Source organism: Tinamus guttatus, unplaced genomic scaffold, assembly GCF_059628265.1.
Source record: "Tinamus guttatus ecotype Peru unplaced genomic scaffold, ASM5962826v1 Tinamus_guttatus_pri_ptg000053l, whole genome shotgun sequence".
Taxonomy (NCBI): domain Eukaryota; kingdom Metazoa; phylum Chordata; class Aves; order Tinamiformes; family Tinamidae; genus Tinamus; species Tinamus guttatus.
Window position 1 is genome coordinate 330171 of NW_028288587.1, and position 61984 is coordinate 392154.

The 61984-nt window shown below is 53.6% G+C and overlaps 2 protein-coding genes across 2 annotated transcripts; both read right to left on the reverse strand.

The window, feature by feature from the left end:
- Positions 1-12016: 12016 nt before the first annotated feature.
- LOC148595853 (uncharacterized) lies at positions 12017-14674 on the reverse strand. The gene is made up of 4 exons (XM_088540078.1): positions 14219-14674; positions 13362-14054; positions 12731-12800; positions 12017-12039 (listed from the first exon to the last, which is right to left on the reverse strand). Exons 1-4 carry the CDS (start codon positions 14672-14674, stop codon positions 12017-12019), a joined length of 1242 nt encoding a protein of 413 aa, XP_088396204.1.
- A 77-nt stretch (positions 14675-14751) lies between these two features.
- Positions 14752-35398, reverse strand: LOC148595854 (uncharacterized). Its single transcript, XM_088540079.1, has 5 exons — positions 35374-35398; positions 35017-35156; positions 34551-34673; positions 14936-15856; positions 14752-14793 (listed from the first exon to the last, which is right to left on the reverse strand). The coding sequence occupies exons 1-5, from the start codon at positions 35396-35398 to the stop codon at positions 14752-14754; spliced, it is 1251 nt and encodes a 416-aa protein (XP_088396205.1).
- Positions 35399-61984: the final 26586 nt, after the last annotated feature.

Consider the following 61984-nt stretch of genomic DNA (forward strand, 5'->3'; position numbering starts at 1 on the left):
GGCTCATGCTCAATTTGTTGCCAACCACGATTCCCAGGTCCCTTTTTGTGGAGCTGTTCTCCAACAGGTCAACCCCCAACCTATCCTGGTTATTCCGCCCTAGCTGCAAAACCCTGCACTTGCCCATGTTGAACTTCATGAGGTTCCTCTCCCCAAAACTCAGAAGGCCTGATGATTCGGGGCAGACCTCGGTGACAGATGGAACAGCCATAGTCAAGAGGATAAAGACCTCCATTCTGTTGGGGTCTTGGCAGCGCCCTTGGCCATCTCTACCACAGGTCATCCTAGACCTGCTCCTGTGTCCCTGCAGACTATGGACACCCCATCTGCTTCCCCAGCAAGTTCTCACAAGAGGTTCTTCTTCCCTTCATTGAGAGCTTTTCCATCCCCAGTGTCTGTTTCTTGAAACACAAAGTCATTGGTGGTCACAGACTCGCTCTGGATGCTCTGTAGCACCACTGCTCTACCCTTCAAGTGATATTTCTTTATCCTATTGCCCAATCTGAGCTTCCCAAGCTGTATTTTGGTCCTGTTTCCTCTATTCATGCTGCTTCCCACTACCAAGGAAATCTCTTGGCAGCCCCACAATGTGGGGACGAATATAACCTTGTGTGTCACGACAGAGTGGAACGTGAGGAACTGAATTGCCAGGGCCTGAACGACAGTCCTGAGTCAGGGTTGACTTAGAGATGAATACGGCGCTGCCTTTGCAGTGCACAACACTCGCCTGTGGAATTGCTCATGCCAGCTTGCACGGAGGCTCATTAAACTGTAGCTTTTTTAAGCTCTCGTGTGGCTGTTTTTGACCTTGAAGGGAACCCTCCCATCCGAGGCCTGGGCTCTGACCAGATCCCCATCCCGCATGATAGGGAAAGTATGCCACATCAGATGTCACCGCTCACAAACAAAATGCAAGTTATCATGATTTGCTGATTTGACTCTATAAAAGATGGACACTCTTGCCGCGATTTTGGAGACCTCACGGGTGGATGCACCACATAAGACCTCCCAGTTGCTGGGAAGGTTCTCCAAATCCTCGCCACAACAGGGACTCCCCAGCAACTGCGGATCTGGATGATGATGACATATGATGGCATATTTAGGCAATTGGTGATGTATCTTTTAATCACTATTCTAATATAGTAATGTTTAGGTGCATTAGCATGCTTATTTTGCCTGATGCTAAAACCAGCGTGTAATAAGCTTATTTTGTTAAATGTATCATTCTGTACTGCCTTAATATTAATAGTGAAATAAGACCATTCTTTCCAGTGGCGTCTGCTTTTTTCCCGTCGACCAACCGCCCCAGAGCTGTGCCGGTGCTCTTCTTTCTCATCGTGCTCCTTTACATGCCCCAAGCCCCCTGCCCTTATGGCCCTGAATAGCAAGTGTGTGTTACAAGCAGGATGCAAATTATTGCCTGATGATTTTAAAAGAAGGGAAAGCTCTTCTCTTGCTGCTCTCCAAGAAATAGCAGCCCAGCCTGAACAAGGCAACGCCTGTAACAAGACCAAGCAAGGTGGAGCAAGGTCCTTCCTTGTGCTCAGCTTCTTCTATTCCCAGTTGTTACTTTGACCATGCAGGTGGCAGGTGAAGTTGTCTGAGGTGTGAAACACAGGAATAACACCAGAGGAGAAATTGCCACTTGTGCACTTTGAGATGTGATCGTGACACATGCAATGGTGCAGTGTGACAAACAGAGAAGGGGTAAAGGGAAGCAAGCTAACCATCAGGAGGCATGAAAGCAGTGCAAGATGCAGTGAAAAAAATGCAGTATTACAATGTGAACCCCTTTTTTAATCTATTAGGGGGTGCTCAGAGAGTCTCTGATGCGTAAAGGTCACTTGCCAAGGGCCAGAGGTGCAAGCAGTGTAACTGGAGGGACTCGATTTCTCCAGTTCATGGAGCTCTGCCAGACGTGGGCACTGAACAGTACAAGAGAGTCCCCTCAGAGCCCATGGTTTTGTGGGTGTCCAGTTTGCTGAAGTGAGCCCTACTCAGATCCTCCTCCAGCAAGGGAAAGTCTTCCTTTCTCCATTGCTCCATGGTCTCCAGGGCCGAGGATTCCTGAGGGTCACTCTTAGCACTAAAGCCTGAGGCAAAGGTGGCCTTTTCTGTGTCCTCTCTCACCAGGGCTCTTGGCCCATTTAGCAGCAGGCCCGTATTTTCCCTAGTTTTGTTTCTGCTGTATTGCTGTATTATATTTCAAATAATTATTTATTATTATTTTATCAAGAATGTAAGAGTAAAAAATCAGAAAGAAATAAATGAAGAGCACATGTTTCATGCCAAGTACATGGGAATGACAAGTGACTGCACACAGGACAGTTTTGGCACTGACATTGTACCCATTGAGGAAGTTTCCTCAGTGCCTCCTTGAGCTCCTTGTTCCTCATGCTGTAGACAAGGGGGTTCAGTGCTGGAGGCACCACTGAGTACAGAATGGCCAGTACAGAGAGATCCAGAGCTGGGAAGAGTATGGAGGGGGCAGAGGGGGGAATAAAGTGGCTAAGGGTGACATTTCACTGCCCCTGTGCCCGGGGGTAGGAGTCAGACCCAACCAAATGGGTATCACGACCTCTAATCCCTCCGGGGGACTGCAGATGACTGCACAGTCCAGGGCACCTGGACTGCAGAGCATTTCCAAGGGTGCTCGTTGTGTCCATTGTGCCTATACATCCTGCCCCTGGTATTTGATAGATGGTGACCCAGAGGGCTCTCCGTTCTCCCTTCTTCCTGACAGTTGAGTCCTCACTGCCTCTCCTGAGACTGCAGAGTCCTCTTTTGCCTGCGAATACCCAGTGCTTTACCTCTAAGAAACTCCATCTTTGAGGAGCTCTCCCTTTATGAGGCTCTACTCACAGTCCATCCCAGGCATATGCTGTCCCAGGAGGATCTCTGTGCTCTCCTGACACCGCCAGCTTCCCCTCCATGAGAACAGCCATCTGACACTGTGCCTTAATACGTAGGAGAGCTGTGCATGTGTAAATCCACGACCATTCAGCGTCTCCACTATCCCTGGACTCTGATAGGTGAATTCTCAAATCAGCCTTTGGTCTCTGAAAGATCATTACATGATTCTGATCTCTGTGTTGCTGAACCCATGGAGAATCCTGTGCAGCAGGCCCTTGAGGGGTGCAAGTCCTTGGTCTTATTCTTTGCACCCGCTTTGGAGGAAAAGCCCAGCTTTCACGCACTGTACTGATAGAAATTACTTTATTATAGAGATACTGTTATGGAGCCAGTCCTTGTCCAGCATTGACACAACTTAGGGTATCAGGTGAGACAGAGCAGATACCGTAAAAAGGGGAATTAATACAAGTAGTTATGTAGGAACATGATAACAATTATTATCACTAGTAAAAGTCATAATAAAAATAACATGAAGAAACAATGCTCAATCCAGTTATGGGATACAGAAAGAGTCATTTGTGGATAGATGTGGAAAAATGACCACTGCTTAAAAAGGTGCATGAAATCACTTTCCTAATGGCATCCTTGAGCTCCTTGTTCCTCAGGCTGTAGATGAAGGGGTTCAGGGCTGGAGGCACCACAGAGTACAGAATAGCCACCACCAGATCCAGAGATGGCGAGGAGATGGAGGGGGGCTTCAGGTAGGCAAACACTGCAGTGCTGAGAAACAGGGAGACCACGGCCAGGTGTGGGAGGCACATGGAAAAGGCTTTGTGCCGGCCCTGCTCAGACGGGATCCTCAGCACAGCAGTGAAGATCTGCACATAGGACACCACAATGAAAGTGAAACACCCAAAGCCCAAAGAGACACTAACCACCAGAAGCCCAGCTTCCCTGAGGTAGGAGTCTGAGCAGGAGATCTTGAGGATCTGGGGGATCTCACAGAAGAACTGCTCCACCACATTGCCTTGGCAGATTGGCAGGGAAAATGTGTTCCCAGTGTGCAGGAGAGCACTGAGAAAGCCGCTGGCCCAGGCAGCTGCTGCCATTCTAACACAAGCTCTACTGCCCAGGAGGGTCCCGTAGTGCAGGGGTCTGCAGATGGCAACGTATCGGTCATAGGCCATGACTGTGAGGAGGGAAAACTCAGCTGATATGAAAATAGTAAAACTTGAGACCTACCCAACACATCCCAAATAGGAAATGGCCCTGGTGTTCCACAGGGAATTGGCCATGGATTTGGGAACGGTCGTGGAGATGGAGCCAAGGTCAAGGAGGGAGACGTTGAGGAGGAAGAAGTACATGGGGGTGTGGAGGCGGTGGTCGCAGCCTTGTCAGATGCCTGGGTTGTCCAGCTCAACCATATGTCTCTAGCAGATTGGACCTACAGGGAAACTATCCCCATTGGAGCACGTGCTGGGCAAGTGCTGCAGAGAATCCTAGGGTTCCATCCTGAACCCAAACAAATGAAATCCAGCACTGTCTGTAGGGAAAGTCCATCCCGTCTACATCCATGTATGCTGCATAAATGAGAGGCACATCACACCAAGGTATCTTGAGATTTTTTGCTCTCTCAAACCCTTCTTGCTCTCCTCCCCTCAACGTCTGTTCACTCCATCATATTATATGAACAGGGACTGGGCTAATGAGGACCTCAGTGTGGCTGGATCACAGTCTGGCAAGGTCCATGGACATCGTCAGGGGCACCTTGCCCTTCCTGGAGATTTGTGCAAGAAGTCTGTCATAGGTCCAGTATAGCCACAGAGTCACCTCAGGCAGAACCCCCTTTCCTGCTGTTTCTCAATGGCCCAGCTCTGTGTCCTCCTGGCCTCAGACACTGCTGGATTCACTTTCTTAGTAGGAAGCTGCTTCCACCATTGCATTGTTCCTGCTATATATGACGGCATGGCTCTGCTCTGAACTGGGCCATTGCACACCCAGTGTCTTTGCCTCTTGGTAACAGGTTTCTCTGTGACCATTCTGTTCTCTGTGCCACAGCTGAAGCTCTATAGCCCAAATATGTGCAAGTGTAGGCTGCCTGAAGTAGAGGCAGGAGCACATGAAGATGTGCAAGCTGTCACAGGCCTGAAATATCATTGGAATGGTGATCAGTGGACGATGAGGGAGGATGCCTTTTGTGTGAAGGAGCATATTGGATGTGTGGAGCTCTTCCTTGGAAGAGGCAAGGTTTGAAGCGAGAGCTTGTGGGTGAGCATCTCAGGAGGGAGCTCTCCTATTTCTCGGCAGTTTAAAAAAAGTCTGTGGATCACTGGCCCTGTTTCTTGTTGGGCAGACTTTAATCCCCCTATCATGACCTGGAAAGCCAAACTGCAGGGTGCAAGCAGTCTGGGAGACTTCTGGAGGGCATTAAGGAGAACTTTTTTGCACAGCTGCCAGATGAGCTGATAAGGATGATGCTTTCCGATATCTGGACATTTCAAACAAGGACAAACCGATCAGTGATGGGATAGTCAGTGTCTGCCTTGCCTCCTGTGACCATGAGAATCTGGAGTGCCTAATGCTGAGGGGAGTGCAGAAGGACAGTAGCAGAATGGAGACTGGGCTTCAGAAGAGCCAACTTTCTGGCCTGTTCAGGGGAGTGGTGGGGGATTCCAGGTGAGGCAGCTCTCAAGGACATCAGAGCTCAGGAAAGCCAGCAGGTCTTTAAGGACAGACCTGCCAAGCATAAGGATGGGTCATTCCGATATTCACTAAATCTATCAGATACCTCAGGGCACCAAAACCAGCAGATACCCCTTGGGTAGACTGGGATCTCCTTACTTAGCTCCAGAGTAATAGGGCAATGTAGAGGAGAAAAAAGGCAGAGGCATTTAGAAATATTGCCCAGCATCTCATTACAAGGACAAGTGCAGGGTCCTGCACCTGGGGAGGAATAACCCCAGACACCAGTATATATTAGAGGTTGACCTGCTGGAAAGCAGCTCTACAGAGAGGGATTTGGGAATCCTGGCTGACAAGGCGTTAACCATGAGTCAGCAATGTGCCCTTGTGGCCAAGAAGGCTAATGGGATCCTGGCATCTATCATATGAGGACAGACTAAGTGAGCTGGGCCTGTTTAGTCTGGAGAAGAGAAGACTGAGAGGAGATCTGATCAACCTGTAGCAATAAGTACCTTAGGGGTGAATGTAGGGAGGATGGGGCCAAACTCTTCTTGGTGGTGGCCAGTGACAGGACAAGGAGTAATGGGTGCAAGCTGAAACACAGAAAGTTCTGCTTGATCAAGGGGTTTGAACTAGATCATCTGCAAAGCTCCTTCCAACCTCAACCATTCTGTGATTCTATAAATGGTCTCCACTGGAATAGATCAGCTTGTGGAGCTGTAGGGATCTGCCTGTCCCTCAGCTTTATTGTGAGTGCTGCTCTAGTAGGATGGAAGGCATCCAGGGTCATTAGAGATGACCAAGGAAATTCCTGACCTGGCCTCCCACTGAAGCTCTATCTCCAGTGATTCCATTAGGACCTTTAGGCCAGGAGCTTGCAAGCAGACCATGTGCATGCTTAGCCTGCTAAGGGGGAATCGCACCTGCCATGTATTTGTGAAGTTCATGAGTTAGCTGAATCCTTCTCCAAACCTGGCGCTTCTGAACAGACATGTGGAGCCCCAATAAGTCATCTGAATAAGTCATCTGACTCATATATGCACCATGTATCAACAAGCTCCCTTCTTATCCCTGTCTGGGTGTCCTGCCTAGTTAAGAGATGTGAATCAGGACTTCCCATGGGACATTTCTAACTTTGGTAGATAATCATTATCTGATGAAATAAACTGCAATGTTGGAATCTGTATCCCTGTACTCTTTAGAGAAAGAAAACAGGTTACTCTACTTGATGGAACATATCTCAGAGGGAGGAATCCCAAGGGACAGAGTAATTCATGGATTCAGCTGGGCTGGAGCTCATGGCAGCCTGACAGCACTGCCCAGAGACAGCCGAGTGCAGGAGCAGCTCCTGTGCCAAGAGCAGCAGGGCTGCGGGCACTGCCTGCTGCTGCGAACAGGAGAGGAGAGAGGACAGAGAGGTGAAAGGCAGTGTGGAGTGGGAGGACAGAGGAGAGCTCATGGTGGGAGCAATCTGTGACACGGTAAGTCGCCGGCTGCAGGGTAATGCTGCTGAGGTTTCTGGAGGGGTCTGCAGCACCCCTCCAGCTGATGACTTATTTTTTTGAGGATTGTTCTCCCTGCTTCTACTTTGCATAAGAGGAGATGCTTCAGAACAGAAATTCCCTGTCCCAGCATCACAAGGTCAGGGCATCATGGCTGCTTCTTCTGGAGCTGGTGTAAGACAGTGAAGGCAATGTGGGCACATAGGTTCTTCAGAGCACTGTTCTTCAGAGCAGTGTCCATGCGTCCCAGGGTGCTGTGTGCCCGGGGCAGTGATTCTGTGAGGATCAGCACTCAGCCTGCCAGGGCGCTGCAGGGAGAAGCTCTGGGTGGGAGGAGAGATCCCCCCTGGGCAGGTTCATTCTCCTGCTGAGAGGCTGCTGTGTGGGGTCAGGGCTGCTCACAGCTCAGCTTCACCCACACAACATATCTGGAAGGGGCTTTGCAAGAGGACACTCTTGGGAAGCTGCTATGAAAGGGAAGGGAATATCCAGAGGCTAGGATTTTGTTTGGTATCCTTGACAAGGCAGCAAATGAATGGGACATTTTAGGTTTAGATACCTGAAGGAGAGTTCTGCAGTGCTGCTCTGATGGATCAATAGGTCTGCGAGGACTCCAGAATATTCCTTCAACTGCCTTTTCACCTGTGGGCAGCAGCAATATCCCCTTTGCAGCTCTCCTCATTCTCATTGTGCTTAGTCTCACTCTGCTCTCAAGGGGAAGGGCTCCAGGGCATTTCTGACCTCCTCTGCAGTCAGATTTCCAGAACAGCAGAGCTGCCTCTCTCCTGCCACGTGCCCATTTCCCATTGCAAGGCACAGGGTCTGAGAACCACTGTCCTGGAAGTCCACACTGTCTGGGAGGTGCAACCTGGGGATGGTGCTTCTCTGTCTCTCTGTCCTCCCTTGGCAGCAGTCACAGTGTTTCTCCTCATTTCCCTGCCTCTCCTTTCTGCTCTTGTCCTGGCAGTCAGCTGGGGCTTCAGCTACAAATTCAGATACTCACCCTGAGGTCCTGCCATGGAGGTGTCTGAAGAGGGGCAATGTGGTCAGGGTGCTGGGCAGCATCATTGGAGGGGCTGCAAAGGGGTTGACTCTCCCTTTAGGAGACCCTGTGACTGTCAGGACACGTGACTGTCTCTGTTGCCCTGCTGGGTTTGTGAGCTGCCCTGCATAAGAGGATTCAGTGCACAGAGTCTTTGCCATGTCAGGAGCAGTGTCCTATTCTTTCCATCACATATCCACCTTGAACTTAGAGGGAGAGCAAGGTTAAATGAGTGCTTTGAAACACTCTTCTATGATCTCAACAGAGTCCAGGTTTTTCTGCAGGAACAAGGCACATGGACTCAACAGCACTCCACACCGTTCCCTAAGCAGCAGAGAGCTCTCTCTCCAGTCTGCTTTATGTTCATGCTTGCAGCAATAAAGACAGCTGTCTGTATTTGCATGTCAAGAAAGACATGTAAAAAACCTGACCAGATATGGTGACAGAATCTAAAAATTTCCAACATAAGTAATTCTAAAGCAAAATTCTAAAATCCCGTGCTGCACCCCAAACTCCTTGGAAGTGTGTGTGGGAATACAAAAAGACCCTTTATATTAAAGGTGGATGTCCTGTGACATCAACTCCGAAAAGAACAGATATCAAAAACCAGTCCTTTATACACATTGACGTAGAGTAACTCAGGCTCCGGCTCCTCCCAGAACACTCAGGTGGAGCAGAGACTGAGGAGCTGATCGAAGGTGATAGTGAGAAGAAGAAATTACTGAGAGTTGGGACAGTGATCGAGAAGCATTTCTATGAAAAATGGAAAGTTTATTTTAGAGAAAATTCTTCTAAGCTATTATTGCCTTTTCTTCCCCACACAGTTTTCCTGAGCCCGATAGAACAGATGTCCAACAGCAGCTCCCTCAACGAGTTCCTCCTCCTGCCATTCGCAGACACGCGGGAGCTGCAGCTCTTGCACTTCTCGCTCTTCCTGGCCATCTACCTGGCTGCCCTCCTGGCCAACAGCCCCATCATCACAGCCGTAGCCTGCGACCACCGCCTCCACACCCCCATGTACTTCTTCCTCCTCAACCTCTCCCTCCTCGACCTTGGCTGCATCTCCACGACTGTCCCCAATTCCATGCACAATTCTCTGTGGAACATGAGGCTCATTTCATGCTTGAAATGTGTTGGGCAGGTCTTTTTCTTCCTTTTCTTCGTATCAGCGTAGTTTTTTATCCTCACAGTCATGGCCTATGACCGCTATGTTGCCATCTGCACACCCCTGCACTATGGGGCCCTCCTGGGCAGCAGAGCTTGTGTCAAAATGGCAGCAGCTGCTTGGGCTACTGGATTCCTCAATGCTCTCCTGCACACTGGGAACACATTTTCCCTACCCCTCTGCCAAGGCAATGTGGTGGAGCAGTTCTTCTGTGAGATCCCCCAGATGCTCAAGCTCTCCTGCTCACACTCCTACCTCAGAGAAGTTGGGTTTCTTGTTGTTAGTACCTCTTCAGGCTTTGGGTGCTTCATTTTCATTGTGGTGTCCTACGTGCAGATCTTCAGAGCTGTGCTGAGGATCCCATCAGAGCAGGGCCGGCACAAAGCCTTTTCCATGTGTCTCCCGCACCTGGCCGTGGTCTCCCTGTTTCTCAGCACTGCTCTGTTTGCCTACCTGAAGCCCCCCTCCATCTCCTACCCACTTCTAGATATGGTTGTGTCCATTCTGTACTCGGTGGTGCCTCCGGCCCTGAATCCCCTCATCTACAGCATGAGGAACAAGGAGCTCAAGGAGGCACTGAAGAAATTCATCCAGTGGGTACAAGGTCAGTGGTAACAACTGTTTCATTCACTCACCAGGATATCTAGCACGGAGGCTGTATTTTATCCATTTCTTTCTTTTTTAGTTCTCTCTTTTACATCCATCTTAAAATAATAAATAATAAAATAAAGATACCTAGTTTTTGTCACATCTGCACAGGAATCTCTCATTTAGCACTTAAACATAGACCATGATAAAGCAGGAAGCCAGGCTGCCCCCTTCACTAGCAGAGAGGGGGGATTCTCTGAGCCGCTTCTTTGAGCTCCCTTGGATGTGCCCAGTGCAGGGAGGAGAGTTTCCCTCTGCAGCGTCTTTTCCAGCACTGACACCAAGGGACCTCTGGGGTACAGAGTCACGGCGGGACAAGGGCAGGTGGGGTGAGACCAGGGGTCCAGTGTTGTTTAGGAGATCTCAGCTCTCGTGCCTATGGTTAGAGTGTGATCTCAAATCTCTCTAATATGAGAGATATGGCAACCAAGACTCAGCACAGGTTTCCATGGTTCCATGCAAAGCTCCAACACACAAAACTAAACATGAGTGAATTGAAGGAAAGTCTAGAGGCAGCCTTCCCATGGCAGTTCATCTCTCCTGAAGACACATTCCAGGAGGGCAATAGGACTTTCTCTATTTAGAGTTGGCCTCCTCATTTCCGTGCTGTCCTTCCATGCTTTATTCTGTGGATATGGCCCAGGAACTCTCCTAACCTGGTAGAGATAGGCTTGTTTTCCCTCGTACCCTGGAAAAACAGGCAGGACCAATCCTTGGGCTCCCTTAAGCCACAGCTGGATTGCAGAATAACATTTCCACAATAAAAGGAGATCTGCCCTATGATGGTCCTAAATCTGGCCTCTCTTTAGAAACTGGAATCAAAAAATATGCCCAAGGGTGTGCAACCACAAATGGGCCTGCTCTTCTGCTTGTGAACTCCATGAGATCCAGGGGATGACCTCGGCATTCCAGGGTGATCTGTTAGCCTGAATCCAGCGTTCATCTCTCAGTGACCACTGCAGACAGGCAATGGTCTCTGCATTGCCTGTGCCAGGCTGCCCCACACGTGACTGTGGTGATGAGAGAACCCCCAGGGGATCTCCAGGCACAGGGTTTGCCTGGGAGTGGGCACTGAGTGCAGCTTTAACGAAACAGGGATGACTCACAGTGCAGGGAGCAGAAGGTAGAGCACTAAACCCAGGTGCACATGGGGAAAGGAGGGCTCTGCAATCCCCAGAGAGGCAGTGGGGACCCAGGAGGCCCAGGGAAGGGGCAGTGGAGGGCGATTCCTGCACCCGCAGTGAAACACCACAGCCTGGAGCTAGTGGCCACCCAAAGACATCTCCTGCCATTGCAATATTGTGGGGACACTCTGAGTACCGTCAGACCTCAGACACCAGTATCAGTGGCCACAAGGGCACATTGATGGCTCATGCTCAATTTGTTTCCAACCACAATTCACAGGTCCCTTTTTGCAGAGCTGCTCTCCAACAGGTCAACCCCCAACCTGTCCTGGTGCATGGGGTTATTCCTCCCTAGCTGCAAGACCCTGCACTTGCCCCACGTTGAACTTCATGAGGTTCCTCTACCCCCAACTCTCCAGGCTGTCCAGGTCTCTCTTAAAGCCTGCTCAGACCTCTGGGCTATCAGCCATTCCTCCCACTTTTCTATCCGCAGAAAACTTGCTGCGGGTGCACTCTGCCCCTTCAGGTCACTGATTAATAAACGGAACAGGTTTTGACTGACTCCTGATACCAATAGTTGCAGGTCTCCAACTAGGCTCTGCCCCACTGATCACAACCCTAAAGCCTAAACCCCAAACCCAGCTGCTCTTCCTCATCTCTGCAGAATCCTGGAGACAGTCTTAGAGAACAGAAGACCCACCCATTTGGAATTCTGTCAGAAATGTGACTTTCCAAGTCACTGCCAAAGGAAGGACTTCTTTGGGTTGCACATTTAAGTCTGTGGCACCTCATTCATGATGCTGTGGAGCCCAGCTCTGCGTCTTGGGGCCTCGGCCCTTTCTCTCCCATCTCCTGTGTTTCTACCCAAGGTCTTCACCATTGCCCAAGGCCATGGGAAATGTTGGTTTAGGGAGTACATGTGAAGCTCTGACACTTTGTGGAACTGAAGGTGTCATGGAGACTGTCTGGGATGTAGCTTTGTTCCCATGCATACTCCTGCTCACCTGAGGATCCAGGAGATCTCTGGGAAGAGCCAACAGGAGAGTTCAGGTCCCTTGGAGTCAGGTATTTTCAGTCATAGGATCCCTCTATGGACTCCAGTGAATAATGTCACCCACAGAAGTGTGTTTTATGGGAGCTCACAAGGATCCTCAGTGAACGGGGCTCTAGGCCAAAGGACAAAGTGTATTTACCACACGCAAACTAAACAACAGGCATGTGCAGTAGTACTGTTTCAGCTCTCCAAAATATGTCTGCAAGCTTTTATTTACTCCCATTTTAGATTTCCCCTGGAGTAACAGAGCTGTAGGACATGGTGCGGCCGCGCTGCTGTAGCCGCCCGCAGAGCATCCCCGTCGCTCTGGCTCTCTGCTCGGCGCTGGCCCCGTCTCAGGGCAGCTCTCAGTGCCCCGCGGCTCGGCAGCAGCAGAAGGCTCTGCGCAGGGCTCGCAGCGCTGTCCTGAGCCGCCCCAGCCGTCGCACGGGAGCCGCAGCGGGCGGGAGAGCGCTGGTGCCTGTGGGGGAAGGAGAGCCGTGGGCGAGGGGCTGCGCAGGGCAGGGCGAGCGCCTGCCTGTCCCTCCACCCAGGGCTTTCCCGAGGCTCCTGGCCTGGGCATGGCAGCCCCAGGGCGCTGCCTGCTGCCGGCCTCAGCGCCGATCGCTGTCCCGGCACGGGCTCGCCATGCCCAGGAGGGCTCTGCCCTCGGCTCCGTACCTGCCTCTACCTCTGGCGAGTGCTTGAAGGAAGACACTGGCATCTCCTGCTCCTGGGGCTCAGGGGCAGCCTGCGCAAGGAGAGGGAGGACACAGAGCCGTGTGGTATGAGCTGGCCATGCTCAGGGTGCTGCTGCCCGGGATGGCCGGGGGAAGGGTTTGGTGCGGGGGCTGCTGCAAACGGCCGCGAGTCCCCAGGGGAGGGAGCGGGGGCTGTTCCAGCAAGGGGACAAGGTTGTCTTGGGGCTGTAGCAGCAGGGCCGCGGTGCGGGCCCCGACGGGCGGCGGGAGCGGAGGCAGCCGGTGTGTGGCACAAGGGGGCCGGGCGGGTGGGTGTGGAAGGGGCTGCTGCTGGGGCTGCCCCTTCCCTCCTGGCTCCGCGTCTGTGCCCCAGAATGCAGGGGACAGAGGGCATGGCAGCCCTGCGCCTTTGGCTCCTGCAAAGGGAGGGCAGGCAGTTTCCCCGCAGCAGATGGGCCTGAGGGTAAAGGGCTGGTGGTGGCAGCTTCCGACCACACGCAGGGGGACACGTGGCTGGGGGCAGCTCTGCACAGCCCCCCTGCAGCCCCCCAGCACTGCTCGCATGGAGGCTCCCTTTGGGGGTGGCTGCTGACGACAAGCTCCCCGCTCACCTGCTGAGGAGGCCCTCCGGGCAAGGCAGAGCCGTCTGACCTGGCACCTTCAGGCAGCCGTGTTCTGACAGGGGGGCTGTCGCTCCTATCACAAGGGCCCGCGGCCAGGGGAGAGGCCTCTGCCTGCTGCTCTGTGGGAAGTGCTGGACTGGCAGCTGCATTTTCCACAGTGTCCTGGGGCTCTTTGAGTGCCAGGGGAGCATCGGCCGTTGTACTGCTGGTGTCTGATGGAGTGACCGATGCATTTTCTCCCGCATTCTGCAAGTCTCCAGCCAGAGGAAATGCTGCTGCCTCGGCTCCGTGGGGCAGTGCTGGGGTGAGAGGCGAGCTCTGCAGGTCACCGGCTGCCTCCCTGGCAGCGTCTCGTTCCTGGATGCTGTTGGAGCCAGACAGCTCCGTGTGGCACATTGGCGGGTCTGCCAAAAGGCTCCTGAGGCTCGGTGTGACCCAGTGCATGCACACGGGGTTGTTCCTCTCCGTCTGGTCCCATTGCAACAGCTCTTCCTCAGCCTCCTCTTCCTCATCACTCCACTCCACTCGCTCATGCTGCTGTGCTCCCACCTCATGATGGCCCTTGGGGGCATGGGCGCACAGCCGCTCCAGCACCTCCCACTTGGACCTCGCGTCCTTGAGGAGCTCCACTCGCGTCAGCTCCGGTTGCCACAGGTTGTGGAAGGAGTTTCTGGCGCACAGCTGAAGGGAGAGAGGGGGACTGGTGAAGGGAGCTGGTTTTCCACCAGCAAATGCCCCCGTGGCCATGCCAGCCCTGGGACGATGTGGCTGTTGCAGCAGGGCACAGTGGCTGACCTCAGCACAGGGAATGTTTCCAGGTGCCCCAGCCCATGCCTTGCACTCACCTCCTTGGGTCGAACATTGAGGCATCCTGACACTGTTAGGGAGAAACGTTTCCCCTTGGCCTCCAGTTCCTGGCCCTCGCTCTCCTTTGGGCTCAGCTCCTTCCTTTCAAGGCTGGCCTCTCGCAGCTGTGCCAAACTCTGTCCAGTGCGTGCCAGGCAGCTCCTCTCGAGCTCCTCCAGGGGCTCCGTTGTGACTGAGAGCACGGACAGGTACTTTGCAGGGTTGTCTCTGTGTATGCGCTGCGGCGCGTCTCGAAGGCAGCAGAGGATTCCCAACGGCTGCTGTTTTGAGGCCCGCCATGCAGGTTGCCCTCGCAGTGGCACCGGCCCATAGCCACTGCCCCAGGAACGTTGTGTACCGGCCGCCAGGGCCTTCCTTTCTCCACGGCAGACACTGCTCTCACCACGCTCTGCGCTCTCCCTCTGGGCTGCGCTTGCCAGTGCTGCTCGCACCATGGTGTGTGCCAGTGTCCTCTGCAGCACTGCTCCCCTCAGCTCCCGGCCATGGGCCGCACTTGTGTCCTCAGAAGGGCTCAAGGCTGCAGACACGAGTGCCAGCAGTGCGTCCAGCCATGCTGCGGCAGGGGATACACAGCTGTGCGGGGCAGGGCTGTGTCTCTCGGCGCTCATTTCTGTGCAGACCTCTGCGAGAATGTTGTCAGCCAGGGCAGCGAGCTGAGGCTGGAAAGCTGATGTGGACTCCAATGAGGCCATTGCCTGTTGGGAGCTGACAGCGATGGCCCTGGCAGAGCTGGCTGGTCCCTCTGCAATGTTGGGGCTGCTCATCTTTGGATCTTTCAACGCCTCTGAAACCCCTCTAGCCATTGTCTCCCAGCATAGGAGCTGCTCGAGGCCAGAGGAGGATATTCCTCCTTGGACATTCTCAGAGGTGGCCACTTGCCATTCAGGAGGCTGCAGGTTTCCAGCATGGGCCACTGATACCTTACTTAAGGGCTGAGGCAGAACCTGTGTTCCCAGCACAGAGGAGGAGTGTCCTGGGAGCTGCTGGCTTTTCATAGGAAGAGTTTTCTTCCTGACACCATCTTCTGGCACCATCCTTGTTTTTCCCAGCACAGAAGACCGAAGTCTGGCCTCAAGCAAGCAGTGGTCATGCTCTGGAACTGCCCGGTGGGGAACACCAGCATCTCGCTTGGCTTTTTGAAGGGCAGGCAAATCAAGAGGCATGGACTCTTCCAGTCTCTTCCCGCACTTCAGAGACATCACAGCACCCCCAACAGCCCCTGAGGGTTCCCTGGCAGCAGTTTCCCTGCAAGTTATTGCCACTGTCTCTAATCCCTCCATCACCACATCCACCAGTCTCCTGGCCACATCTTCCGTATCAATGGCATTGGTCTTGCACCTGGCAGAAGATCTGCAAGGCTTTTCTGGAGCAGGCAGCTTCTTTTTCCCTGTAGACCCTGGTGTTTTACATGCAGGAGCTTCCAGGCCTCCATGTGCCTGGCTGGCTGCCCTGGCAGTGCGCGGTGGTTTGGGAGGCAGATGTGGCACCTCTGCTCTTAGCCCAGCTCTGCTGGGCAGGGTCTCCCTGAGCCTCACAGGAGTCTTCTTCAGAAGGGCAGCAGAGGGATGAACAGCTTGCAGGGTGGAAAGAACATCATTGACAGTGTCCTCTGCCATCTGCAATGAAAGTGTTGCAGATAGTTAGGGAACGGCGGCCGGAAGATATCGTGCTGTACGGAAAGATAGGGCCCCTAGTAGCCAATAGTGTTTAGTCTATGGTGTAAGCAGACGGATGTGACGTTGTAAACCTAGATATATAACACCTTGTTTCCCATCAATAAACGCCATTTGCCGTCCACCACATTGCTGTCAACTAGCTGATAGCCCGAGTGGTTTGGGGGTGGTCGCCGTGCCGTCCCTGAACCAGGTCACTGCAGCCATTTGAACTGCAACAAGTGGTGCCGAAACCGGGGAACGTCATCGCCTGGATGAGTGAGCAGCGTGAGCAGCAGCCAGAGCAAGTGGACCACCCCGGCGAAGGGGACACTACTGAATCAACAAGGAGGATGGAAGCCCTCATAAAGGTCGTATCGCAATTACATAAGTACTGGGGGATTGATTGTAAGCCAAAAGATTTTACTCTTGCAGTTACAAGGCTTTTGAAAATTAAGGCTATAGACCAGCCGGTGGATATTCTCCACCCTGAACTGTGGGACAAATGTACTATGGCATTAGCTGAGGAGACAATGTTCTCAGGTTGTGGGAAAAACCTTAAGGCTTGGGGAAAAGTTGTACAAGCCTTACAGAAAGCTATGAAAGAGCAAGAGACTTGGGTAGCAGTAAAAGACTGTTTATTGGCCACGTCCAAAGTGGGAATCGGGACAACTGCGCAGACTTTGGACCCCCCAGATGATGGCAATTCTGCTGAGCCTAAAGGTCAGCAAGAGGGTGAAACATCCCCTCCATCCCCGAGCCCCGCCCCGCTTACAGAGGAGCAGAAACAGCCGAAATCTGTTTGGAGCGAGGTAGCCGAGGAAGCTAGGAACATTGAAAAGAAGTCAGAGCATAATGACGTCTGGGCCAGGCCACCACCCTATGCCCCTCAAAATGGCGCCGAGCCACAAGGGGAAGGGCGGGGCGAGGGTGCCCCCGGCGCGAGTGAGGCGCCGGAAACCAATGGGAGTGACCGGACAAGGGAGGGAAGCCCGAGCGAGGGGCCGAGAGGAGGTCCGAGTGAGGGGCGGAGAGAAGACCCGAGGGAGGGGTCGAGAGCAAGTCCGAGTGAGGGACAAAGAGAAGACCCGAGGGAGGGGTCGAGAGCAAGTTCGAGTGAGGGACGAAGAGAAGACCCGAGGGAGGGGTCGAGAGCAAGTCCGAGTGAGGGACGAAGAGAAGACCCGAGGGAGGGGTCGAGAGCAAGTCCGAGTGAGGGACGGAGAGAAGACCCGAGGGAGGGGTCAGAGCATAATGACGTCTGGGCCAGGCCACCACCCTATGCCCCTCAAAATGGCGCCGAGCCACAAGGGGAAGGGCGGGGCGAGGGTGCCCCCGGTGCGAGTGAGGCGCCGGAAACCAATGGGAGTGACCGGAGCCCGGAAGTGACCAGTCAATCGAGTTCCGACTCCGGATTAGACACTAGTCAGGACGAGTGGCTCACAACCGATTCAAACTTAAGGAAGGAGAAAAAGAAGGTAAACATCCGAATTAAAGAAAAACCGGCGGGAGCATTCATGATTAAGCATGTTGCAAAGGAAGAGCATCTGACCCCAATTCAGGTGGCTGTTACCTTCAAAATAAAACTAATGAAAATTGTGAGTTTCTGTTCACAGGACTGGATCATCGGACGCCCCCATAACCCATACGCCCCGGTGACAAGCGTCCCGCCCGAGCCCGTGAGTTCCACGCTGACCGAATCCAGAAAACAACAAAACAGCCTCCGCAAGAGGGGGCCGCGATGCCTTTGCGTTATCTTAATTTTGCAGCTTGTCACTATAGGACAGGTAGAGTCACACCAGCCCTTTAAATGGGGTACTTGAACAGATCGAACAATCTCGAGCAATTAGTACAAAAATAACTACAGGGCCACCAGTTTTCAGTGCCATGCCTTGCCAACTAGCACCCATTGAACCCTGTTCCAAACGCAGCTGGTACAAAAATTTGTTCACCGGTTCGCCGTGGTTAACCACCCTGATATCCACCTTGATAGGGCCGATCACAATGATCATGATGACGCTAATCTTTGGACCCTGTATATTGAATAAGCTCATGCCGTTTGTCAAGAATCAGCTAGAGAAGGTTAACATCATGTTAGTAGAACACCAACAACTGCTTTAAGAATATATCCACTCAGCATTACCCCCAAGTTATCCCAAGGTACACCCTATTCCTACACCCTGGTATTACCTGTCATCCCCTACCTTCTACGCGCCTTCTTCTTTGTGCCTTATGTTTTATGTCAAGTTTATGATATGTAATTTTAAGATTGGTATAAACTATAAGAATAGAATAAGATAGTAATAAGAATAAGATAGTTGTATTTTAGCTAGTTTTGTTATGCATAGGGAGGGGGGAAGTTGTTGCAGATAGTTAGGGAACGGCGGCCGGAAGATATCGTGCTGTACGGAAAGATAGGGCCCCTAGTAGCCAATAGTGTTTAGTCTATGGTGTAAGCAGACGGATGTGACGTTGTAAACCTAGATATATAACACCTTGTTTCCCATCAATAAACGCCATTTGCCGTCCACCACATTGCTGTCAACTAGCTGATAGCCCGAGTGGTTTGGGGGTGGTCGCCGTGCCGTCCCTGAACCAGGTCGCTGCAGCCATTTGAACTGCAACATGAAAGCGCACAGGAGAATTCCCGATGGCCTTTGCTCCACTCTCCAGCCTTACACATGGAACCTTCCTGTGGCCCCTCATGCCCTTCATGACCGCAGTGCTCTCCCATGCACATGGGCAGCTGGAGCCTGTTGCCAAAGGCTGGGAGAGGCCTCTGGAGAGGGCTCGTCACTGTGGGGCAGGCAGAAGATGGGCACATGGAGCAGCACCATGACCCAGCGTGAAGCTTGGCCTTGCAGAGTGCCGTGCAGAGCACGCGCTGCTGCTGCTCTTCCCTCCACTTCCCGCCTGCTTCCCGGCAGTGCCGCGCAGTCAGGCAGGGCCTTTGCTGGCCTCGCTGCTCAGCTCTGTACCTTTGCGATGGCCTGATCAGCATCTTCAAAAGCCTGGGTGTCAGACGGCAAAGGCCGCCTGTCCTTTTGTGGGGACGAAGTCAGGGTCCGCCTGCGTCGCCTCGCTGCGTGCGGCTCCTGCTTGCCCACCTGCAGGGAGAAGGAGGCACCTGATGGAGAGGGTTGTGTTGCTACAAGCAGCCCCTGCGTCATGGGAAGTCCCCTGTCAAAGGGAAGCTCATGGTCGAGCACAGCCCAGCTACACGTGGTCCAAAGAGGCTCTCTGATCCTTCACACAGGGCTCCCAGGATCCATATGGGCTTTGGAGCATCCCCGTCATGCTTTGTGTTCAAGAAAATCCCCACAGCCAGCAAGAAGCAGCCCCTGACCAGAGGAGGTGAGGCCTGGCTGGCTTGGCCCCCCATGCTTGTGCTCTCCATGCAGCTCCCATCCCTGCTGTCAGCCTCCCCCTCCAGCCCCAGCACTCACCTTCCTTGTGCACTTGCTCCTGGCAGGACGCCCATTGCTGGGCTGGGAGCAGGCGTTCGCCTGCCTCTCCTTCTCCATCTCCAGGGCACTCGCTTCACCTGGGGACTTGCTGCTCTGGGGACCAACGCGAGCTGCTCCTTCTTCTGGAGCTGCTCTCCTCAGAGTGCGACCCTGAGGGTGGTCCTCTGGCCCAACACAGCCTTGGTTGCCATGGGCATTGCCCCATCACAATGGCCTTGGGGACATGATGCCACCCCCATCACAAAGCCCTGGCCATTGCCATAGAGACTCCCAGGAGTATGTCCTGGTGGTGGCCAAGGGCACCCACATCTCATCTCAGTGCCTTAGTGGTCAGCAAGGGGAGGCCCTTTGGGTCCCTGTGCCATAGTTTGGCCACCCTCATGGATCTGTATTTTGGAGAGCACAGCCAGCAGGGCCACATGCGTGTTCTACCGCTCTTTTTGGCACAGTGGACACCATGCCTCTATACCAGATCCCATTTGGGCTCTCCAGTTCTGCAAGGAGACAAACAAATGGGAGGGAGTTCAGCACAAGGACAACAAGTTGGTCAGGGGCTGGAGCACGGGGCAGGTAAGGAGAGGCTGAAAGAGGGGGTTTTGTTCAGCCTAGACCAGAGAAGGCCAGGAGAGATCTTCATGCTGTGCACAAATACCTTGTGGAGAGCACAGAGCAGCAGGTTTTTCTTGGAAGGACATGCTGTTGCAGTTCAAATGGCTGCAGCGACCTGGTTCAGGGACGGCACGGCGACCACCCCCAAGCCACTCGGGCTATCAGCTAGTTGACACCAATGTGGTGGACGGCAAATGGCCTTTATTGATGGGTAACAAGGTGTTATATAGCCAGGTTTACAACATCACATCCGTCTGCTTACACCATAGACTAAACACTATTGGCTATTAGGGGCCCTATCTTTCCGTACAGCATGATATCTTCCGGCCGCCGTTCCCTAACTATCTGCAACAACTTCCCCCCTCCCTATGCATAACAAAACTAGCTAAAATACAACTATCTTATTCTTATTACTATCTTATTCTATTCTTATAGTTATACCAATCTTAAAATTACATATCATAAACTTGACATAAAACATAAGGCACAAAGAAGAAGGCGCGTAGAAGGTAGGGGATGACAGGTAATACCAGGGTGTAGGAATAGGGTGTACCTTGGGATAACTTTGGGGTAATACTGAGTGGATATATTCTTAAAGCAGTTGTTGGTGTTCTACTAACATGATGTTAACCTTCTCTAGCTGATTCTTGACAAACGGCATGAGCTTATTCAATATACAGGGTCCAAAGATTAGCGTCATCATGATCATTGTGATCGGCCCTATCAAGGTGGATATCAGGGTGGTTAACCACGGCGAACCGGTGAACAAATTTTTGTACCAGCTGCGTTTGGAACAGGGTTCAATGGGTGCTAGTTGGCAAGGCATGGCACTGAAAACTGGTGGCCCTGTAGTTATTTTTGTACTAATTGCTCGAGATTGTTCGATCTGTTCAAGTACCCCATTTAAAGGGCTGGTGTGACTCTACCTGTCCTATAGTGACAAGCTGCAAAATTAAGATAACGCAAAGGCATCGCGGTCCCCTCTTGCGGAGGCTGTTTTGTTGTTTTCTGGATTCGGTCAGCGTGGAACTCACAGGCTCGGGCGGGACGCTTGTCACCGGGGCGTACGGGTTACGGGGGTGTCCGATGATCCGGTCCTGTGAACAGAAACTCACAATTTTCATTAGTTTTATTTTGAAGGTAACAGCCAGATGCTCTTCCTTTGCAACATGCTTAATCATGAATGCTCCCGCTGGTTTTTCTTTAATTCGGATGTTTACCTTCTTTTTCTCCTTCCTTAAGTTTGAATCAGTTGTGAGCCACTCGTCCTGACTAGTGTCTGATCCGGAGTCGGAACTCGACTGACTGGTCACTTCCGGGCTCCAGTACTTTTTCGTTGGGCTTCGGCGTTTTTTGAAATGTCCGCTCTGATCGGTTCTTGGCCCCTCACTCGGGCCTTCTCTCCGCCCCTCCCTCGGGCTCGCTCCAGGCCCCTCCCTCGGGCCTTTTCTCCCCCCCTGACTCGGGCTTGCTCTGACTTCTTTTCAATGTTCCTAGATTCCTCGGCTAGCTCGCTCCAAACAGATTTCAGCTGTTTCTGCTCCTCTGTAAGCGGGACGGGGTTCGGGGATGGAGGGGATGTATCACCCTCTTGCTGACCGTTAGGCTCAGCAGAATTGCCATCATCTGGGGGGTGCAAAGTCTGTGCGGCTGCCCCGACTCCCATTTTCGGGGTGGCCAACAAACAGTCCCTTATTGCCATCCAGGTCTCCTGCTCTTTTCTAGCTTTCTGCAAGGCTTGTACAACTTTTCCCCAAGTCTTAAGGTTTTTCCCACAACCTGAAGACATAATCTCCTCAGCCAACGCCTTAGTACATTTGTCCCACACTTCAGGGACACGCTTCAGGGACTTCAGAATATCCACCGGCTGGTCTATAACCTTAATTTTTAAAAGCCTCGCAACTGCGAGAGTAAAATCTTTTGGCTTACAAATCTTTGGCTTACAAATCTTTGGCTTACAATCAATCCCCCAATGCTTATGTAATTGTGATACGACCTTCACGAGGGCTTCCATCCTCCTTGTTGCTCTGATAGCGTCCTCTCTGCTGGGCTGGTCCACTCACTCCAGCCGCCGTTCAGCCGTCCAGGCGATGACTTCCCGGGTTTCGGCACCACTTGTTGCAGTTCAAATGGCTGCAGCGACCTGGTTCAGGGATGGCACGGCGACCACCCCCAAGCCACTCGGGCCATCAGCTAGTTGACACCAATGTGGTGGACGGCAAATGGCCTTTACTGATGGGTAACAAGGTGTTATATAGCTAGGTTTACAACGTCACATCCGTCTGCTTACACCATAGACTAAACACTATTGGCTATTAGGGGCCCTATCTTTCCGTACAGCACGATATCTTCCGGCCGCCGTTCCCTAACTATCTGCAACACAGCCCAGGCTCAGCAGCTGCTCCGCGGAGATGATCTCAGCAGCGCAGAGCCCCGCAGGGCCCGGCTGCTGCCCAATGAGGCGCTGCGGGAGCGGTGACCTCACAGTCACCAGGCGGAGCCAGCCCTGCTGCTGCCCAATCAGCTCTGCCCGCAGCGGGGACCTCCCAAGCAGCAGCCACGCCCTCTCCCTGCAGCTGGCCTATCAGGGGCTGCGGCAGCAGTGACCTCCTCGTGCCCAGCGCAGCCATTGGCTGTGAGGCCCCGCGAGGCTCCTGGAGGTGCTGGGGGATGTGTGGGGCCGGGGCAGGGAGGGGAGCCCAGCTCGGGGCTGCGGGTGCTGGGGGTGCTGGTGTGGGGGCCTGGGGGGCTGCGTGAGCTGCTGTGTTGGGCTCAGCCAGCACTGCCCACCCCGGCGTTGGGGAGAAGAGGGGCAGCCAGTGCCAGGGAAACCTGCCCTGGATTCTCCCCTTCTGCCCTATCAGTGACAGTTTCTGTGTGACACCTCGGGAAGGAGCTCCCGAAGCTGGGAGCCTTGTTGGAGAGCAGCAGGATCCCTGGGAACAAGAACTGAGGTCCAGGCTGTGGGTGTTGATCCAGCAGTCCCCATCTCACTCATTAGTCCCCATTTCATTTGACTCCATCAGCAGTTTGTGAAATGACCAGCTCCCTGCTCTGCAGCTGATGAATCATAGAATCATAGAATCATAGAATGCTTAGGGTTGGAAGGGACCTCTAGAGATCATCTAGTCCAACCCCCCTGCATACGCAGGGACACCTAGAGCACGTGGCACAGGACTGCATCCAAGCGGGTTTTGAAGATCTCCAGAGAAGGAGACTCCACAACCTCTCTGGGCAGCCTGTTCCAGTGCTCTGTCACCCTCACTGTTAAGAAATTTTTCCTTAAGTTCCTATGGAATTTTTGATGTTTCAGTTTCCGGCCATTTCCTCTAGTCCTATCAGTGGCCACCACTGAAAAGAGACCATCCCCGTCCTCTGCACTCCCTCCCTTGAGGTATTTATATACACTGATTAGATCCCCTCTCAGCCTTCTCTTCTCCAGGCTGAACAGGCCCAGCTCCCTCAGCCTCTCCTCATAGGGCAGATGTTCCAGGCCCCTGATCATCCTTGTAGCCCTGCGCTGGACTCTCTCCAGCAGCTCCACATCCCTCTTGTACTGTGGAGCCCAGAACTGGACACAGTACTCCAGATGCGGCCTCACCAGGGCTGAGTAGAGGGGCAGGATCACCTCCCTCGACCTGCTGGAGATGCTCTTCTTAATGCAGCCCAGGATCCCATTGGCCTTCTTGGCCACGAGGGCACACTGCTGCCTCATGGTCAACTTGTCGTCCACCATGACACCCAGGTCTTTCTCCGCAGAGCTGCTCTCCAGAAGGTCGGTTCCCAGCCTGTACTGGTGTCTGGGGTTATTCCTCCCCAGGTGCAGGACCTTGCACTTGGCCTTGTTGAATTGCATGAGGTTTTTCACCGCCCAGTTGTCCAGTCTGTCCAGGTCCCTCTGGATGGCAGCACAGCCCTCTGGGGTATCGGCTACTCCTCCCAGTTTGGTATCATCAGCAAACTTGCTGAGGGAGCACTCTGTGCCTTCATCCAGGTCATTGATGAATAAATTGAACAGGACTGGACCAAGGACTGACCCCTGGGGGACCCCACTAGCCACAGGCCTCCAACTAGACTCTGCACCGCTGATCACCACTCTCTGGGCCCTGCCATCCAGCCAGTTCCTAATCCATCTCACTGTCCACTCATCTATCCCACACTTCCGGAGCTTGCCCAGGAGGATGTTGTGAGGGACGGTGTCAAAAGCCTTGGTGAAGTCGAGATAGACGACATCCACCGCTCTCCCCTCGTCTATCCAGCCGGTCATTTCATCATAGAAGGCTATCAGGTTAGTCAGGCAAGATTTTCCCTTGGTGAATCCATGCTGACTACTCTTGAGCACCTTCTTGTCCTCCATGTGCCTGGAGACAACAGCCAGTATGAGCCGTTCCATCACTTTTCCGGGGACGGAGGTGAGGCTGACTGGCCTGTAGTTGCCTGGGTCCTCCTTCTTGCCTTTTTTGAAGACTGGCGTGACATTGGCCTTCTTCCAGTCTTCCGGCACCTCCCCCGTTCTCCAGGATCTTTCAAAGATGATGGAGAGCGGCTTAGCTATGGCATCTGCCAGCTCCCGCAGCACTCTGGGGTGCATCCCATCAGGGCCCATGGATTTGTGGGTATCGAGGTTCCTTAGGTGCTCTCTGACCCAATCTTCCTCTACCCAGGGCAAGTCTTCCTCTCCACCAGCTTCTTCTCTTGCCTCTAGGGCCTGGGGCTCTAAAGGGCTGCCCTTGGTAAACACCAAAGCAAAGAAGGCATTGAGCAACTCTGCTTTTTCTGTGTTATTTGTAACCAAGGTGCCCATCCCGTCCTCCAGCGGACCCACGTTTTCCCTGATCTTCCTTTTGCTGTTAATGTATTTGAAGAATTTTTTTTTGTTATTTTTAACGTCCCTTGCCAGCTTGCCTTCCAGACGTGCCTTAGCTTTCCTTGTCGCATCTCTGCACTCCCTGACTACGTTCCTGTATTTCTCCCAGGGGGCCTGTCCTTTTTTCCACATTCTGTATACCGCTGCCTTCTGCTTGAGCATTGCCACAAGCTCCCGGCTCATCCACGCAGGTCGCCTGCCCCCTCTGCCTCCCTTCCTACACACAGGGATGCACTGTTGCTGGACGTGGAGAAAGTGCCGCTTGAAAACTAACCAGCTCTCTTGGGCCCCCCTGCCTTCTAGAGCACTAGCCCATGGGATTCTACCGAGGAGGTCTCTGAAGAGGCTAAAGTTGGCCCTCCTGAAGTCCATCGTCGCAAGGCTACTTACAGCCCTTCCTCCTCCTCGTTGAATCCTGAACTCCACCAACTCATGGTCACTGCAGCCGAGGCTACCCCCCACCTTCACATCTCCTACTAGGCCCTCCCTATTTGATAGCACGAGGTCCAGTAGCCCACCTCTCCTCGTCGGCTCCTCCACAACCTGCGTCAAAAAGTTATCGTCGACGCTCTGCAGGAACCTCCAGGACTGCTTATGCCTGGCTGTGTTGTCCTCCCAGTTGATGTCGGGGTAGTTGAAGTCCCCCATGAGAACCAGGGCCTGTGACCGTGAGGCAACATCCAGCTGCCTATAGAAGGCCTCATCAACCTCCTCGTCTTGGTCAGGTGGCCAGTAGCAGACACCCACCACAGTGTCTCCCACATTAGCCTGCCCTCTAATCCTTACCCACAAGCTCTCAACTCGCTCATCCTCGACTCCCAGGTTGAGCTCCATGCATTCCAGTTGCTCTCTCACATAAAGAGCAACTCCACCACCTCGCCTTCCCAGCCTGTCCTTCCTAAAGAGCACATAGCCTTCCATGGCAGCGCTCCAGTCGTGCGAGCTATCCCACCACGTCTCTGTGATTCCGATGAGATCATGACGCTGGGACCACACACAGATCTCCAGTTCATCCTGCTTATTCCCCATGCTTCGCGCATTGGTATACAGGCATTTCAGGGAAGCAACAGAGGCCACAGGTTTCCCAGGAGGGGTGAAAGAGGACCCTCTGTGATCATTTCCTATCCTCACTTCCCCACTACCATACTCCCGCTGGATGCCATCTGACCTGGGCTGTGCGGTACTGCTTGCCGCGTCAGTGTGCCACTCCCCTTCCCCCTTCTTGCCTAGTTTAAAGCCCTCCTAACCAGGTTGGCCAGCCTTTTTGCAAAGAGACGTGTGCCCCTCTTGCTAAGATGAGTACCATCGTTCCCCACTAGCTGTTGGTCATCAAACAGAGACCCATGGTCGTAGAAGCCGAAACCCTGTTGCCAGGTCCAGCGGCGCAGCCAGTTGTTAAGCTGCCATATTCGCCTTCTCCTCCTTGAGTCCATTCCCCTCGTTGGCAGAATGGAGGTTGAAGTTGAGGAACATCGCTGCAAACGCCCTTCCTGCTCTTCCTCATCTCTGCATAGTCCTGGGGACCATCTTGAAAAAGAGAAACCCTATCTCCCTGGAACCCTGTCAGAGATGTGGCTTTCCAAGTCACTGCAAAAGGAAGGACTTCTTTGGGTTGCTTATTCAGTCTGTGGCAGCTCATCAGTGATGCTGTGAGCCCAGCTCTGCAGTCTGGGTTTCTTGGCCCATTCTCTCCCTGTCTCTTGTGCATCTACAGAACTCTCCCATTTCCACAAGTCCCGTTTAAACTGGCAATTTCTAACATCCCCTTAAGACACTATCTGGACACATTGTGACTCCTCCTGTTACTCTGTTCGCTCAGAGACCCAGCAGCTGGTTTGCCCTTTAGGGAGGTTAAAGCTTGCTCTGTCTTTCCATAGTCTGTCCTATTATCCAAGTCCTTACTATATGTACAGATTGTATGGACTTAGCATACACTTAAAGAGTGTCATTATTTTCCATGAAACTATACTCTGCTTTATCTTTTTGTTTCTTTGTAATTAAAAGAAGATCCCCCTGTGCCTGTTGGCAGCCAGTTGTCTAAGTAGAGCAGGTGAGAATTGGGGCAGGTGAGCTGTAACATCGAGTACAGACGTAGGTAGACTAAGGCTAGCTTTCAACATGAGTGATTTAAATTCCCAAGAGGTTGATGAGGGAAATGGTAGGGCTGGGGAGATGGCAAGGAAGATTGTGCATACAGTGTCTGATCTCTGGGACACTGCTTTTCCTACACGTGCTGATTTCATTAGGAGTCACTCTGGATGGCTATGAATGGGATGGTGTGCTGTCACCTATTCTTTAGAATAATAACAGAAAACTTTAAAAAGATGAAATACTTGTAAATGATTGTTGTCTTCAGCTTTCAGCTACACTCTCCAAACCTCTCCAATTAGCCATGGACACTTGAAGGAAATAGCAGGGAGAGTTCTGGTGTATCAGGGCTTTTTGCTTTTTAATGAGCTCCATGCAGTACTTGGAGCTGAGTCCATGAATTGCAGCTATTGAAAGGAGATTGAAGAAATCCCTGAAGAAGTCAAAGTCAGAAGGAAACCCTAAAGTTTTGTAGAGCATTACTGAATCCCACTGAGGCCATTAACTGCAACAACTCACCAGGGACTGATTAAAGCTAAAAAATATAATCATTGGTAAGAGTTAGATAGAAAAAATGAGGTGGCTCTGATGCTGAGTACACTCTTGATGTATTTTGTCAACACACATTGACCAAGCACAGGCAGAGAAACCCTGGGAAGGGAGATCCTTTCCTCCATGTGCTGCCCACGTCCTCCCTGGCATCAGAGTTTGGGTGAGGGTCTGCAATGCTGAGTGCAGGACAAACACACGACACCTCCCATCGTCCCCAGAAGGATAAAGGGAGCAAAGAAGTCCTGATGATTCCTGGTAGGCCTCGGTGACAGACACAACAGCCATAGTCAAGAGGATAAAGACCTCCATTCTGTTGGGGCCTTGGCAGCGCCCTTGGCCATCTCTACCATGGGTCATCCTAGACCTGCTCCTGTGTCCCTGCAGACTATGGACACCCAATCTGCTTCCCCAGCAGGTGCTCACAAGAGGTTCTCCTTCCCTTCCTTGAGAGCTTTTCCATCCTCAGTGGCTGTTTCTTGAAACATAAAGCCATGGGTGGTGACAGACTCGCTCTGGGTGCCCTGTAGCACCACTGCACTATCCTTCAAGTGATATTTCTTCATCCTATTGCCCAATCTGAGCTTCCCAAACTGTATTTTGGTCCTGTTTCCTCTTTTCATGCTGCTTCCCACTACCAAGGAAATCTCTTGGCAGCCCCACAATGTGGGAACGAATATAACCTTGTGTGTCACGACAGAGTGGAACGTGAGGAACTGAAGTGCCAGGGCCTGGATGACAGACCTGAGTCGGGGTTGACTTAGAGATGAATACGGCTCTGCCTATGCAGTACACAACACTCGCCTGTAGAATTGCTCATGCCAGCTTGCACGGAGGATTATTAAACTGTAGCTTTTTTAAGCTCTCGTGCAGTTGTTTTTGACCTTGAAGGGAACCCTCCCATCCAAGGCCTGGGCTCTGAGCAGATCCGCATCCCACATGATAGGGAAAGTATGCCACATCAGATGTCACCGCTCACAAACAAAATGCAAGTTATCATGATTTGCTGATTTGGCTCTATAAAAGATGGACACTCTTGCCGTGATTTTGGAGACCTCACGGGTGGATGCATCACGTAAGACCTCCCAGTTGCCGAGAAGGTTCTCCAAATCCTTGCCACAACAGGGACTCCCCAGCAACTGCGGATCTGGAAGATGATGACATATGATGGCATATTTAGGCAATTGGTGATGTATCTTTTAATCACTATTCCCTTTCTCATATAGTAATGGTTAGGAGCATTACCTTGCTTATTTTGTCTGATGCTAAAACAAGTGTGTAATAAGGTTTTTTTTTGTTAAATGTATCATTCTGTACTGACTTAATAGTGAAATAAGACCATTCTTTCCAGTGGCGTCTGGTTCTTTCCGTTGCCCCGTGTGCCCCAGAGCTGTGCCGGTGCTCTTCTTTCTCGTTGTGCTCCTTTGCATGCCCCAAGCCCTTGGCCCTTATGGCCCTGAGTAGCAAGTGTGTGTTACAAGCAGGATGCAAATTATTGCCTGATGATTTTAAAAGAAGGGAAAGATGCCTCCTCCCTTGCTGCTCTACAAGAAAAAGCAGCCCAGCCTGAACCAGGCAATGCCTGTAACAAGACCAAGCAAGGTAGAGCAAGGTCCTTCCCTGCGCTCAGCTTCTTCTATTCCCAGTTGTCACCTTGACCATGCAGGTGGCAGGTGAAGTTGTCTGAGGTGTGAAACACAGGAATAACACCAGAGGAGAAATTGCCACTTGTGCACTTTGAGATGTGATCGTGACACATGCAATGGTGCAGTGTGACAAACAGAGAAGGGGTAAAGGGAAGCCAGCTAACCATCAGGAGACATGAAAGCCTTGCGAGATGCAGTGCCATAAATGCAGCATTCCAATGTGAGCCCCTTTTTACATCTATCAGGCGGTGCTCAGAGAGTCTCTGATGTGTGAAGGTCGCTTGCCAAGGGCCAGAGGTACAAGCAGTGTAACTGGAGGGACTCGATTTCTCCAGTTCATGGAGCTCTGTCAGACGTGGGCACTGAACAGTGCAAGAGAGTCCCCTCAGAGCCCATGGTTTTGTGGGTGTCCAGTTTGCTGAAGTGAGCCCTACTCAGATCCTCCTCCAGCAAGGGAAAGTCTTCCTTTCTCCATTTCTCCATGGTCTCCAGGGCCTAGGATTCCTGAGGGTCACCCTTAGCACTAAAGCCTGAGGCAAAGGTGGCCTTTTCTGTGTCCTCTCTCACCAGGGCTCTTGGCCCATTTAGCAGCAGACTCATATTTTCCCTAGTCAGCCTTTCAATCCTGCTGTATTGTTGTATTGTATTTTAAATATTATTTTATCAGGAAGGTAAGAGTAAAAATTCAGAAAGAAATAAATGAAGAGCATGTTTCATGCCAAGTACATTGGAATGACAAGTGACTGCCCACAGCACGCTTTTTGGCACTGACATTGTACCCGTTGAGGAAGTTTCCTCAGTGCCTCCTTGAGCTCCTTGTTCCTCACGCTGTAGACAAGGGGGTTCAGTGCTGGAGGCACCACTGAGTACAGAATGGCCAGTAGAGACAGATCCAGAGCTGGGAAGGATATGGAGGGAGGAGAGGAGGGAATAAAGTGGCTAAGGGTGACATTTCACTGCCCCTGTGACCGGGGGTAGGAGTCAGACCCAACCAAATGGGTATCACGACCTCTAATCCCTCCGGGGGACTGCAGGTGACTGCACAGTCCAGGGCACCTGGACTGCAGAGCATTGCCAAGGGTGCTCGTTGTGTCCAGTTGTGCCTATATATCCTGCCCCTGCTATTTGATAGATGGTGACCCAGAGGGCTCTCCGTTCTCCCTTCTTCCTGACAGTTGAGTCCTCACTGCCTCTCCTGAGACTGCAGAGTCCTCTTTAGCCTGCGAATCCCCAGTGCTTTACCTCTAAGAAACTCCATCTTTGAGGACCTCTCCCTTTATGAGGCTCTACTCACAGTCCATCCCAGGCATATGCTGTCCCAGGAGGATCTCTGTGCTCTCCTGACACCTCCAGCTTCCCCTCCATGAGAACAGCCGTCTGACACTGTGCCTTAATACGTAGGAGAGCTGTGCATGTGTAAATCCACGACCATTCAGCATCTCCACTATCCTTGGGCTCTGATAGGTGAATTCCCAAACCAGCCCTTGGTCTCTGAAAGATCATTACATGATTCTGAGCTCTGTGTTACTGAACCCATGGAGAATCCTGTGCAGCAGGCCCTTGAGGGGTGCAAGTCCTTGGGCCTATTCTTGACCCCAGCTTTGGAGGAAAAGCCCAGCTTTCACGCACTGTACTGATAGAAATTACTTTATTACAGAGACACTGTTAGGGAGCCAGTCCTTGTCCAGCATTCGACACAATTGAGGGTATCAGTGAGACATAGCAGATACCGCAAAAAGGGGAATGAATACAAGTAGTTGTGTAGGAACACAATAAAAAATATTATCACTAGTAAAAGTAATAATAAAAATAACATGAAGAAACAATTCTCAATCCAATTATGGGATACAAAAAGAGTCATTTGTGGAGAGATGTGGAAAAATTACCACTGCTTAAAAATGTCCATGAAATCACTTTCCTAATGGCATCCTTCAGCTCCTTGTTCCTCATGCTGTAGATGAGGGGGTTCACTGCTGGAGGCACCACCGAGTACAGAACAGCCAGCACCAGATCCGGTGCTGGGGATGAGATGGAGGGGGGCTTCAGGTAGGCAAACAGTCCAGTGCTGAGAAACAGGGAGACCACGGCCAGATGTGGGAGGCACATGGAAAAGGCTTTGTGCCGGCCCTGCTCAGAGGGGATCCTCAGCACAGCTCTGAAGATCTGCACGTACGACACCACAATGAAAACGAAACACCCAAAGGCTAAACAGACACTAACCACAAGAAGCCCAACTTCTCTGAGGTAGGAGTGTGAGCAGGAGAGCTTGAGGATCTGGGGGATCTCACAGAAGAACTGCTCCACCACATTGCCTTGGCAGAGGGGTATGGAAAATGTGTTCCCAGTGTGCAAGAAAGCATAGAGAAAGCTACTGGCCCAGGCAGCTGCGGCCATTCTGACACAAGCTCTGCTGTCCATGAGGGTCCCATAGTGCAGGGGTCTGCAGATGGCAACATAGCGGTCATAGGCCATGACTGTGAGGAGAGAAAACTCTGCTGAAAGTAAGAAAAATATGAAAAAGACCTGTGAGGTACATTCCAAGTATGAAATGGCCCTGATGTTCCACAGAGAACTGTGCATGGATTTGGGAACAGTGGTGGAGATGGAGCCCAGGTCGAGGAGGGAGAGGTTGAGGAGGAAGAAGTACATGGGGGAGTGGAGGCGGTGGTCGCAGGCTACAGCTGTGATGATGAGGCCGTTGGCCAGGAGGGCAGCCAGGTAGATGGCCAGGAAGAGCGAGAAGTGCAAGAGCTGCAGCTCCCGCCTGTCTGAGAATGGCTGAAGGAGGAACTCATTGAGGGAGCTGCTGTTGGACATTAGTTGCTTTGCAGCATAGGGGCAATATCTGAGGAAGAAAAGACATGGACAATCAGGAGGACACTCTTAAAAGGAAAATAAACAAATTAATGAATTTTTTATCTATCTATTTGTCTCATTCCCAGATCTCTGAGGCTCCTGCCTCTTCTAGCTAGAGGATGATGTTGCTCTAAAAAGAGAGCAGCCCTTGCTGAGAGCAGAGTCTGGTTTCAGAGTGCCCATCTCTGACCTTCTCACCCTTTCTACATGCACCTGAGGGAGGTCTCCACACTCCCCTTCTAGCAAACAACACACAAGATCCTTTTCTGCTGCCCATTTACAGCCTCCCACCATCACTTCCATACTATCAGTATTTCCATAGGTTCCCCATGGGTCGCTGAGATACCACAGATATGCCATGAGACAGCAGAGGCTTTCTGGAGGGCAGGTGGCAGCCTGCAGGGCATCACGGGGTAACAGCCAAATGACTGTGAGGATTTAAGATGGACTTTCCTTAAGGGACAGTCAACTCATTTCTCTGTACTGCATTTCCTGGAGCTCCACAGGACAGAATGGGGCTGTGGAGAGCTCACTCCCCTGGAAATCCTTCTTTTCCACTACTTGTAGCTTTGGTGCCTGAACTGCAGCTGAATACTCCCAAGCACAGGAAGCAGAGAGCAAGAACAGGAGCAGCATGGACAGGAGAAGGATTAAGGAGCAACACCATGACCCTGTTGCCAAGGGAGGCAAGGAGAGGGACAGAGAGGCATTCTGGAAAACCTTCGCTTTACCTGCAGGGTATGGCACCTTGCAGAGGGGGACATTGCAGCACTGCCCCTCTCAGCCCTTTGGTGGGGAGGCACCAAAGAGATGCCCCTCTCCTCTGCCACAGCTCTGGCTGCAGAGTTCAGCCAGAGTCCCATGCCCTGTAGTTCCTTCTCCTTCCCTGCCCATCTCTGCTGCCTGGAGCTGTCCCTGCTGGCAGCTCTTTCTCTGTCCCAGTGTCCTGTCCCTGTCACTGCTCAAAGATCCCATGTCACCCTCTGGGTGCTCAGTTCTGCCCTACAGAAACCTCTGGCAATGTCCAGGGCCAGCTCTGTGGTTGCAGTTTGGAATGGAGCAGGTCACATATAGTCCTAGGATGCTGCAAAGATCCTGATGCTGCCTTTAGACTAAAGTGGGGATGAAGCAGCTCACTGATGTTTCTCACAGACCTTTTAATCTCTCAGAGTGAAGGTTTACGACTCCCAGCTCATTGCCAAAACAGAAAACTTGTTCCTTCATTCTCCCTATCAAAATGAGGAAAGTGAAAGTGCAGAGACCTGAAGGAAAGCTCCTTCTCCTTCAAGCAGCTCTTCTCTTGCTTTTCTTCTTGAAAGGACCCCTCAGACATGTCCTGCACATGTGCTGGAGCTGTGAGCAGAACCTGACCCCTGCAGCACCTCTCAAAGGCAGAAAGAACCTGCCCTGCCAGGGATCTCCCCACCCAAAGCTTCTCCCCACAGCACCACAGGGAGCTCCCTGGAGAGGCTGTGTGCTGACCCTCACAGGTGGCAGAGTCACTGCCCTGGGCAAACAGCACCATGAGGTACAGGGACACTGCTCTGAATCACAGCCCCAGGCAGACCTTGGTGCGCTCCCTGCCTTCAGAGCCCTACAGCCCTGTGTTCAAGTGGCATACCCAAGAGAAGCAAACCCTGATCCTCTGACCATGTGTCAGGGAATCCCTGCTCTGAAGCATCTCCTCCTCCTGCTATGTCCTGCTTACTCCAGGAGAGAGACCATTAAAATTCCTATGAGCCATGGTTTGGCTGGGATGCAGACACCCCCTCCAGGAACCTCAGCAGCATTGCCCTGCAGACAGAGACTCACTGTTTCAAGGGCTGTGAAGATTCCCCCACAATGAGCTTAGTTTCTGGCCATTTCCTCTAGTTCTGCCAGTGGCCACCACTGAAAAGAGGTGAGAACCATCCTCCTCACTCCCTTGAGGTACTTACAGACATTGATCAGATCCCCTCTCAGCCTTCTCTTCTCCAGGCTGAACAGGCCCAGCTCCCTCAGTCTCTCCTCATAGGCCCTGATCATCCTTGTGGCACACTGCTGCCTCATGGTCAACTTGTCATCCACCATGACTCCCAGGTCTTTCTCTGCAGAGCTGCTCTCCAGAAGGTTGTTCTCCAGCCTGTACTGGTGTCTGGGGTTATTCCTCCCCAGGTGCAGGACCTTGCACTTGGCCTTGTTGGTTTTTCACCGCCCATGTGCTCACACAGCATGGCCCCACGGCACCGCTCCCAGCTGCGCCCATCCCGGTGCAGACACCACTCACACAGGAGCAGAGCTCAGGGCAGGCCCCAGCTCCTGGCAGCCCTTTCTCCAGCATGGCCCCCACCAGGGGCTCTCATCTCACCAGGAGACACATGCTGGCCATGTGAGCCTGGGGCGCTGCCAACCATGCCCACGTTCCCGCAGCAGCTGCAGCCACTGGTACTCCAGGCTCCTGGCCAGCAGCAGCTCCAACACCTCCACAAAGAGGCTACAGGGAGAGAGTACACCAGGACAGGCTGGGGATCCTGCCCCTCTCCTGAGCCCTGGTGGGCACTGGCATCCGGAGTCTCCCTAAGAGAGAACAAACTCACCTGGGCTGCTTGCAGGTCTGCAGACTCCGCTGCTATGACCCTGTCTGCAACAGAGGTCTGCAGACAGCTCTGAGAGCCACACAAGATGCTCTCCAACTGGCGGTAGATCTCTTCTTGGCCGCCCTGCGGACACATCACACACCGTGCAGTGGGACATGCAGCCCTACAGCAGTTGCGGGATGATGAGGCTGTGGTCAAGCTGTCGGCACCCCTCAGCGCAGCTGTTAGGAGCGGCCGAGACTCCTGTGCTGGGATTTCCTGACTCCAACCCAAGCTCCAAGACCAGCACCACCATCACGAAAGAAGGGTATGTGGGAGCGACTGCCCAACGCCATGGCAGGATCAGCGTTTGCGGTGAGACATGGCAGGAGGGCAGAGGTGCCGTGGAACCAGGATCTCCCCTGGCATCGGGGAAGCTGGGGCACTGTGGGGAACCCTCCAGCCCCATGGGACAGCCCGCACTCACAGTGGCATCTTGCAGATGGTCCAATAGAGAAATCACCATGGCAGCAAAGGTAGTGATGGCCACAGGGACAGACCCAGCCACACTGCTGCCATCCTCCTTGCGCACAGATCCACGCCGGGGACCCGCGCAAGTGAAGAAACCTGGAAGGAAAAGTGGAGGGTTGCATCACTCCAGCAGCTGTGGGAAGGGGCTCGACCTTAGGGGACAGGTCTCCCCAGCCAGAGCTCAGGGTGTCAGGACAGGCCAGTGAAACCTGGGGACAGGGGCCTCGCTCTCCAAGCTGGGGACACAGGCACCAGGAGGTCCCCGTCGCCCCCACGGAGCACGCAGGGTGCCGAGCGCAGTGCTGGCCCTCACTTCGGAGTGCTCGCAGCACCCCCATCGTGGCAATACTCCTTCCATGGACACGCTGCTCCATCAGCAAGCACTTCCTCTTGCAGGAGTCACGAGCCACTGGGCCACCGCCAGCCCCGGGAGGGTGATGGGGCCACGGGGACCACTGTGACCCGCCACGACCCGTGCCTGCGCAGTATTCATTCATTAGGAGGACGTGGAATAAAGGCTGATGCAGGTGCAAGGCAAGGTTACCATCCTTCTGCCCCAGTTTAGGAGTTTCAAACAGTGTCACTGAAGCTGCTGCCAAACAACCTCCTCGTCTTCACCAGATTATCCAAAAGACGGAAGCAATAGAACTGCTTTCAAGGCCTTTATGCCATTCCTCCCGCCACCAGTGCTACCCCTTCGGCAGCTCTGCAAGTTACAGGAGCGTTCCTAGTTGTTCAGAGATAACCCTCCCATGTTGCCCTTTCCATTGTTTTTTGTTCTCATTCGCTCCTTCTCCCTCTCCCTTTCTCTACTTCACTTTCTCTCAAGTCTCTCTTTTCTTTCTCTCCTATCTGCCTATCACTCTCTCTCCTTCTCTTTCCCTCTGCTGCTCTCCTCCTGCTTGCTTTCATTCACTTACACTTTCTCTTCCCTTCTTTCTTTCTCTCGTCCCATTCTTTCCCTCTCCCCTTCTCTCCTTCTCTTCCCTTCTTCCTTCCTCCCTTCCATCCTCCCTCTTTTCCTTTGCCTTTTCCCTCTTTCCCACTTTCTCCCTAGCATGCTTTCTCTCTCTCTGTCAGGAGCAACCATTTGAGCCCTCACAGTCAAACACAGGCTGAGGCTCTCGAGAGCTTGCTGGGCTGGCTGGGAGGTGGATGGAGCTCCAGCTCCGGTCAGGAGCCGGCACCAGAAAAGGAGCTTCTCCAGCACAAAGCCTTGCACCCAGCTTTGACCCTTAGGTGTGGAGAATCCCAAGGGTCTCCAGAGAGGGCCAGAAGGACCAAGATGGGTGCTGACTGGTGCCCAGGAATTCCCCAACACACTGCCAAGGCCAAGGGCTTTGGCAGGACGGGGTCTGTCAGGGCTCTGCAACAGGCCACGGGGTCTAGGCTCCTGGGGGAGTGCAGTGCCCTGCTCCTGCTCCAGGTGAAAGGCATCCACCACAGCCCACAGGGGACATCTGGCACAGCTGCAGCCCACACAGAGCAGGAGAGCGTCTTTCCCGTTCCTTGTCAACCCCCACCAACCCCTGGCCCTTTCCCCCCTCCTCGCTGCTTCACGCCAAGCCTACTGATTACCTGAGGTCTCTCCTGGCATCACTGCGGTGCCCCATCTCCTGGTGCCCTGCCGTGCTGCAGCTTGGCCGTGCTCCCACAGTGCCAGGCACTAAGGCCATGCTGCCACCCGGGTCAGAAGAGCGGGCTGCTTTGGGGGGATCGCTCTGGACCTCAACGCTAATCATGTCGTGTACTAGGCCAGGGCTTCCTTCCCCATCCTTGAGCCAGTGAGAGATCATGGCCCTTGGGAAGAGCCCTCCGGGACAGCGTGCTGGAGGAAGGGGAGCGCATGTGCAGCTCCAGAGCCCACAGCATTGGGCTGGCACCAGGGAGGCTGGCGAGGAGGGAGAGGACAAGGGTAGATGGCCCTTCTGCAGGGCAGGTCTTGGGGGCTTTGGGGCTGTCCTTACCAGGCACTCACCAACCTGCCAGGCCTGCGCTGCCTTGAGCAGGAGCCTCAGCTCCTTCCATTTCTCCATGCTCCTTCCAAGGAGCAGAGCAGTACTGAGAGGGCCTTCCTGAGGGACCTGCAGGCCTCTCTCTTCGCTCCTGTAAGGACTTTTGTTCCCCTTTGGAGGTCACAAGAGAACTGAGTAGGAACCCCAAAGCCATCACCATGTCAGTCCCCACAGTATCTTCTGCCTAGTCATGGACTGTCAGAGATTACAGTCCCTTCCAACCTTAGGCATTCTATACTGCATTGCCTTTTTTTTTTTTTTTTCTTTTTTTCCACTGAGGGCAATGCTAGGGCTGATGCCCTTGTGTCTGCTGTGCCCTTGGGTCTGCTCCCTCACAAACACCAACAGGCTTTATTATCTCATCACTTTTTTCACCAGGGCAGCTCAGAGCTTAGTCGATTAGGCTTGATGCGATCCACAGCACGATCCATAGTTAGTGCCATTTTTGTAGCACAAATACAAAAAGGGGAATTGTCAGGGATTACAGCCGGTCCGTGGAATCCCTGGCTCCCTTAGCAGAGAACGTTAGTCTTGAAAAGATTAGAGTGTATCTATGAGACAGGGAATTCACACGGAGACAGCAGAAAGTTATTAACAAGTTCAAGGAGGTTTTGGCCATGAAGCAGAAACTGGCCAAGCTCAGAATCATCCGATCATAACTCTGTCACTAGCTACTGTCCTTTGAGTCCTCACCAATAAGCAGCAGCCACGACGAGGAAGGCTCTGTATAAATAATGTACTTGGAGACCGATAAAGCGCAGTTTGTGTTGCATCTACCCCAGTTGTTAGTGTTTTTGGCCACCACAAGTGCGACACAGAGGAGGCATTTGAGGGCCCTGAGATCAGAGGAAATTCCACCACACGGCCAGGAGGTACCTACGGAGCTGAGCGCGCGACACTCGGCTCCAAGAGCTGCTTTTCCAAGGCAGTCTCCATCACCCTTCCCCTCCCTGCATGTTCCCATCTCCTCCCTCGCACAGGACTTTTAACGGAGCTCCCTTTCCAACACCCTCCGGACCTGTACACTGCGAGTTTCCTCCAGCTGGGAGCGGGCAGCAGTGCTCTTTATTTTGCATTTCTCAGGGCACGGAAGCGTTTGCCAAGGCCCCAGTGGGAGTTGCGGTGTCCGCACGGCCCCTCGGGAGTCACTTCTCAGGGCCGCAGTGCAGGTCTGCGGGGTTTCTCCTGCTTGCACTGCTCCCGTGTGTGCTGCAGCGCCGGGAAGGTCTTGCGCTTTGCTCTGTTCTCCCGGGTCTCCATCTTCTTCCCGACACTACGGGGGAAAGCCAAAGCCGCTCAGTCACTGGTGCCGGCAGCCGCAGGGCGCAGAGCCCCTGCAGCCCCCATCCCTGCAGCCGCCGCTCCACAGGCCACGGCGCCCGCAGCCAAGCGCAGCGTTTCCTCCGGCACCACCGGCGGGACAAGCGGAGTGGCCCCGCAGGAGAGAGGCGCCGGCACCGGCACGCGTTTACCAGAGGAAGGGCTGCTGGCCCGTTCTCCACAGCCCTTGGGCCTGCAGCCAGCTCGACTCCTCCCGGCAGGCTTCATAGGGCTGTGCCCGCTGCAGACCCCGGAGGGCTGGCGCCAGCAGCACGCTGCAAGGACAGGGAGGAATTGCACACTGGCTGCCCCCGCGCACCCGCAGCCCCTGCACTCGTGCTCCCGCTGCCGCCCGCAGCCCCTGCAGCCAGCACCAGCCCCACGCGCTCCCTGGAGCTGAGCCCGGCCACCCCGGAGCCGGGCAAAGCGGCGCCTGGCACATCCTCCCCGGGCAGCAGGAGCCTTCGCACACCCCACGCTGCTCCTGGGTGCTCAGCAACGCCAGGCCGTGCTGGGACATGCCACACACTTACTCTTGCCGTGGCATCTCCAGGCCTGGTGACGCTTTCTTCTCTGATATAGATGGAAGGCCAGGAGAAACCACCGCTCCTGCAGGACGTCCTCCAGTTTCCTTCCTTCTGTGGCCCTGCTGGAAGGCACCGTGGTGCTGTGGCTGCCGCTGCTCTGCTTCAGTTCGCAGCTATTGCGGCAGACAGGCAGACAGGAGCCGTTTCAGACGGACGGGAGGTCAGGGGCAACACCGCTCCCTTCACAAACATCGCTTCCGTCCCTCCCTCATGGCCATGGGCAGGCAAGCAGGAACGCCAAGGGCACAAACACATGGAGCCATTCGCAAGACCAAAGACTGTGGCCAAAGGAGCTAAGGGAATGAACGCATCTGAAGCGGTCTTCCAGGCCTCTCTGGCCGTACAGATTTGCTTCTCTACTCTGCAGGCTGACACCAGCATTGCTTAAATCCCCACCACCTACCAGATCTCTCTTGTGCCTGTCCAAAGCAGGGAGCGTGGCCTCAGGAGATGTCTCCTTGACAAATTCTCCTGCTCTCTGTGCACAGCTCCCCACTGCTGGTGGCAGCACACTGCAAAAGCACCAGAGCTCCCATGAGGAGCAGGTTCTGCAGCTTGTGCTCACAAAGCAACCCAATGCAAGCACAGGCTTCCCCAAGCCGTGGCACCAGGAGCCTCACCTCACTGCTCCCATTGCGCACCCTGCTTTGGGCAGCATTGCTCCCATCACCCCTGCATGCCTGGGGCGCGCTGGAGAAACCTGTGCTCGTGACAGCAGGCGCTTTCCAGCAGGACCTCCTGCAAATACAGAGCACAGAAGCTCTTCACAAGGGCATCCGCAGGACACCTCGCACAAGGAGGACAGGCTGCCCACTGCATGCAAGGCCGACCAGGGATCGAGTCAGCCCTCCTAGCAGCCCCTTGTCCCTTTCTGGCTCCCAGCCCTCCCTTTCCAGAGCACCACATTGCTCCCCACGGGCTCCCACCCCTGCCTGGTGTCCCCTCTCTGCAAAGCGAGCTCACCGGGTACGTCACCCCTTTGGACACCCTTCTCCTTGGCGTCGCCTTCTCTGCTCTTCTGCTTATCTACAAACCTATAAATTAGGAGGGCACAGAGGCAAAACCATCTCACGTGGGAGGCTCTGAAAACGGCCACACGCCTTCCCGCAGCAGAAGGCTAAAGGCCCCAAGACACAAGAAGAGCTGCCCAGCACGAGACCAGGCAGCGAGCGCAACACAACAGCTCCCTGCGCAAGGCCCGGAGCACAACGCGAGCACAGACACCTCTGGAGGAGCCTCACCTCACACAACGCACTCCAGACCACCAGTCCTTGGCCATCCTCTCTGCCATCTCCTCCTCCTCCTCCCTTCTCGGCACTGGAGGAAGAGCTTGGCAGGATAGGAAGCCCTGGGCAGCCAGGCGCCCTGCGGGTAGGGAACAAGGACGCTCTGCACACCTGCCCCTCAGGGACACTTCCACGAGCAGGACGTGCCGGCCTGCGCGCTCACAGGCTGCGGCTGACCGAGCACCGGCTATTCCGGCCTCACAGCCTGGCTTCCTCAGCGCTCCTCAGTCCTCTCCCACCCCTCAGCTTGTGCAACCCTTTCTTTCTAAAGGGCCCTCTGGTCCCAGGCTCTTCTTGGGCCATTCCTTTCTCTACTCCACACTCTGCAATGGGGTCGGCTCGACTCCTGTCCCACTGGAGAGAGGCTCTTTGGTATGGGAGACCCTCCGGTGTCCCAGGGACCCACACACAGAGTCCCTTGTCCCCTGCCTCTAATGTGTGCCGTGCTACAGTACCTTTTCTACCAGCCCGCTCTGATGACGGTTTCTTTGCAGAAAGCAGGAATTTCCGCACAAACCTGGAGGCAAGAAGGTGAGAGCAGTTTCAGGAAGGGGCAGCACAAGCCCCTGTGGCCTCTCCTGAGCAGCTGCTCACACATGGAGTGGAGAGCTGCTCCCAAACCTCCGCTTTTCCAAAGCAGAGGACAGAACACGACGCCAGTGGAGCTGGGGAAGCTGAGGGCACAAGAGGCTCCATCCAGGGCCCTTTCTAGGTCGGACAGGGATCCACTTTTTCAGGGGGACAAAACACATGCAGGAAGGAGGGACATCTTAGGCTTTGCCTGGTTGGCTCTTGTTTTTAGACTCCCCATGAGAAAGGGAAGCAGCAGATGAAGGTGTGGGTATGCCAGGCAGTGCCTAAGCACCTCTCCCACAGCACGTGTGGGAATGGAAAGCAGGTCCTCCCGCACGTCATTCCACCCCGAGACGCATGGAGGGTCACTGAAGCAAGAGGGAGCACGGACTGCCCTGACAACCCCACGCAGGACCCAGTTCTTCCCCAGAGCTTCGGGAGGAGACACGGGCTGGCAACGGGGCCCTCAGCAGCTCTCGTGGGCCCTAACGAAGGGGAGAGGAGAAGCCGCTTGCGCAGTCAGCGCCGGCACGAGCAAAGCTACTCACTGTGGGAACACAAAGACCCCTTCCAGAGGCATGCGGAAAACAGCCCTCTCTGCGCTGCTGATGATCAGAGGCCGCAGCTTTCGCTTCTGCAAGAGGCGCAGAGACGCGTGAGCTCCTCTGCACACAACGGGCCCCTTGCTCACAACGGCACCGACCGCCCAGCGTCCGCATGAGAAGCTGCCTCTCCGCAGCTCCCTCGCCAAGGGCTCTCCCCCAACAGCAGCCCCGGGCCCAGCACATGGCCACGGCCCAGCAAAGCTCGGCCAAGCGGGGCCAGCGCTGCCGGCCTTTCTGGCTCCTCCAGGCCAGGCCAGAGCTCTGCAGGCACCAGCCCTTCCTCAGAATGAAGGGCAGCCCAAGGGGCTAGACATGCAGCCCATTCCCAAAGAAGCAGAGGGATCCTTGGAAACAAACCCAACGCACCGTGAGGAAGGATTTTGCCAGGTTCCCCGTCGTATCCACTTCTTGGATAAATTCCTCCAAGAATCTCATGACAATGTTCTTTTTTCGGCACACAAGAACGCCGATGTTCGGGAAAACAAAGTCGAAATCCTTTCCTTCAGCCAAAGCCTGCTCAAGCCACTGCAGGGCTGCGTCAACGCAAGCACGCACGTCGCGCTCGGGAATGCGCGTGAGCAGCGCAATGCGGGCGTAGTTGAGCTCCGCGCCTTCCAAAGGGCCTGCAAGCAAAGCAGCGAGCAACAACAGCACCTCGAGAGCCCTGCAGCCGGCTGCGAGCCCCGCGCAAGCATCGCGGCCGCCCCCGCAGGACGCGTCTCGGCCCCTTCCCCTTCACCCTGTCTCCTCGCAGCCGCCAACCTCCTGCCTGCAGGCGCAACGGCCCCGGCCCCGCACGCGCGGCTCTTCCCTCCAAAGAGGACACGGCCTCAGCGCAAGGGAAGAACCTCCCCAACACGGCCCCTACACCTAGCTGACCCTCACCCAGCACCAACGGGGTCCTCGAGCCCTGCATGGCCGTGGGGGAGACCACCCCTCCCAGCTCTGCTTCACCGCTCTGCTCAGCTTTTACCAAACGGGTTAGCACGGACCCCGCTGCCGTACAAGGCTGAGCACACACTTGAATCTCCCTTCTTACCAGGAAACGGCCTATTACTGTAGCGGAGCTTGTTCTTCATCACGACTGTCTCATACAGGTGAAACATGGGTCTCTGAACACTGAACGCCTGCTTGTTCACATAGCAGAAGTAGTCCTGCTTGACGTACAGGTGACCCACACCTGGTAGCTTGACAGTCTGCAAAGAGAGGAGCAAGAAGGGAGCATACAGGGTAATTTTTCAAGCGCAAAAAGGCACTGGTGACTTGACAGCTTATGCTATGGGAGCTTGGTGGCTTCTCCACTGCTGAGGTTCCAAAGGGCATCAAGATGGAGCACTGGGGAGACCTCTGGAGAAGAGCCCGGCACTCCACCCTTTTCCCCCTCAACCTCCTCCTCACTTCCAGGAGCCACTTGGTGAGGGACAAGCGGATTAAACCACCCTCAGCCTCAGCAGCTCCAAGCAGGGACAACCATGTGGGAACATTTGAGGAGCGTGACAGCCTCTGTGGCTGTGTGTGATGGGGAGAGCTCGAGAAGGCTCCAAAGAAGCAACCTCACACACTGCTTGTGCAGCGGCGCTTTGCAGGCTCCATCGGGGGCTTTTTTCCTGCTTCCAGGGCTGCTGGAGGAGGATGGTGATGTTCAGCGTCAGGATGGAAGGGGGCAGGCAGCTCTTCGGGGGGAAGAGCAATGCAGACTCACCTTGTTGAGCATGAGTGCTTGGCGGTAGCACTCGCACACGCTCTCCCAAATTCTAATGACATCTGTGGGGCAAGAGAAAGACGTGTCGTGCTGGGATTCAGCAAGATCACCCCTATCTCGTCCGCTCCCGCTCAAGCAGCCGCAGGTGGCACCCACCACCACCACCCCCCAGGGGCCCTGTGCTGGAGGGCCCTGCTGGGCTGACATTTGAGCGGACTCGCAAGCAGAAGCCCTCTGCTCATCCCAGCAGGGGTATGGAGACAAAACTCCAGACCTAGGGAAGCCTTGTGACGAGGGAGCCTCCCATCCGCAATGGGCAGGTGTCTCCATGCTCGGAGCCCATTCCCATCCCCTCCAGAGGCTGCGCGCAGCAGAAACTGGTGCAGAGGCTGCACTGCCAGTGCATTCCTACCCCAGCCAGAGGATGGTCCTCTGCCCACCACCACCTGGTGGGGACCTCCCGGCCTTACCTTCCTTCTGAAACCTTGCCAGGCGTGGAGACAGCGACAGGAAGAAGCTGAAGGAGAAGCAGTCCATGGTGCCACGCACCTGGCACACGCTTCTCCCCTGCCCAACTGCCGCAAGCCCCGCAGCGCTATCGCAGCGAGCGCCTCTCTCTGCCTTCTGCCGGCTGCAAAGCAGCTGCCGAGAGCGGATAGCTGGCGAGAGCAGCCGCGCGCCCGGGCTCAGCGCGGCCTCGCAGGGCAGCGTCCGCAACACCGTGCGCAATGTCCCCCTGCGAGCCCAGGCCGTGTCACAGAGGGCTGCAGCGCCCGCCCTGCCGCCCCTCAGCCCACCGGAACCCTCTGGGCTTCCCTTGTGCTGGGACACGCTGACTCCTGCCGCCCATCTCCCTCCGCCGCGGGACAGATGCTCCGCGTACACACATCCCGCCCCAGCACTGAGATCCCCAGCACCCCTTTGCTCTGCGTCCCACGAACTGCAGCTCTGCTGCTTCCCCTCGTGGGCCTGCAAGGTGTCTTGGACCTTGAAGGGAACTCTCCCCTCCGAGGCCAGGGCTCTGGCCAGGTCCTGGATGATAGGGAAAGCAGGTCATACCTGATATTACCACTCACAAAGAAAATACACGTTTTGATTATTTGGTTCTGTAAAAACTGGACACTCTTGCAGTGACTTTGGAGACCTCAGTTACGGATGGACGTGCCATTTAAGACCTCCCAATTGCTCTCAAATCCTCCCTTCAAGAGGGGCTCCCCAGCAACTGCGGATCTGGATGATGGTAATGTATTTAGCCAATTGGTGATGTATCTTTTCCTTAATAGCTATTCTCTTGCTCGTGTAGTAACGGTTAAGTGCATTACCTTGCTTATTTTGTTTGTTGCCAAACCCTTGTGTATCATAAGATTATTGGTTTTTTAGCTGTATCATTTCATTCCTGGATTATGAGATATTAATAGTAAAAGAAGACCATGTCGGTTTTCCCCAGGCAGAGGCTTGTGCAGGCAGGACTTGGCCTTGGAGCTCAGGTTGCACACACGGCAAATCTCACTGAGCATTTTCAGAGCTCGCTTTGTGCCAGAGATGTTCCTACCTCTGCCTCAGCGTTGTGGGGGAGATTGCTGCCGTTGTAATGGGTTGGACAGGACGTGTCCATCCAGACGGGTGCTATGACCATGGGTCTTTAGCCTGTCCCTTCCCCTACATGATGTTACCAAAGGGAACGTGGAAAGAGAGGCTGTTGAAAGTCTTCAGCTGCTCAATCCCTTCTAAACAAGTATTTTGTCCATAATGGGTGCTCTGGATGGGCCTTGATGCTCTCTAGGAAGAACTAGAGCAACAAGTGAACAAACATCCTTCCTGTGACATGCGGTAGGATTCTTACGAGGACCAACGAGGCTTCTGAGGTGTCATATACTGGCAAGCCATTTGTGGGACATAAGGCATCATCTGTTGTCTGCTGGGCACATGGTATTTGTGGTTGGTGTGACCGGAGAAGTCTCTCAACACCACTGAACTGCAGGCATAAAGCACCTAGGCTGGGGAGGGCTGTTGTCTTTAGTCTGCTGCTCAGGGTGTCCCAGGAAGTACCGCGTCGCCGTGGTGTTTGTTACTGCTACCTGTTCCATGCTTCATGTTGCTGGATTCCTGCACACAGAGTGGCCAGGTAAGGAAGAGGTCTCCATTTAAATGAATACTTTGGACAAAGTGTTGTTGAACTGTGGTGCTCCCAGTGACAGAATCTTGGGGGGCCTTATGGCAGGCAGAAGCAAAATGGGGCTGAAGGGGGCATTAGACAAGGGCACGTAAGGTGAGTCCACTGGCAGCTATGAAAATGCTGGTGCTGGGGAACCTCTGTCTCAGGAAGCCCTAAGCCCCAGAGGGTCACTACTGCGCTTGCTTCGGCAGGGACCTGTGTCCCACCAGCGTACGTACACGACTATGGAGCTGGGGCTAGAGCAGGGAATGGAATTACCCTTGAGGGAGTTCACAGTTGACCAAGTCCCTGTGCAGTTGAAATAGATTCAGGTAGCCCGCTCCACCATGGAATTTACAGCGGGCATTCGGCTGCTGCTGTGGAAAAGCTTCAGGTGGACTCTGAAGCAGAGCAGTCTTGCCTCCACTGACACCCTAAGGGAGGGACGGGAAGTGAGCGCAGTAGCACACGTGTGAGTGCAAGCAGTGGGAACACCGTAGGCTGCTCAGATTATGCCTAGGCAGCCCAGGAGTGCCCCAAGTCCCTTGCCCCGAGAAAAGGCACTCTGGAGCCCTTGCCCCATGTAGGCTGCTTGAGGAGAACTTCGGCTCATCTGCCTCGCGACTTGGACACAAGGTCTCGTGCAGCTCTCGCAGCAGTTGTTGTCATGACAAGGTGTAAATCATCAGAGCAGCACAGGAATACAGGAATGTCCACGCAGTGCTTGGAAGTGACATCTTTATGCTCTGCCCTGGTAATGCCCTCTCTCAGCATTCATGTTCTTCTGGCTTGTCCGTCACCAGCTTTACCTGCATTGGTCTCCTGCAGACTCCACTCTGGGAAGGGGCTTCGGAGCTGCCTGCAATACTGCTGAGCCATGGAGGGGCAAGGAGCTCATGTGCTCTCGGGCCTCGCTTTTGATTGGATATCCAGCAGTGCAGAACGAGGTCTTGATGCAGGTGGCGAGGGGAAAGCGAGAGGTTTCTGCAGCCTTTGGGTGTGCTCTGAGCGAGATGCTCAGAGCTTTGGTGGATGGATGGAAGCAGATGAGCTGAATGTTTCTCTGCAGATTCTTGAGACTCTGCCTCATGCTCTGAAAGCACGTCCATTCCAGGGATCATAATGGAAGAGAGCTTTGTTCTTGGTTGTCTCTCCACTAACTTGCCAGTAGGAGTTTTCCCTGCTTCTGGTTTTGCAAAGACCTGCCCCAGGTTGCTCCCGTCCTCATCTCTCCAGTTGGGCTCTTTCGCCACCTGTCTTCTGCAATGCACGCCTGTATCTCCTGCAGACAGAGGCCAAACACGCTGCTCTTCTAATCATTCCTTGGGGCCACTCTCCATAGTGTTGTCTTCTGACCTGTCTTTCAAGGGCTTTACCAGGGTAAACCTTCAGGGTTTCCAGAGCCTCATGGACAAATTTCTCCACGTAGATTTTTAATTCTGAGTGGAACTTCTGAATTTTGGAAATGATTTTGGCAATGTCGCTGTCCCTTTCAAGTGTGCTCCTCTCTTGGAATATGTCAGCAGCATTTTGGGAGGGTGGCAACACAAGTAGGCTGAACACGGTGTGGCCTGTGTGTGGTCCCTGCTTGGCTTGGGAGCACCCTCTGCTCACCCTCCATTTCACAGAGCGGAGAGGCGCTCCCAAAATGGGCCCCGGAAACCCCAGAGCCTCCACAGAGCGGGAGGAGCTGCCTTGGGAACCTGGTCCCTGAGCCGGGGCTGCCAAGGGACAGAGCAGGCTCCATTCTGCTCCCTACATGTTGGTCTGTCTGATGCCAACAGAAGGGCTCTTGGCATCTTTGACATTGCCAGCTCAGAAAGAATGACTCCCCTTATCCAGGGACCAAGCTTGGTAAATATATTTTCAATGACTCTCTTTCCCAAGGATGGAAAACCTGTGCTGGACTTGCTGAAGGCAAGGCGGCCTGTCCCCTCATCTCGCTTGGAGCTGGGAGTGCAAGTGCAGTTTGATTGTCCATTTCCAGTTTTATAGAGGGCGATGTGCCAGGGTTTTTAGACCAAAGGGGATTTGATAATGTAATTTATCCTCCTCTGCCCCTACCTCCTTCTTCCATGAGCCCATTCTTAGAAACAGGGAACTGGGATAACGTCAAACCCTGGTTGCTTTGGCTCCAGCAGCAGTTCAGCAGTAGATGAAGAGTTAATTTATGGCGTGGGAGTTAATTTATGGCTGATCTTTTTGCTGTTGCTATTCTTGTTATTTTCATTATGATATTTTTAATGTTGCTGTTGTTTAAATATACATTCCTGTATCATTGTTTAACTAAGTGTTCCGTGTTGTTTCCAAGCGAGCTCAGGCACAAAAAGCATCCCCAGTGCAGGTGCGTCTGTGTAGTCCCAGGATTTCACACACCAGGGACAGGGGAGGTCCAGCAAAAAGGTCCCTCTGGGACTTCCATTCACACATGTCCCAGGGGATGCGCAAAGAGGAAGGAGCCTCAGCCCCACCGTGGGGCAGCTCTCAACTCTCCAGTTGCCGCACACAACGTGTCCCCGCAGTGCCCAAGTCACAGGCAAAGGGAAGCTGTCGCACCCCAGGGACATGGGGCCTGGAGATGCAGGGCCGAACTCCACGAGCCCCTGGGGGACACAGGACCCCGCAGGGCTGGGACATGCTCAGGGACGGTGTCATGGTGGGCAGTGTCCCCGGAGGGAGCTGGTGCAGAAATGGGCTGCTGCCAGGAAGGTCCCCGTGCTGGGGACCACGATGGAGGCTGCTCTGTCCCTCTGCCATCTGCAGGGCCATCTGCCAGCTGCCAATGGCGGCAACTCGGTGCCAAGGCTGCTCTCAGCCACAGCACATGGTACCTGCAAGGTGCGCGGCAGGACAAGAGAAGGAGCCCAGCAGCACCAGGGGCTCCCAGGCCACCACCAACTCACATGGGCTCTGCTCAGGACATGCACACCTGGCCCCAGGGCACAACTGCCCTTCGCGCTCATTGTGCTACCAAGGAACACGTCTCGATAATGGAAAAAAACTTTCTTGAGTGCATCGGGCTGTAAGGGCAGGAGGGGAGCATGGAAGAAGATCAAGACATTCAAGGCTGCTTGCAGGGGTGGAAGCAGAGCCCCAAGGGGAGCCCGGCCTCTGGGCAGGCAGCCGCCAGGAGCACCATGGGGCTGCGTGAGGAGCCCTCCTTGGCACCCAGCAAGCCCAAGGCCACGCACTGCTCTCTGCTGCCAGGCTCAGCAGTGCCGGGGGAGTCCAGCACACGCAGACCCTTCCTCACGGCAGCCCCCCTGGGCCCTGCCGCTGCCCTCCTCCCCCCACAGAGCAGTGGAACATCCCAGAGGGGCAGTTATCGCCACGGGAACACGGATGCTTCCCAGGGCTGCGCCTCACAGTGGCCCCAGCGCTGGCCACGCAGCAGCAAGGCCAGGTGAGCAGCAGGGCCGCGCAGCACCAGGGGCCACCCATGGTGCCCATGAGATGAAGGGGAGCTGGGGGGCTGCAGGGCAGCCTGCACGATGCCTCCCAGGGGAGGCCCCAAAGCCACCGCGCCTGAGCTTCCCAGCATCCCTAGAACAATGTTACAGGAGACGATGGGAATGAGAAGCTTATTTCACAGTCCAGCTTTTACAAACAAGCATTCTTGGATGTTTTTAAGAATTTCAGCTGATCACTGCAGACAATAGCAGCTTCTCTGGCACAAGAGAGGTTACCTTCTCCATATCTCATTGACTTTACCAAAGGCGAAAACAGCAAGCACACGTGATTCTTCCCCTCCACCGCTCAGCATGATTCCAGGCAGCACATCCAAACACTGCTTCCCAGAAAGGGACCCAGTGGAGACCCACATATGTAAAGCTGCTGACAAACACGCCAGGGCAACACAAGTGCTGAGAGAGGGCAGTAGCTGGGCACAGAATAAACACATTGATCGCAAGGGTCTGCCCAGTGCTGGGCAGAGCTGCATCACCTGCAGGTCCCTACTGCTGCTGAGGGCACATTTGTGCCTGATCTGCCCTCTGCAGCCCTAGGAAGCCGTGGCAGGGGCAGCAGTGCAGGAGCCGCACCAAGGCTGCTCTCAGCCACAGCACATGGCGCCTGCAAGGTGCGTGGCAGGACAAGAGAAGGAGCCCAGCAGCACCAGGGGCTCCCAGGCCTCCACCAACTCACAAGGGCTCTGCTGAGGACACGCACACCTGGTCCCAGGGCACAACTGCCCTTGGCGCTCATTGCACTAGCAAGGAACACGTCTCCACCATGGAAAACAAAACTTTCTTGAGTCCATTGCACTGTAAGGGCAGAAGGGGAGCAGGGAAGAAAGATCAAGGTGTTCAAGGCTGCTTGCAGAGGTGGAAGCAGAGCCCCAAGGGGAGCCCGGCCTCTGGGCAGGCAGCCGCCAGCAGCACCATGGGGCTGCGTGAGGAGCCCTCCTTGGCACCCAGCAAGCCCAAGGCCACGCACTGCTCTCTGCCGCCAGGCTCAGCAGTGCAGGGGGAGTCCAGCACACGCAGACCCTTCCTCACGGCGGCCCCCCTGGACCCTGCCGCTGCCCTCCTCCCCCCACGCAGCAGTGGAACATCCCAGAGGGGCAGTTATCGCCACGGGAACACGGATGCTTCCTAGGGCTGCGCCTCACAGTGGCCCCAGTGCTGGCCACGCAGCAGCAAGGCCAGGTGAGCAGCAGGGCCGCGCAGCACCAGGGGCCACCCGTGGTGCCCATGAGATGCAGGGGAGCTGCGGGGCTGCAGGGCAGCCTGCGCGATGCCTCCCAGGGGAGGCCCCAAAGCCACCGCGCGACACTTGGTGCTCGCACCTCTCACATTACCCTTTTCTCTCCTCCACTTGGCACTGGGCTCCCCACCTGCCAAAGGGGGTGCCAGGGGCAAAGAGGCTGCTGCGGGCAGGCCCAGCACTGCCTGCTCTGTGCCCAACTGCTCCCATACACGGAGATGCTAAGAGGCTCCTGGGACAGAGACCCCTGTTCTCAGGGATGCAAATGACGATGACTCCTTTTCTCTTGCAGTTGCTGGAGACTAAAAAAATGGATAACTCAGTTGAGGACATGGATTGGGAGAGCTCTGTGCAGGTACTGTGCGTACAGGGCAGAGGCTGCACGGGGACGGCTGGCGTTTGGCTCTGCGAGAGCAGCTGCAGGGCTGGTGGCAGAGGTGGCAGGGAGCTCTGGCAGGCCTGGGTGCTGGGGCAGAGCTGCGCCAGGGCCAGGAGCGGCCAAGGCCTCGGGGGCTGCTGCCTGAGCCTGGCGCCCTGGCTCTGTGCACTGCCTGCCCTGCGCACGCAGGGGACACGAGGCCCCGCGCACAGAGCCAGCACTGCCACCATGACCGTCCCCACAAGCTCTCCTGCTGTTTTCCAGACTCCTGGCACCTGGAGTCTGGATGGCTGCAGCGTCGAGGAGCCCATGGAATGGGAGAGTTCGACCTGCAGCCTCCAGGTAGTGCCCCCGCTGCACGGGGAGACCTGGGGCAGGTCCTTGCCCGTTCCTGCTTTCCTGCTTCCTGCTGCAGGAAGAGGGACCCTGGGGCCAGCCTTACCTTGCTCTGGCACCTGTCCTGGAAACACTTCCTTCTCTCGCGCAGGCTCTGCACACAGATCAGGGCCCTGCATTGAATGATCCGGAGCCAATGGAGTGGCTCAGTTCTGGCAGCAGCCAGGTACAGCACCCACAGCCACTGGATGCGCTTGTGCTTCCTCCTCTCCACGCAGTGCCCCTACCAAAGTCTCCTGCTCCCTTCCAGGCTGGGGACACCAATGGCCTGGTCGGCTGCAGCACGGAGGAGCCCATGGATTGGGAGAGCTCCGGCTGCAGCCCCCAGGTATGGCCCCTACTGCCGGCTGCACGGGCAGAGCTGGGGCTGTGCCCGGCCCCTTGGCGCTGCTCCGCGCTGCCTTTGGGGAGCAGCCGCGCGGGAGCCTGGCCCAGGTGTGCGGGCGCTCTGGCGGGCCGTGGCGCCGGGGCAGAGCTGCACAGGGCGCAGGAGCGCCCAAGGCCTGGGCACCTGCTGCCTCAGCCCCTCTGCCGGCCTCTGGGCTGCGCTGGCCACGCCAAGCCTCTGCCAGGGCACCAATGACGGCAGCGCTGCTGCCAAAGAGCCCGCGCAGCCGCCAAGGAGCCTCTGCTCCACGGGAGCCCCCGAGCCGCTCCTCGGCCCTGCTCACGCCTCCTTTTCCCTTGCAGGCCAAGCTCCCCTTCACCCTGACTGCTGCTGGGAAGCGCTGGGCCCAGGGATGCCAGGAATGACTTCTTATTTGGATTTTTCTTCGGAGACTTTTATAGTGATATTTGTTATTGTTGATATTGTTGATATTACTGTTGTTAGTGTTATTGATATTGTTTTTATTGTTGTTGTTGTTAGTGTTTATTATATTGTTATTTTTATTGTTATTGTTTAAATATATATTCCTGTATCATTGTTTAAGTTTTGTGTCGTCTTTCCAAGTGAGGTCAAGCACAGAACTCATCCCCATTGCAGAGGTGTGTGTGTAGCCCTAAGATTCCAGCCCCTAGGGGCAAGGGAGGGTGTTGCAGATAGTTAGGGTCCGTCAGCTGGAAGATATCGCGCTGTACGGAAAGATAGGGCCCCTAATAGCCAATAGCGTTTAGTTTATGATGTAAGCAGAAGGATGTGACGTTGTAAACCAAGCTATATAACACCTTGTTACCCATCAATAAACGCCATTTGCCGTCCACCACATTGGTGTCAGCGAGCTGATGGCCCGAGCGGCCTGGGGGTGGTCGCCGTGCCGTTCCTGAACCAGGTCGCCGCGCCGCTTGAACGGCAACAAGTGGTGCTGAAACCCGGGAATCATCGGCTGGACGGGTGAACGGCGGCCGGAGCGGCAGGACCAGCCCGGTGGGGAGGACGCTCCTGGACGAACAAGGAGGATGGAAGCCCTTGTGAAGGTCGTATCGCAATTACATAAATATTGGGGGATTGATTGTAAGCCAAAAGATTTTACTCTCGCTGTTGCGAGGCTTTTAAAAATTAAGGTTATAGACCAGCCGGTGGATATTCTGAAGTCCCTGAAGCGTGTCCCTGAAGTGTGGGACAAATGTACTAACGCGTTAGCCGAGGAGACGATGTCTTCGGGTTGTGGGAAAAACCTTAAGGGTTGGGGAAAAGCTGTACAAGCCCTGCAGAAAGCCAGAAAAGAGCAGGAGACCTGGGTGGCAGTAAGGGACTGTTTGTTGGTCACCCCGAAAATGGGAGTTGGGGCAACCGCACAGACTTTGCACCCCCCAGATGATGGTGATTCTGCTGACCCTAAAGATCTGCAAGAGAGCGACACATCCCCTCCATCCCCGAACCCCGTCCCGCTTACAGAGGAGCAGAAACAGCTGAGATCTGTTTGGAGCGAGCTAGCCGGGGAAGCTAGGAACATTGAAAAGAAGTCAGAGCTTGGGGACGTCTGGGACAGGCCACCACCCTATGCCCCTCAAAATGGCACCGAGCCGCAAGGGGAAGGGCCGGGTGAGGGTGCCCCCGGCGCGAGTGAGGGGCCGAGAACCAATGGGGGTGACCGGACAGGGGAGGGAAGCCCGAGCGAGGGGCTGAGAACCAATGGGGGTGACCGGACAGGTGAGGGAAGCCCGAGCGAGGGGCCGAGAACCAATGGGGGTGACCGGACAGGTGAGGGAGGCCCGAGTGAGGGGCCGAGAACCAATGGGGGTGACCGGACAGGTGAGGGAAGCCCGAGTGAGGCGCTGAGAACCAATGGGGGTGACCGGACAGGTGAGGGAAGCCCGAGTGAGGCGCTGAGGACCGATCAGAGCGGCCATTTCACAAAAGGCGCCTCCGCGGGTAGAAGGCGGGGCGAGCCAAGAAGGGGGGAACAGCCCGCCCACAACGGAAGTAGGTGGGACGGAAGTAGGCGGAGCCGGAGCCCAACGAAAAGGTACCGGAGCCCGGAAGTTCCGACTCCGGATCAGATACTAGTCAGGACGAGTGGCTCACAACTGATTCAAACTTAAGGAAGGAGAAAAAGAAGGTAAACATCCGAATTAAAGAAAAACCGGCCGGGGCAGACATGATTAAACATGTTGCAAAGGAAGAGCATCTGACCGCAATTCAGGTGGCTGTTACCTTTAAAATAAAACTAATGAAAATTGTGAGTTTCTGTTCACAGGACCGGATCATCGGACACCCCCGTAACCCATACGCCCCGGTGACAAGTGTCCCGCCCGAGCCTGTGAGTTCCACGCCGACCAAATCCAGAACACAACAAAACAGCCTCCGCAAGAGGGGGCCGCGATGCCTTTGCGTTATCTTAATTTTGCAGCTTGTCACTATAGGACAGGTAGAGTCACACCAGCCCTTTAAATGGGGTGCTTGAACAGATCGAACAATCTCGAGCAATTAGTACAAAAATAACTACAGGGCCACCAGTTTTCAGTGCCATGCCTTGCCAACCAGCACCCATTGAACCCTGTTCCAAACGCAGCTGGTACGAAAACTTGTTCACCGGTTCGCTGTGGTTAACCACCCTGATACCCACCTTGATAGGGCCGATCACAATGATCATGATGACACTAATCTTTGGACCCTGTATATTGAATAAGCTCATGCCGTTTGTCAAGAATCGGCTAGAGAAGGTTAACATCATGTTAGTAGAACACCAACAACTGCTTTAAGAACATATCCACTCAGTATTATCCCCAAGGTACACCCTATTCCTACACCCCGGTGTTACCTGTCATCCCCTACCTTCCACGCGCCTTCTTCTTTGTGCCTTATGTTTTATGTCAAGTTTATGATATATAATTTTAAGACTGGTATAACTATAAGAATAGAATAAGATAGTAATAAGAATAAGTAAGAATAAGATAGTTTTATTTTAGCTAGTTTTGTTATGCATAGGGAGGGGGAAAGTTTTTGCAGATAGTTAGGGTCCAGCGGCCGGAAGATACCACGGTGTACGGAAAGATAGGGCCCCTAATAGCCAATAGTGTTTAGTTTATGATGTAAGCAGACGGATGTGACGTTGTAAACCAAGCTATATAACACCTTGTTAGCCATCAATAAACGCCATTTGCCGTCCACCACATTGGTGTCAGCGAGCTGATGGTCTGAATGGCTTGGGGGTGGTCGCCGTGCCGTCCCTGAACCAGGTCGCTGCAGCCGCTTGAACTGCAACACGCAGCTCCTGTCCCCTCTGCACCTCCTGCTTCTAGTGACAGTGAAGAGGAGGAGGAATGGGACATTTTGTCCCTTTCAAAACAAGAAAAGGAAGCCAGTAGTACAAGGTGCCAAAAGCCCCAAAGCCAAATAGCAGGTTCCACTGCGAGGCCAGGATCGGCGGGAGCATGGTTTGGATTTGGATTTGGATTTGTAATTGTGCCACTGACCACCCAAGACAGAAGGGGATTAAAGAAAGAACTACCCCCTTATTTAGATGATCCTACAGGAATTGGGGAAATGATAACTGAATATCTAAGAAATGCAGATTATACTTGGCAGGTTTGGGATTTTCTTTTAGGAATCCTTTTTGGATCCCAGGGAAAGAGGATAATCTTGCAAAAAGCTTGTCAATTATGGGAGGATGAGCACAGACAGGCAGGCCAAAATGCAGTTTAGCCTGCCCTCAGCAGAGAGGAAGGACATTGGAGGAGGGAATGCCCTCAGAGGCCAAGATATGGGTTGGTAGAGGCAGTAGATTCAGCGGCACTCATTTTACAGGAAAGGTCCTTCAAGGTGTCATGACTGCCCTGGGGATTCAGTGGGACTTGCACACCCCTTGGCATCCCCAGAGCTCGGGTAGAGTCGAAAGGATGAATGGGAACATTAAAAAGCATCTTTTGAAATTGGTGTTAGAAACTAAGATGCCGTGGACACGACTTCTACCAGTAGCTTTAGCAAAAAGAAGAGCAAAACCTAGGGGAGACATTCAACTGTCCCCCTTTGAAATCATGTTTGGGATTTCCTACACTGCTAACACCCAACCTGGCAGGGAGGTAGAGATAAGTGATATATATTTAAAACAATATGTGGCCAGAATACTTTCTCTTGTGAAGTCTCTCCAACAGAAGGCCAGCTCGCACAGACCTTCCCCTTGGATTTTGCAGTCCATGATATCCAAGCAGGGGACTGAGTCTTGGTCAAAGCATGGAAAGAAGCACTGCTGCTGGCAAAGTGGCGTGGACCTTTATCAGGTATTACTAACCACAGAAAAATCAATCAAGACAGCTGAGCATGGATGGACTCATCATACCACAGTTAAGATTTCCAGGAGCCCAGAAATCTGGACTTCTCGGTTGAAGGAAGAGGACGGAAAGCCCCGGCTAACTCTCCATAGATCTGTACCGCCGCTGGATGGGACTGGGTCCGGAGAATAAATGCTGGGTTGCTGGGTCTGTGGGAGTCCAGGAGTATATGAAGACTACCCATGGGTATTAGACCTATCAAACATAAATTATTAGTTAGTTCTAGCAGCGCTTAGAAATCGTTTACTTTGTACTTAATTATGTCACCCATTTGCATAGCCCAAAATGGTTAAAGTTTTTTTTTTTTTTTCTTCTTCTTCTTTAACAACCTAAGGGCAAAACCTTGGTAATCACCAGCTTGCGTGGTTCATACAGCAGAACTAGAGGGTTTTTAGTTGCTTAGATTGGCTGTGTGTAGATAAATAAACCCCTCCTTTAAATGTTGCTCCTTGTTTGGAAGTTTGTCAGGAGTGGTGGAACCTGGTGGCCCTATGGAGGTGCTGAAGTTTTTTCCCTGGCTCTGTTTTGAAGCTAAGCAGGTTTTCATGCATCCAGACAATGTGCCTATGTGTGTATATGTGTATATACCTCTAGATCAAACAGACGTGCACTCTGGGTCCCTGTGCTCTGGCCTTGGACACTCAGCTTTGGACGGCTCAGACCCCAGGTCTCCGCAGTTCCGGGTAGAATTTGAATTTCCTTTTTTTCTTAGGAACCTTCTTCAAGACATTAGTTCAATGAAGACAATTCAATGTCAGCTGGAGAAATGATTCCACTGCCTTCAGATGTGTCATCGTCCTCAGATGTGCTTCCATCCTTTTCATTAGACAGGGAATTTAACTTTTCCAGGAAATATGTTCCTATGTTTCCTATGTCTGGTCAAATAAAACCTTTAAAAATGAAATGTAATAGCATATACAGTGAACAGTGCTATGCTACATCTGCAGCTAAAACTCTACAAAGGAACTGTGATTACATTAACTTTCATGTCAGCACTCTAGAAGCAGAGTGACTTTTCCAGAGAAGGTCATCCGCTCTTATAAAAATCCTACCTCTTTCCCGACCTGTCTTGGGATCTCTCTTTCTGTTGATTGCTGAGATCTTATCTGCACGCTTGCACATTTGCAGTGATAAACTACTCTTGACAAACTAATGCAGAGATTCTTTTCTCCCTTCTCTCCCCATCCTCTTTCTTTATGGACCCAATCCCCAGACCTGACAGCAGATGAGGACAAAAGCTATGAGGAAGCGGAAGAAGGTGAGTAACAGCAACCCCGAAGGATCTCCAGGATCTCCGTTGAGGCTGGCTTCTAGATGAGGGTTGCACTTGGTCAACCCTTGCCCTTCTATTGCACTTAGCCCCCAAAGTTTGGAATTCACTGGCCGAAGTCAGCTGAAGCTGTTGTGAGAATAGATTGTTAAATGAAACGTGGGAGTTTGGCAGGTTTCACTGATTTTCAGTGGTTTAACTTGGAACGAAATTACAGAGCTGAGTAAATTTTTGTTACAATGCAAAAACTGAAAGGGAAGGATATTAAAACTGAATGCGTTATAAGAACCTTCCTATGTAAATAAACACTAGTAAGATCAATTTTATAGCAGTGGAATAAGAACTTCATTCATAACACAAGTATTCCCACAAGTATTCTCCAAGGCTGGTGGAATTTTCGTCTTTAGAAAATGTGAAGCTGCACTGAAATGCCACCATATACATCTTACACCATGCTTCCTGAATTGCTTTTTAGCGATTTTTGAATGGACAAACTGTTTACAGACTTACTAGGACTTGGGTATTCACTTCAAAACTTACTGAAAATTGTGACTGGGGATTAAAGAGGCAAACAGACTGCCCGATGCCTCTCATCACATAGGCACAACCAAGCTGACTGTCCTTTCAGCCTTCGTTCCCAAGTTAAGTTTCTGATCATGGGGGCGGAAAAAAAGTTTGGAAAGCTCAGTGAAGTTACAGCCTATAAAATGCCCTGTAGAATGCCTCCGTGTGTTTGTCAGTGTGACGTGACTCGAACTTTGATTCCTCATGACCTGTATTTTTTTCTTAAAATCTCCTCACTTTACAAAGAATGTCCTGTATCGTGTAGTTTAATCAGCTGTGAAAGGCAAATGTAGCATGTAAGCATTTTCTTAAGTCAACTTAAAGCCCATTTTAGAATATTCACTGATTAAAAGCCACTTCCAGAGTTACCTTTTTAGGGCTTTGAAGCCTTCTAATTTCTAAACCACATTTCCTGGTGGCTGCTTTCTGTGTATTTGTTGCTGTGCCTGCATTGCACGTCATCTTAAGTAGTCTTGTGCCCCTGGAGGAGCTGCTGTTGAAGCACACAGCAATCCTTATTGCCTCCTTTTGCTGGTAACTGGAATTCTTCGTTTGGGATGCTGAACACTTCATTTTGTGAGCAGGCTAGAAAGTTGCCTTCGTAGCTTCCTGCGTAGGTCCAAATTCCTTTTTTTTCAAGTAGAGCAGAAAAATTGGATCTTTTGTGTATATGCAGTGCCTTGATAAAGTTTCTATACAGGCACAAAGTACGTGCATGTCAGGTGCTCTGCATATTTGTGACTGATTTTCTTGGTTCTTTTAAGCAGGGAAACTTGAAGTATGCTTCCAAGAAGAATGAAGCTGCTGAAAAAGCTTATGCAACTCAGGTGATAGGTTAATTCCAGCTTTAAATTATCTTTACTGCTCACAGAAGTGAGCTAACTACTGGATAATTTCCATGTGTGCATAATTCTCTATTGCCATCGGGGTTACAAGCCAGAGGGATGGATGTCAGGGCTGGGCTGAGCTGAGCTCAGGACAGATGCTCAGAAAAACAAAGGAACACATTCACAACATGCTCACGACCAAACACAAATAAAAGGCAACAGATGCCACAGACAGGTGGGAAGTCAAGTAAATGGGCAGTATTATTCAGCATGGGAAACAGTGCTCTTGCTACAGCAATAGTGGGGCAGTTTTCCTGGTTTTGTGCAGCACAGCAAGAATTTTCAGGAGGGGAGATGTGCATGAGAGCTCCTCTGAAGTGTATCCTCCTGCTGTAGTTACAGAATCATCATCATCGTCAGAAGCAGCTGATGTTTGTGATGCTGAGGAAGGTGAGGATCCTCGGAAGCGTTCCGGCCTCAGGCAGAGGAAAACTGTCATATGCTACCAAGCTCCTTTGGAAAGTAGGTTATGTGCACAGGTACTCTCCAGGGCTAAATGATTGCATATAAATGAGATACAATTGCTTGAATATATTTATATACACACACACACTCAACTTTGATTTAAATTTCTTCTGCAAGTGCATTTTGCTGCATTTATTGCATGCATGTAACACGTGTACATTGCATTTCTTTGCCACTTCAGTTGCTCATTGCCATTTCTGTCAATGCCCCATTACAAATGGGCTGCTAAAGGGCCACTTGAGAACGTCTACTTTTTATAAATCTGCTTCTACTTGTAGTTTAGTTTATAATGACTTTTTTCTTTCATTGCACTGTTTTATCAAAAACTTAATCTTTCAGTTTTGTTATTTCCATATCCAAACTTACTGATTTTAATTTAAAGATCTCCATTGAGAAGTATAAATAGATATGTACATATCCTTCAAAGAAAAGTCATAAACCCAACATGGTACTCTTACCCTCTTGTCACTTTGTGTCCTGAAAAAACCTACTGTGTGTGTTTCCCTTGTACTATGCATTGAGAAAAGACACTTGAAACTGCTTTCTGGAGTTATAAACAGGTGAAACATCACTTTCTGCCATTTTATTTTATTTTATAGAATCATCATCGTCAGAAGAAGCTGAGGTTTGTGAGGCTGAGGGAGGTGAGGATCTTCGGAAGTGTCACGAATTCAGGCAGAGGAAAACTGTCGTATGCTACGAAGTTCCTTTGGAAAGTAGGTTATAAGCACTGTAGAGTAATTGATGGGCCAATGGTCTTCAGCCAAAGGCTGAAGGGTTAGTATAAATACACAGCCAGGGTTGGGTATTTATATAACCTTCACACATCTTAACCCACCAATCCTGGAGCGTCAGCACCCCAGTGACCAATCCTGGATCTCCTCTGCTTCACCAGCAGTTCCTCAGTCCTAGTTTTGCAATCTTCAACAGGTTCCCTTCATGAACCTTTTATCCTATATATTCCCACACCCAAAGTCTTATGTGAATTCTATGCCCCTGTCCCCTCAAGGTCCTGCTGTATTCCTAATGTCCTGCGTTCTTCATGCCACGCATGTCCTCGGTTCTCTATGTTTCCCTCCCCTCCCCTCTGTATCCCTAATCCCACATGCCCCCTGTGTCACTGATCCCATCTGTGCCCAATCTCCCATGTGTCCCTCATCCCCCAGGTGTCCACCCAATATCCCGTGGCCCCCAATGCCTTGTGTCCCCCCACGTCCCTGCACTGTCCCCGACCAAGGTGACGCACCTGCAGCACGAGGAGGCAGCGCAGACAGCCCGGCCACTCGGCACGGCGGGTGCCCAGCAGCAGCCGCCGCAGGAAACAAGGCAACAGGGGGCTGTGCCCCCCTGTGCACCCACCACCACCACCTCCACCGCCTGGAGCACCTCTGTCCTGCGCTGGCAGCTCTGGGGCAACGAGGGCACCACTCAGGACACGCAGGGGACGCTTGGGGTCCCCTTTGGGCCCAGAGCAGGGTCACGGGGGAACCCAGCGGTTCTCATGTTGGGTTGGGAGTGGGCACCCAAAGTGGCTCCCACTGTGTGCGGGGGGGGTACCAGGTTGGGAGAGTCATCCACTGGGGATCCCATGGAGCGTTGGGGCATGTTGGGGTGGGTGGAGTCACCCAATGCGGTCATGGGGACCATGGGCACCCAAAACATGGCACAGGGGGGACCTGGGGACCACAAGCACCCCAACGATGACATGGAGGGGACATGGGCAACATGGGCACCCCAGGCCTGGCACAGAGGAGACATGGAAACTACTGACGGTGACTGGAGCAATCCTGGGGACCCAGCGGTGACACTCACTGGTGCTGGATGCGGGTGAGGACGTCCGAGAGCTCGGCCTGCAGCTTGACAGCAGCCACCAGTGACTTCTTCTGCTCCTGTAGCAGGTCCCCAACAAGCTGGGGACAGACAGGGGTGGTTGTGCAGTGGGATCAGCACGTGCCCGGCAGGGTCCCCGTGTCCCCCCGCTCCCAGCAGGACCCGGGGGTGCCCCGACGCTCACCTGGCCCTGCCGCTCGGCCGTCTCTACCACAACGATGCTCTCGGGAAGGGCTGTCTCACACCCAGAGCGGCTTGAGCTGCTCAGGGAGCACCTGGCGGGAGCCCTGTGGGGGCCCCAACACGCTCAGCAACCATGGGGGCACCCAAGGGGACGAGGACAACCGGGAAGCCAGTGCTGGTGGCTCCCAGGGTGTCCCCACACTGTGCCCACACTGGTGTCACCACCCCACAGACCACCATAGTGCCCACGGCAGGGACGGGGAAAACTCTGCCTGTCCCTGTCTTATCACTGCCCCAATGCCCCCATCCCTGCTGTGACGTCCTGCATCCCTGGGGTGTCCCCTTCCCCTGGCAGGCCCCTCAATGTCCTATGTGTTCTTAATATCCTGTGTCCCTTGTGCACCATATGTCCACCCAGTGCTCCATATGCCCCCTGATGTCCTCTGTGACCCTTCAGTGGTGTGCTCTGATACTCCATGTGTCTCCAGTGCCCCATGTCTCCTCAAAGACTTCTTTGCACTCAATGCCCTGCGTGTTCCCTGATCTCCTCCATCTCCTCCCATTCCGCATGTTTCTCCAGTGTCCTGTGTGTCCTTTATGCCTCAAATTCCCCCTCTTTCCTGTGTGTCCCTAATGTGCTCTGTGCCTCACGTCCATATGTCCTTAATTTTCTGTGTCCCCTGATGTCCTGGTCCTGACAATGTGTCCCTGCATGTCCTGTGTCCCCCAATGTCCTGTAATCTCCATTTCCTTCTGCATCCCCCAATGCCCTGCGTGTTCCCAGATCTCCTGTAACCCCTCTGATTCCCCATGTTTCTCCAATGCCCCATGTGTCCCCAAAGTCTTGTGTGCCTTCTATGCCCTTGGCCCCTCGAGGTCCTGCTGTGTTCCTAATGTCCTGCATTCTTCATGCCACGCATGTCCTCAGTTCTCTATGTTTCCCTCCCCTGTCCTCTGTATCCCTAATCCCACATGCCCGCTGTGTCCCTGATCCCATCTGTGCCCAATCTCCCATGTGTCCCTCATGCCCCAGGTGTCCACCCAATACCCCGTGGCCCCCAATGCCTTGTGTCCCTCTGCGTCCCTGCACTGTCCCCGACCAAGGTGACGCACCTGCAGCACGAGGAGGCAGCGCAGACAGCCCGGCCACTCGGCACGGCGGGTGCCCAGCAGCAGCCGCCGCAGGAAACAAGGCAACAGGGGGCTGTGCCCCCCTGTGCACCCACCACCACCACCTCCACCGCCTGGAGCACCTCTGTCCTGCGCTGGCAGCTCTGGGGCAACGAGGGC

Excerpts from the sequence above, each read along its gene's own strand:
- LOC148595853 (XM_088540078.1), bottom strand. The coding sequence starts at position 14,674 with ATGGTGCGAGCAGCACTGGCAAGCGCAGCCCAGAGGGAGAGCGCAGAG. Across the intron at positions 12,801-13,361 it reads CCGGAGGGCCTCCTCAGCAG|GCTGCCCCTGAGCCCCAGGA; the intron begins GTGAGCGGGGAG and ends CTCCTTGCGCAG. Across the intron at positions 12,040-12,730 it reads CTCGCCAGAGGTAGAGGCAG|AGATCTCCTGGATCCTCAGG; the intron begins GTACGGAGCCGA and ends GGCTCTTCCCAG.
- LOC148595854 (XM_088540079.1), bottom strand. The coding sequence starts at position 35,398 with ATGGGGGTGCTGCGAGCACTCCGAA. Across the intron at positions 35,157-35,373 it reads GGTGCTGCGAGCACTCCGAA|GTTTCTTCACTTGCGCGGGT; the intron begins GTGAGGGCCAGC and ends TTTTCCTTCCAG. Across the intron at positions 34,674-35,016 it reads ACCATCTGCAAGATGCCACT|GGCGGCCAAGAAGAGATCTA; the intron begins GTGAGTGCGGGC and ends ATGTGTCCGCAG.